General features: G+C 40.6%; 1 protein-coding gene and 1 long non-coding RNA gene across 2 annotated transcripts; both read left to right on the top strand.

The window, feature by feature from the left end:
• The first annotated feature begins 13,497 nt into the window (after window positions 1-13,497).
• Window positions 13,498-40,956, top strand: LOC124616517 (probable cytochrome P450 304a1). The gene is made up of 10 exons (XM_047144831.1): window positions 13,498-13,597; window positions 17,522-17,770; window positions 19,888-20,051; window positions 26,481-26,774; window positions 30,684-30,786; window positions 31,018-31,198; window positions 32,671-32,755; window positions 33,190-33,331; window positions 34,125-34,293; window positions 40,728-40,956. The coding sequence occupies exons 1-10, from the start codon at window positions 13,498-13,500 to the stop codon at window positions 40,954-40,956; spliced, it is 1,716 nt and encodes a 571-aa protein (XP_047000787.1).
• Window positions 40,957-46,939: 5,983 nt separating this feature from the next.
• Window positions 46,940-54,342, top strand: LOC124616071. The gene is made up of 2 exons (XR_006979842.1): window positions 46,940-47,082; window positions 54,168-54,342. It is a non-coding gene; the product is annotated as an uncharacterized LOC124616071 (long non-coding RNA).
• Window positions 54,343-72,089: the final 17,747 nt, after the last annotated feature.

Genomic DNA, 72,089 nt, shown 5'->3' with positions numbered 1-72,089 from the left:
CTGGAACTTCGTAAGTAGGTTTTCACAAAATATTTGGCGTCTACCATCAAGTGTCGACCAGTTTAAGTCTTTTCGGAATATGCTTGACACTGAACAATGAGTTAAGCAATTATGTTGCCATTTGTGCTGCCCCTCTCTGTGTAAGTTCAGTAACCCTTGTCAGTCCTGTTTGGTATAGGTCCTACACAACTAAGCAGTAATCTAGGATGGGTCGCACGGAAGTTTTGTAAGCAATCTCCGTAAGAGGCTGACTACATCTTCCCAGTGTCCTGCAGTGAACCGAAGGGATCAATAGTAACTTTTGTTGAAAGCAAGGATGGGTCACTGGCGAATTCTGTGTAGAATGACTGCTTGTGACCTTGATTTTTTACAGCTCTTTAAACTGCTTTCATCTTCTTCAACATGAATACTCTGCAATTTACAGTTAAGTCCCTGGTCGAGGATCCGTCTAACCAATTTCACTGTATCTATCTACCATTCCAGTCTCGAAAGGCGCACGGGGAAAAAAGAATCTATCCATGCGAGTTCTTATTTCTCTTGTTTTATTACGATAATCGAGTCTCCCTAGGTAGGTGGGGATGTCTAATAAAATATTTTCCTGTTTGGAAGAGAAAATTGGAGACAGAAATTTCTGAAAAGATCTTCCCGCGACGAAAAGCGCTTTTATTTTAATGATTGCCACCCCTACTCGCGCATCATATCAGTGACACTCTCTCCCCTATTTCATGATAATACAAAACGAGCTGCTCTTCTTTGAACTTTTTTGATGACTTTCGTCAATCCTATGTGGTAAGTGTCCTATACCGCACAGCAATACTCTAGAAGATGACGGAGAATCGTAGTGTAGGCAATCTCTTACTTTATTTGTTAGTGTGTAGTCAACAAAACACAGTCTCTCGTTCGACTTCCCCAGAACATTACCCGTGTGATTGTTCCAATTTAAGTTGTTGCTAGCTGTTATTCGTGGGTATTTAGTTGAATTTTTTTAGTTTTGTGAGTTTTATGTATAATCTAAATTTAACGGAATCCTTTTAGAACTCGTGTGGACGAGCTCACAGTTTTCATTATTTATGGTCATATGCCACTTGTCACACCAAGCGGCTATCTTCTCAGAATCATTGTGCGATTGGTTTCGATCTTCTGATGACTTTAACTGCAAAACGATCTACGATGGCTGCTCAGATTGTCTCTGACACCAGTCGTATACATTAGGAACACCAGAGATCCTGTAACATTTCTTTTGGGAATGACAAATACCACTTCCGTTTTACTCGATGACTTTCCGTCAGTTACTGTCCTTTCTGACACGAAATCACAAATCCAGTAGCACAATTGGGACGATAATATAGAGGCGGGTCATTTAATCGGAAGCCACTTGCGAGGGCCGTTATAAAAAGCCTTGAGGAAATCTAAAAGTATGGAGTCAATTTGAGATCCCCTGTCGACAGCTGTCGTTATTTCATGATAATAAAGAGCTAGTTGTGTTATACAAGGACGGTATTTTCTGAATATTTGCTACGTATTGGTCGCTAGAAAGTCTGCTTCAAGATAATTCACAAAGTTTGAACACAGTCTATGTTCCGAAATCTATGAAACAGCTCACGACTTTATGGTGTTTCATACAGGATTTTCGGGAGATATGCGTCCCATTTTCACGATCAGATAGCCAACTAACATCTCCAGGGCTAGCTCAGAGCAACTGACGCCGTATCACGTCGCAAAATAGCGAGTCAGAACTTCGACAACTCATGGCTCGGAATCCTTACGTCATATTAATCAGCAAGCTGGCTACCGTTCCGTGATGTGTTATCTGATAAAACGGCCTGCCTCTGAGAGAGAGAGAGAGAGTACGAGACGCGAGAGAGATAGGAAGGCAACAGGTGCCCGACTCGCGAGTCACGTACGCCAGCGATAACAGAGATACCAACTATCACAAAGGAAGTACCGCAGTTTGATCGGTTGACTTTTGCGCTATGTTTACTCGCCTTGTGAAGTGCAGAATTTTATAATTCTAAACATTTAAAGCAAGCTGTCAGGCCTTGGCCACTTTGAAATCTTAACAAAATATGACTTAAAACTCTCCAGATTTTTTTTTCAGAGAGCACTCCATTGTAGTTAACTGCATCATATGGGAAAAGTCTGCGGTTACTGTCAATATTGTCCGCTAGTTCTATAATGTATGCAGTATGATCATCAAGAATTAGCAATACACTTCCCTGGGACTTGCCTGTAGCTACGCGTATACCTGTTAGCGAATTTTCCTACCCTGAAAAGCTGAATCAAAATTTCACTTGATACACCACACGATCGACTTTCTAAACAAGCGTAGAGGTGGCAGTGAGTTTAATGCTTACTGGAAGTCAATAAATACTGCATACATCTGACTGCCTAGATCTATAGTTTTCTGTATGTCATGAGAAAAAAGAGTGAAATTGGTTTCGAAGGGATGATTTCGAAATCTATGCTGGCTGGCATGGAGTACGTCGTTCTGTTCAAAATACATAGTTAAACTTAGGTTCACCTGCTTATCTGGGTGGTAACTTGCTTGCCTCTCGTGCAAGTGGGTTTGGGTTTGGTTACCAACCGGGTTGGAGATTTTCTCCGCTCATGGACTGGGTGGTGTGTTGTCATCATCTTTTCATCCTCATCGCCTGCGCGCAAGTCACCCGATGTGTCGTCGAATGAAATAAGACTCGCATTTAGCTACCGAACTTCCCCGAATGGGGCCTCCCGGCTAACGATGCCATATGCTCATTTCATTCCAGTTAGGCATGGAGCTCGGAATATGTTCTAAAACTCTACAGCAGGCGAATGTGTAAAATATTGTGGATCACTTCTTCTGTCTTCTTTTAGACGAGCGTAACTTGCACATTCTTCCGACTACTGGGCACTGTTGCCTGTTGGAGAGGTCTAGGTCATATTCTAAACTCGAGGGAGTTTCATTCATCGAAGTCTCAGTAGTGTGTTTACATGTCGCGGCGTGCAGCTGCAACTCTAGCGGTTCTAAAGCAAAGTACTGACAAAGTTGTTTTTTTTCACTGCATTCGGTTATTAAATTTAGCAGTTTTCAATCGTTCATTCAAATATTAGCAGTGTGTTTACATGTCGTGGCGTGCAGTTGGAGCTGTAGCGATTCTTAAATTAAGTACCGAGAAAGTCGTTTGTGCAGTGTTATTCGGTTATTAAATTTAGTAGTTCTCAGCGGTGTCTCGCGCTGTTTCAGTTGAAATAATGGTTTAATAAACTTTCGGAAACTTTCAATCACTGTGTTTTAAGTTGCTTGTGCGTTGTAGTCATTTATTAAATTTATTGCTGTGGTTTTCAGCCGGCATTTCTCACTGTTTCTAGTGAAACATTTCAGTAAAATCTTTCTCTCACTGTTTAATTTCGTTGAGTGTTCCAATGGGCGCCTGAAGATTTGGTTTTAGATAAGAAATTGTGTGAAGGTGTGTGGCATTGGTATTAATTGTTGGCTAGTAGTATTAACAGAAGTAGTTGCTTTCTTAATAAAGAGCTAAATTTAAGATCACTATCGTTAGTTCTTCAAATCGTTCTATTGTATAATTTAACTTAGGAAACGTAGACATTTAGTTTTTCAGTAATAGTTAACATTTTACTATAAGTGAGAAGTGCAGGCTTTGCCGTACGTTTATGAGTTGTGGTTGACGGTGTGAAATTTGTTCAAAATATTTTCATTGTGGGATATGCGGTGGGGAAGCCAGTGGGAATTCTAGCGAGATCCTCTCCTCTAAATGAAGAATTTGTATGGGAAGTAAGTTAATAGAGGAGCAGGAGCGTATGATCTGTGCCATTCAGGTGCAGTTGCAGTTGCAAAGGAGGAACTAAATAGGATGAGGAGGGAGAAGGGCGCTAGAAAATGGGAGCTGGCAGTTGGTGAGAAGGCAGCTAGGAGGAGGAGATATTCAGAAAGTTGTACTATGCGTATCACTAACAGATTTGACCAGCTGTCAGAGGTTAGTGGAGAGGAGCCTCTTGTAGCTGTAGGTGTAGGAAACATGCAGCAGATCTCAGTAGTTAAGGGCCCTAAGATAGTTGCAGATTCAAATATAAAGAAGAAGTTTCTGCTATTAGGTAGTCACATGGCAGAAGTGTAGGCCAGCAGTAGTGCCAGCAGAAGTGAAATGTTAGGAGTGACTACCGGGTCACCAGTATTGTGAAGCCTAGTGCAGGGTGGCTCAGACGGTTGTTAATTTAGGTGAGCTAAGTAGGAATTTTACGAAAGATTACCAGGTAGAGATTGTGGGTGGAAATGGGAATAGTCTTGATAGAGACGGGAAGTACGATGTAAGTGGTGACCTGAAAAAGGTAGCTACTCAAACTGGTGGCAACAGTGTGCACTTCGTGCAACTGTTTCAGCGTCATGGTCGACCTCATCTTAATGCCGTTGTTAGGCGCGTTAACATGGTGCTTGAGAAGGCACTCATGCCGGAGGGCATGGCTCACATTGCAGTGGTGCCAGCTGAGTCTACCAATAGATCAAGTTTTACTAGGCGTGGCGTGCGCATAAATAGGTATCGGACGGGGAGGATGGCAAAGCTTATAGGTAACAGTATTGGGCGGTGGTGGGATCACTAATAGGAAAATTCGTGTAATAGTTTGTGCTACAGCTGCACCATTTTTAGACTGATGTCAGCTGATAGGTATCCGTGCTTATAGTAAATCTCTGTAACAAAGGTGCCACCTTCAGAAGTCAGATATTCAAGTAGTGAAGTAATTAGCATATTTCATCGAAATATGAAAGGTATTAGAGATAAAGTTACTGAACTGCTTATAGATGTTGACTGTGACGTTATTTGTATATCAGAGCACCACTTAAATAATGTGACAGTTCAGAGGCTTCCTTTGCCAGTATAGAGATTAGCTGGCTGTTTTTCAGGAAGTTTTTTCGAGAGTTGGGGAATGACCGTCTACATAAAGAACAGTATTCTGTTTGGGTCTGTAGGTGTATCAAAGAATTGCAGTGAACAGGTATTTGAATGTTATGCAGGGGCAGTTGAATTTAGTGAAACTTCTAATTGCTGTTGTTTACAGGTCCCATAACTCTGACTTCAGAACATTTTTGCTCAAGCTAGAGAGTGTTCTTGGTTCATTTTATAGGAAGTACCAAAAATTAGTTGTACTCGTATGTGGTGACTTCAGTATTAATTTTGTATGCGATTGTACAAAAAAAAGGATGTTGGAAGGTCTCCTAAACTCATATGATCTGATACAACCTATATTTTTTCCATCCAGAATGTTGGGGACAGTGGCACAGCTACAGACAGTATCTTTATTCAATCTTCATTACTAGATGGGCATTCCGTTAGTAAAAAAGTGAATGGCCTTTCAGGCCACAGTGCACAAGTTTTACCACTAAAATGTTTTGTACTGAAACAAATGTTACCTATAGCTAAACTCTATGTAGAGAAGATAATCCAACGGCATTAGAGAGTTCCTTAAACATCGTTAGGGAACAAGAGTGGCAGGATGTTTGTAGTGCTGATAACATAAATAACAAATATAATGACTGCGTAACATGTTTCTCATACTTTTTGAAATTTTCATATCCATTAGAACGTTCTAAATAGGGTACTAGCAGTAAAAGCAGCCTGGGTAGCTGACTACTGTGGTAAGGATATCATTCTGAAGAAAGTGAGAATTATATCAAAATGTTGGAAAAAAATCCCAATCGGGCGACAGTAGCCAATTACGAACAGCACTATAAGGTGACTAAAAATGTTATTAGAAAGGCAAAGAGTATGTGGTACGCAAACAGAACAGCTAATTCACAGGACAAAGTTAAAATCAAATGGTCAGTGGTGAAGGACATGTCTGTCAGCACAAGATCGAGGACATAAAATCAGTAGGTAGCAAGATTGTTTCTGTTACTGATAAGTCAGATATACATACAGTATTTAACAGTCACGTTCTGGACGTAGCTGGTGAATTAAATAAAAACTTACGTTTCTACAGGGAATCATACACTGAAGACCCGCAGAAACTGATACACCTGCTTAATATCGCATAGAGCCCCCGCGATAACGCTCAAGTGCCGCAACTTGTGGCATGGACATGACTAATGTCTGAAGTAGTACTGGAGGGAACTGACACCATGAATCCTGCAGGGCTGTCTATAAATCCATAAGAGTACGAGGAGGTGGAGATCTCTTCTGAACAACACGTTGCAAGCCATCCCAGATACGCTCAAACTGTTCGTGTCTGGGGAGAATGGTGGCCAGCGGAAGTGTTCAAATTCGGTAGAGTGTTCCTGGATGCAATATGTAGCAATTCTGGACATGTGGGGTGTCGCATTGTGCTGCTTGAATTGCCCAAGTGCGTTGGAATGCACAGTAGACATGAATGGGTGCAGGTGATCGGACAGAATGCTTACGCACGTGTCACCTGTCATAGTCGTATCTAGACGTATCAGGGGTCTTATATCACTCCAACTGCACACGCCCCACACCATTACAGTGCCTTCACCAGCATGAACATTCCCCTGCTTACATGCAGGGTCCATGGATTCATATGCTTGTGTCCATACCCTTACACGTCCATCCGCTTGATATAATTTGAAACGAGACTCGTCCGACCAGACAACATGTTTCCAGTAACAACAGTCCAGTGTCGGTGTTGACGCGCCGAGGTGAGGCGTAAAGCTTTGTGTCGTGCAGTCATCAAGGGTACACGTGTGGGCCTTCGACTCCGAAAGCCCATATCGATGATGTTTTGTTGAATGGTTCGCATGCTGACGCTTGCTGATGGCCCGGCACTGAAATCGGTAGCAATTCGCAGAAGGGGTGCAGTTCTGTCACGTTGAACAATTCTCTTCAGTCGGCGTTGGTCTCGTTCTTGCAGGATCTTTCTGCGGCCTCAGAGATGTCCGAGGTTTGATGTTTTACCGAATTCCTGCTATTCGCGGCACACTCGCGAAATGGTCGTACGAGCAAATCCCCACTTCATCGCTACCTCGGAGATGCTGTGTCCCATCACTCTTGCTCCGACTACAATATCACCATCAAACTCAGTTAAATCTTGATAACCTATCATTGTAGCAGCAGTAACCATTCTAACAACTTGTCTTATATGAGCGTTTCCGACCGCAGTGCCGCATTCTGCCTGTTTATATATCTCTGTATTCGAATATGCTTGCCTATACCAGTTTCTTTGGCGCTTCAGTGTATAACTCTCTTGGGAAATACCTTTTCGAGACTGGTGTCTTAAATACTCCTCTGTGATACAGACATGGGGGAGATCGAGTCAATAATTAAATCACTGAAGACTGAGAACTCTCATGTATATGATGGAATATCTAGCAAAATACTTCAGTACTGTGCTGCACATGTTAGCCCTGTACTTTGCTATATTTGTACTGTTTCCTTTAGGAATGGTTAGTTACCTTAACGATTAAAGTACTCAGCAGCAAAGCTGTTTTACAAAAAGGGAGAAAGAGGTAATGTGGGCAATTTTAGACCTATTTCTATGCCATCAGTGTTTGCTAAAGTTACTGAGAAGGCTATGTATGTAAGGAAAATTGATCATTTCATTTCACATAATTTGCTGTGAAATCTGCAGTTTGGTTTCATAAGCGGTTTAACAACTGAAATTTTTTTATTCTCTTTTTTCTGTGACTTACTGGATGGATAAGCCAAATGTTCGAAAACTAGGCATCTTTTTTATTTAACTAAGGAATCTCATTGTGTTGATCAGAAAATATTGCTCCGGAAGAAGGAGAATTATGGAATACGGTGAGCAGTTCACAATTGGTTCATGTCTTACCTTAATAACAGACATGTTCATTGTAAATAAGTGTTGTAGTAGTTGTATTACACGTTTACTACCTTATAAATAAACAAAAAAAACTTTTTTTTATTTTAAATTCAGTGCATTAGTATTTGTAAAATAATTCTTTCATATGGTGTTCATTAAAAAATGATGATGATTCCACTTGGGACCTGTGGAATGGTACATTAGCTTATTTGTTTGAGTTGTAAATATATCTTATGTATTGTTGTTTTTCTGAGATGTTCTACATCCCAGAGGACCTCCTCACTACGGATCAATTGGAATGAAAGTAAATCTAATCTAATCTAAACAGCAAAATGCACTGAAAATGGCTACGATGTGGGGTCCCAGTGGGGCATAGTTAAATGGGGGGTGCCCGAGGTGTCAATGTTGGGGTCACTCCCGTTCCTTATTTATATAAATGATACACCTTGTAGTATTACAGGTGATTCTAAAATATTTGTGTTTGCTGATGATACTACTTTGGTAGTAAAGGACGTTGTGTGCAACGTTGGCACTGTTTCAAATCATGCAGTTCAAGACGTAAGTTCATCGCTTGTAGAAAATAAACAACGCTAAATTACACTAAGACTTAGTTTTTGCAGTTTCTAACACACATTTCAACAAACCCTACGTTTTAATTACGCAGTTCCAATTTGTAGGTGTTCTGATAGATAGAAAACTGTCGTGGAAAGCCCTTGTTCAATATCTTGTTCAAAGACTTAATGCTGCCATTTTTACCATTACAACGGTTCCTGAAGAACGTGAAAGTTTGACGCGGAAAATAGCCTATTTTGCTTATTTCATTGGCTGGTGACGTACGCTATTATATATTAGGATAAGCCCACCCATTCTCAAAGGCTATTTTCGGCTCAGAAATGTGTGGTTGAGGCTGTAAGTAGTGTAAGTCCGCGAACCGCTTGTCGATCCCTGTTCATTAGTCTGGTTATTCTGACATTGGTGTCTCAATACATATATTCTTTACTGTCGTTTCTTGTTAACAGTATCAGCTTATTCCCAAGAATTAACAGCTTTCACTCAGAAATCGAATACGCATTTGGATCGCACTTCCTTGATTCTTGTGCAGAAAAGCGTGAAGTATTTTGCCGCATCCATTTTGAATAAGCTGCCACAAAAATTCAAAAATCTTGCCAGTAGTCCACGCGCTTTCAAATCTAAACTGAAGAGTTTCTTCAAGGATCACTCCTTCTATTCTGTAGAGTTGTTCGTTGAGAAATTAAGCAGGCTCCTGTGTTATATTCTCGATCGGTTTATATAAATTTATGGCTTGACGTCTTTTTTGGATTCATAAACATGTTATTTTATCTATTATTACTGTTCTGTTGTAATTTCATGTAGTGACACGATCCATGATCATGGAGATGAGCTCCTCGATTTGGTCCTACGGAACTAGGCATGTAAAATAAAAAAATGTCATAGAGATGCCCATCACACTCGTATTGTAAATACAAAAAAGAAATTTGTTATACAGATAGGTTGACTGTTCATATTACGAGGGTATATCTTCTCCCAATACATGTCACACAAAATAATCGTGATAGGAACATCAGAAGAACGTAGAGATCATACAGCATTAACATCAACAAAAGTCAGACGTAAAGAAACTCCATGTTGGAATGAGAGAACTGCGGAAGCGCTCAATAGGAGAGAAGAATTCAAAAGCAAATTGGAAAATAATAGACACAAATAGGAACGAATAAGCAGAGCAGCAAGAAAAAAACATGACGTTGGCTAAGAAGATGTTTTGGGAAAAATTCACAATTTTAAGAATGATAATAGTATATTATATCGCATATTAGATAACAAAAGGAAGAAAAAAATATTTCAATAGTCATCAACAAAGAAGGAAAACTCATGTGGGAAGAAGAAGTTATGTAAATATGGATAGAATATTCCCAATATTTATTTGAAGGGCAGGATGAAACAAACAGACCTGATGAACAAGAGGGAGACGAAAGAAATGGCACTAACACAGAGGAAATAGAAAGAGAAGATCTGCAGCCGTTGGATGTAGAGAATGCTGCTAATGAGGATAGTAGGAGAATACAGAAAGATTCCTAACGACTGGACACAGGCAATTATTGTACCTACTTTTAAGAAGGATAACAAGGCGCTCTGGGGACAACAGATGTATAGCATTACTGTGACACCGCATGAAAATGTTTGAAAAGATAATTTTACGGAAAATAAGGAAAAAGATGTAACCACAATTAAGAGATCAACAAGTACCGAGCTGGAAGGTCGACTGTGAGTGCCAAATATACAGCTAGACAGGAAGTAGAAAAGAAATGGTAATTTGGGAAGGATATCGTAGTTGCCTTCATAGGTATAAAAAAGGCTTAAGACATTGATAGGAGGGTAGCAATATGACAAGATATGAATAGACTGGAATTGTGGAAAGGAATACAACTCAGAATTTGAAACATGTATAACAAACATCTGAACTGCGTTGTAATAGATGGAAAAAAATCAGATGGTTTAGAAGAGACAGAGGGATTCGACAATGATTCCGTTACTCTTCAATATAGTCATGGACAGCCTCATAAGGATAATTCGTCAGGGGTCAACAGTGGATGATATGAAAATCTTAGACTATGAAGTACAATATTAACAAGATTTTCCCGATCGCAACACTTTTAAGTTTCAATAGAATGTCTGTTCCCAGGTACATGACCGTGTTGTAGCTTTGAATACTTTTTCACATTTAGAAAAAATTTTGTTTTCGAGAGTAACTATTCCAATTTCAGGCAAAGAATTTAGTACACAAAAACCTGATGGTCATCACTAAAAATCGAGTAAGAAAACTTATTAAACTTCTAATGCAGAGACGAAAGTCTGGAAACTGTTCTAAGGTACGACACTTTCCACTACATGGAGAGAAATTAAATACAGTCCGGATTTTTTCCATGCCAGTGAGAAGTGAATATTGAGGTGTATGAATGAGGAATCGGAACTTGATGAGTTATCTTGTCACATGTTATAGTTGGTTGTTTTGAGGGAGGAGACCAGAGAGCACAGTCATCGGTCTCGTTCGATTAGGGGAGGACGGGGAAGGAGGTCGGCCGAGCCCTTTGAAAGGACCCATCCCGGCATTTGCCTGGAGCGATTTAGGGAAATCACAGAAAACCCAAACCAGGATTGCTGGACGCGGGATTGAACCGTCGTCCTCCCGAATGCGAGCCTCACATGTTAAAAACTATTTATTGTCCAGTACAGTTTTAAGCTGGAAGCTGTAAAGGTAATTTACAGGCAACCAACAGTTTATTTACAGCACTGAAGATTCTTCTTCGATTTCAGTCTTTGAATGTAACACTGACTTGAAGAATCATACAAGGTGGTGTCCAAAAGTTCCCACAATACAGGCCTACAATAAATGACTCATACATTTTTGATGGTGTGTATTTTCATTAAGAAAAATGGTTCAGATGGCTCTGAGCACTATGGCTGAGGTCATCAGTCCCCTAGAACATAGAACTACTTAAACCTAATGAAAGTGAGGACATCACACACATCCATGCCCGGGGCAGGATTCGAACCTGCGACCGTAGTGGTCGCGCAGTTCCAGACTGAAGCCCTAGAACCGCTCGGCCACTGTGGCCGGCTTATATTTTCCAAATTATTACATATAATATATGAATGATACGAGGACAGAACCGTAAACTCACCAGGTTGGCAGTCAGATTATTTACATACCTTAAGTAGTAATGTCGTATTAATGATCATCACAGCAATACTAATGTGTTCTCTAAGCTGTTCTATTGTCCTTGGCAGTGGGGGCACGTAAACACTACCCGTAAAGTGTCCCCAAAGGAAAAAGTTGCCCTGGCGTTAGGTCTAAGTCAAGCGGCAAGCGGCCAGAATGGCGGGGTGGGGGGTCTAAGCGAACATAGTCACACCATCTTCACCACTATACCCATCCAGAAGCTTAGGAAGCGACGAACATCGATGCTCCAATGACGGGGTGCTCCATATTTTTGGAAGATGAGATTCTCGGAATGACCAACAGGAAGTGAAAAAAAATCACAACAGCTACATATCAAGGTAAAAGGTAGCTTTACAGTCTTCTGACAGAAGAAAAACGACCCATACAACTTCATCCATGACATCGCAAAGAATCATAACCATCGACATACCCCATTCACGTGCCACAATTTAGTGTGGGTGTTCAGTGTCTCTCACTCTCACACTGTGGTGATTGCTTGGTATCAGGTTGGAGGTGAAATGTTCATCTTCAAGTGCTTCCTGCACTGTGATGCAAAATTAAGGGCGCCAGCCATATCTTCCGGTTTTAATTGTTGCGAGAACTGCAAACGGTATGGTCTGAAATGTAACCGCCGTTGCAAAATCTTCCACTTAGTTTGCTGTGGTATTCCACGTTCGTGGATTGGTCAGATCCTCGATTTTTTTTGTCTGTGCACGAAACATTCTCTCACGCTCTCCCCAGTTGCGTGTGGCAGACTTAGTCGACTAGTACTTTTCTGTTTACAGAGACAACCAGCGTCTCTAACTTGATTGTACAGACAAACAGTGCCCTGTTGACATGGTGGTTCTTTCTATTCATTCTGAATGCATGCCACACTGTTGTAACAGATAAACATCTCGTATATTCCAACGTACAATAACTCTTTTCTCGCTTCGTCGCCATGTTATGAAGGCACTGCATTCGTAATGCCAACTGGTGGGCACAAGGAAAAATCTGTGAGTTTATGGTTCTATTTGTGCATCAGTCATATGGCTACATGTAATACTTTGGCAAATACTGAACTTTGAAAATGACTGAATCATTCATAGTAGCCCTTATTTCAATTAAAATTATTACTTCTTACCTGGGTCTTATGTTGTCTCCTTGGGGGTGAATACAACATCCCAGTGTCTAGTCACTTTTGAAATGAATGTTGGAAGTTAGTCTCTGCGCGACTGGAACTCATGGAAGAAAAGTTATGGCAAGAGATGGTTTAGTTGCAGCCTGTAGTATTATTTCCAAGAGCTGCTGGTAGTGAAGCTGCGAGGGCATGTCATGAGTCGCGCCTGTTTAGCTCAGCCGATAGAGCTTTATCTCAAGAAAGATAAAAGTTCTGGTTCGAGTCACAGTTCTGCTTATTGTTTTACATTGCCAGGAAGTATAAAATCAGCACACAATCGATTGCAAATGGAAAATTCAACCTGGAAGGGAGTGACTATCAGAGGATGAGTTAGAGGCATTGAGAGTCTGCTGATGATACAGTAAAGTGTAACAGGATCTGTGCTCAGCGTGTTGACTTTAAAGTGGATGTCATGTATCCCGCATCTGAGTTGCGCCATTTCATATGACACGAAAGATTTCCTGAAACTATAGCAGAGTACAAGAATTTGTGTCAAATCATGACAAGTTTCCGGCGCTGCAAATTGTTGTAGTAGTGTGATGACCATAGATTTTGTGGGAGTACCTCTCCAGTGAGAGAGGCCCTGAGTCACGACACGTGGCGGTGTGGGCGTAGCCTCCGAGAGGCGGGGCATCGTTATCTCGGAGGGGCCTCGTGGTGAGGGAAGCGGGCGTCGCGCTGCTTAAAAAGCAGCTGAGGGGGTCCGTGTGGTCAGAAGGCAGAATGAAAGCAACATCACTAGTTGTCTGCCTGTGCATCTAGCGTGATCAGGGAACACGAGGACCTCCGGTGAAGATTCTACAGTGACAGAGGACAGAGACCTACCAGAATGTCGCCTCTCGCTCTCCTCCTGTGTGGGGTGATAGTCGTGCTGCTGCTGATTTTGCTAGTGAGGACCGCGTACTGCAGGCCCGACAACTTCCCTCCAGGTACGTACTTCCTGTTGTCTGTCTATACTAGCTGATTACTGAATCGCAGCTTTTCTTTGATCTGCTTCCAGTTACAGATACTACATGGAAATAGCAGGCTACCCATCAATTACCAGTTACTTAGGGAGCCTACATACGGCATGTGTGGCCAAGAGTGATTTCCATTGTTTCACCATATTATTGACGGCATGTTCTTTTACTTGCCTGCGCAAGGTGATATGCAGTCATTACTAAACAAGATAGATCATACGGACTCTCTTTGCAAATATGTAGTTCTCTCTCTGCGGCTATACTCGTTTGTGACGAGGTGTTGCTGCACACAGTTTAGTGTTACTTGGGATCAGTAAATGGCGTACTTGTGTGCTACTGTTTGTATTGCACAAAATATCATGGCTACAGTTTTTATGCTTGGACACCCACGGAGTGTCTATGGAAATGAATGTAGCCCAAAACGTATGTAGTTAACGGCTTAAACATCTTACTTGAGGAAGGCTAACACAACCGAAACGACGTAGTGCCCAAAATAAAATCAATGTGGAAGGAAATAACAGGCGGAGCAGGAAACTTGTTCCTTTCAAACAGATAGTGGATACTTCTTGCTAACATTGTGTCCCCATTCTGAGAATATCTCGCTCCGAATTTCTAACAATCTATCCATATTATGAATTAAAGGCCTCCACCGCGATTTTCTGTCTGTGTCTTATAACTACTCTCAGGAATTGCTGTAGGGATTTTGAAATGCTTTACAATAAAAGGTATACTTACTACGCGACAGAAGTCGTGTGGCCGTAGATACTTAACGCTATCCTTGCGAAGCTGCAAGTCAGTGTATTAAATCGTACTCAGACACCCTACAATACTTCTACACGGACTTCATTTCTCAGTCTCTCTAAGGAATCCCAGCAAGCATTCTGTTTTTGTCCTCCCACGTAAAAATACTCCTGTTGATTTTATCTGATCAAGTGTTTCTATTGTTTATGGACGTGCAGTATAACGGTTAACACTTGCAAACCTATTTAGACAGTAATACAAATACGAGAGGTAGTGTTGTGTTCGTTCACGATTATTATAACAAACTGTTTAATTCGCTATACACAGAAATAACACAGCAACAAGGTGTCTTTCATGGCACCTGATGGCACACAAAATTTTTTCACTTATTACAGATCTTAGTATGGATGGTTGTAGAGATTTTCGACATGCAGATGTAACTTCATGTGTCCTCTGGGAAATGTGATGCGACCAATACTCTTCGTGTTGTATATTAACGACCTTACGAACAATATTAGATAACTGGACCTTCAGTTTCTTCCGGATGATACAGTTGATTATGATGAAGAAGTGTGTGATGTAAGCTGTGCAAGTATTCAGTCTGATCTCGACAAGATTTCGAAATCGTGGAAAGAGTGGAAAGTTGCTTTAAATTTTCAGGAATGTAGAATAAAGCACTTCACCAAAGGAAGAAACGTAGTATCCTGGACTACGATATCAGTCGGTCATAACTGGAATTGGTCACCTCATATACGCACATCGACGAAATATTTTTATGAATATGTTGTTGTTAAAGAAGTGGTGGACGTGGGTTCATTGGAAGAATGCTGAGGGAATACAATAAGTCTAAAAAGTAGAATGTTTACAAATCACTTGTGCAACCCATTCTAGAATATTGCCGAAGTGTGTCGGATCCACGCCAAATAGAACTGACAGGGGTTGTTGAATGTACCCAGAAAAAGCAGGGTAAATGGTCAAAGGTATGTTTAACACATGGGTGTGTGGCATGGAGATTCTTAAGAAAATAAAAAGGCAGAAGACTGACACACAACACCCCAGTTAGGGCCATTTATAAACTACAAAACCCAACTTTAAATTCTAAATATTGGAATAACTGCAATCCTCTGTGCATCGCTCCCGTCGGGATCACGAAGACAAAATTAGACTCACTACAGCGGCCGCAGAGGCGCTTAGACATTCTTCCCGCACTCCGTACATGAATAGACCGAGAAGAAGCCCTGATAACTGGTACAACTGCAAGTACATTCTGCCACGCATTTCACAATGGTGCGCAGAATTTGAATGTAGCTGTATCTGTAGATGTACTTACGTATTGAAAAGCTGGTACACCATAAACAGTAGGCGCAAAATATTTGTCTGCAACTTAAAATTGCAATGAAAACAATGCTGCTAGCACACACCATCAGAAGTCAACACTGTAAAATGTTGACTTTTGATTTTCCTGCAGCTGTTTACGAGACAAACTCCCAGTCGTACCCACCTCAGATTTAGTGGATAGCGCTTCAAAAACTGAACACAGATCAAGCAGGAAAACAAGAAGAATGTGCACTGAAGTTTGAAAAAAGAAGCAAAATAGAAGCAGTGAACGGTCCAAGCTTAAGGAGTGCAACATCGAGCAAACTGCCAGACGCAGGGCGTCGCAGTTGTATGGTCCGGTGTTACGGCGCAAAGCGAGAGATCCATGTTCGAATCTCCCTAGTGCCCATTTTTTTCCACAAATATATGAACAGTCCGTCTGATCATTGACGTGTCTGCTTTCGTTCTGCAGTCTCGGCAACTGTAACACTATGCATTAGTTGTGGTACATGAGTAATGAGGCAAGAATATATTAAAGTCGCAAGTAAATGTGATGAATAGCGAGAGCAAGCGAAATGCCGCACAGATCTTTCACGGAAATGAAAACAACAGATGAAAGGGTGTGAACTATGTTACAACAAAGGAAGTAAAGAGTCTAAACTTCCAAACTACACGCAAGTATCATAACAAGTGGTACTTGTGTGGAACAAATAGGAGGTACGTATGTCTGAAAGCCCTTCGTTATATCTCGCTGTTGCAAACGGACATTATACCACGACACACATAGAAATTTGAATACAGTGAATTGATACATCAATCACCGGACGGGCAGTTCATAATTTAGTAGCCTGCCGAAGTGGCCGAGCGGCTCTAGGCGCTACAGTCTGGAACCGCGCGACCGCTACGGCCGCAGGTTCGAAACCTGCATCGGGCATGGCTGTGTGTGATGTCATTACGTTAGTTAGGTTTAAGTAGTTCTAAGTTCTAGGGGACTGATGACCACAGCAGTTAAGTCCCATAGTGCTCAGAGCCATTTGAACCATTTGAACAATAATTTAGTGAAAAAAAAGGGACATGGGACACGACGGAGAACTGAACCCAGATTTCCCTGTTCCCAGTCGAGCAGCGCGACCACATAACCACGACGCCAGAGTCGTTAAAATTTGCTCCGTGTTGCATATCTTGATCTTGGCCCGTTCACTGTTTCTATTTTGCTTCTTTTTTCACTGTTCAGTACACCTTCTTCCTGTTTTCATGCTTGATCTATGTTCAGCTTTTGACGGGCTATCCACTCGGCCATCTTACCATTAAATGTGAGGATGTGCATCTGACAGTTTTCCTTATCGGTAACATATGCTTGAAATGTTGCTCACATAGTATAGTTAATGTTTTCTTCTGGTCTATTCTTCGCACGTTTCAGTAACGTTGGAGTGTTCTTCAAGCCTAAAATCGATCGCTACACCTTTCTGCCCTACAGTGTATCGGTAGGCCTTAGAAATTCTATATACTGATAGCATTTACTTTGTTCCTGATGATCTTCTGTTCCACAAAAACGTAACTGAAACGTATGATGCGGCACTCCTCTACCCAGATGTTTTCCACGTAAACTGAGTGTCCTCGTCTACCTTCTATCTAAGCAAATAAGGAGCTTTATGGTCCTGTAACAGTGTATAATATTCCGTAAGCATACACTGTTTTCAGACACAAGGGTTTTGAACGTGTGCGTCATCTGACTTAAATAACTTGTCAGAATGGAGTTTCTGGCAAGTCTGCCTCCAACCCTGTTGCCGCTGTTACCTATGTGGCAGAAAACACTCCCAGTGTTGTATGTTACAGGCCCCCCTAGACTACCAATATGGGGAAGCTACATCCAGCTGCTGCTGGAGAACTACAAGTTCCCATACAAAGTGATGGACGCCTTCACGCGCCGCTACAACTCCAAACTGGTGGGCCTCTACTTTGGACCGCTACCTGTGGTGGTCATCAACGACTACGAGGCTGCCAAGGAGGCCTTCAACAACCCCAGTCTGCAGGGCCGCATATCCAACATCGCCATCAAGCAGAGGATGCCGCATGAGGACCTCGGTAAGCACTGTCTGCTACCTGCAGAAGGAAGTTTATCATTAGTTTAATAGTTTTTCCTGTTTAGTTTCCTGTTTAGTGCTGCAGCAATATGGAAACATTCCACACATGGTATTTACTTTCCACTTTAACCGTAAAAAACGTGTGAGGTAGAGTCGCAAAATATGGCTGCCTTTTTTTTATCACTTGTAAATCCATCAGACTGCTACATCACAGAAGAGCACCTGGGTTATTAGGATGAAAAGTTTGTTTACCCTTTGTGCGAAAGTCAAATTTTGTATCACCTTTATGAAGACTGCGAAAAGTAATGATGATACAAAAGAGTAGCCATCATTTAATTATGACAAAGGTGATCAGTTAATGCTAGAAAATGTTCTACTTTTCAAACAAACAGTGCAAATAAATTTAGTTTCGGCCACTGCATTTATCGTGGCTCCACAAAAATACTGTATACACCTAATCCAATTTGGTCCTTTGTTGTCCTGGGAATACAGTTTATTGCACAATGGACATTTTGCATCTTCTCGCAGGTCACTTCCATCAACAATATCTACTTTAGGGGACATAGGAGAACATATTTCACAGTGAAACACATTCTGTAACTAAAATGTACCAGAAACTCACCTTTTCTCTGGAAAGAAAAAAACAATATTCAGGACTATCACAGCGAATTCTTCCTTTTTTAAAGCACTCTACTTAACTTATCAGGGCCCTCTGAAGACGTTCATGTTAAAACCCTAAAAGTTCACTACTTCCTGGAGAGTTAAGACAGGGTGACCACATTTGGATAATGGACTATATTTGGCTCCATTACGTTACACCAAACAGAACATTTCAGAAATCTTGGTCTTATGTCCAAGTGAAAATCAGGACGTTTGAGCACTTTCTTTCTAAATAGTAAGTCCTCCTGTCAGGCTTCTTCAATACGTCATTTTCTACCGTCATCAGGTTTTCAAGTTTTAAACTAAGTTCAAGTTAGTAGACAATAACATGAATTATGTATTTTAATCTCCGTATTTTGGCCAATTGATTTATTGTGTTCACCTATTACCATGACCAGTTGCAGCAGGTCACACACGTTATTAGCAACTAGGACTGCATCGTCAGCCTAGCAGGCGTTGTTGCCCCACTTCCTATTTGCCAAAACTCTTGTTCCACTCCGTTTCTGGGCATAAATACTACGTCTCGTGAATCTTGAAGCGTAGGGATGACGATGATACATTGGTTTGGGCATATGATAGCCAGGTCTTCGGTGAAGTCTTTAATGAGATGAGTGTTATTAATATTGATAAAACAATGCCAAACAATGAGAGTGTACAAATCCCCTCCCCCCCCCCCTCCACACACACATACACACACAAACAACAGGAAATACCAGAATCATAAAATAGGACAACATATGAATGTGAGTGGCTGACCACTGTACTAAAACCATATGATACAGCCACTGTGAAAAGCTTGACAGCCTAAAAGCCTGCCAGCCGGAATAGCCGAGCGGTTCTAGGCGCAGCAGTCTGGAACCGCGCGACCGCTGCGGTCGCATATTCGAATCCTGCCTCGGGTATGGATGTGTGTGATGTCCTTAGGTTAGTTAGGTTTAAGTAGTTCTAAGTTCTAGGGGACTGATGACCTCAGAAATTAAGTCCCATAGTGCTCAGAGCCATTTGAACCTAAAAGCCTAGGCTGGAGTTCAGACATCACACAGTTTTTCAAATTTTTACTGCATCTGTCTCGCCATTAGCTAGAGCAGAGCACCTCTTAGCTATGTTTCCACCCTTTCACCTATATATCCTCTCGTCAAAACGCATAATGGACTTGAATAAAACGTGGGTGCAGTGATCTGTATGCCACAGGTATACAGACTGGGGCATTAAGCTGTGTGTTAGGGGCTAGTGTTCCATTTGGAAGTGTGGCAGGGTTACATCATCTCACTGGAGTGACCGATATAGGGGACACCATCGCCAAATGGTTTTCTTCACACCTTGCCAGCCACACCCTCGCCCACAGTTCCGTGGCACGTTCAATTCCGTGCAATCTCTCAGTGTAAGTTCATTAATGAAATGCATAAGATTCTTCAATGCCATATGAATGCTGATAAGGCTACCTTCCACGATATATAGGCATAAACTTCAGAGTGGGCCCAGAGTTGATGGAGCAGCGTCGCTTCACGCTGAGGTACCTGCGGGACTTTGGCTTCGGGCGTCGTTCCGACCACCTGGAGTCCGAGATCGAGGCTGAGATGGGAGAGTTGGTGGAGCTCATCCGGGGAGAAAGGCAGGATGAGGTGAGTCCCAGGAACAGCCTTCCTTCTTGCTAGTTGCACGCAACGTAGACGAATAGTGTTGGTCTCATTCGTGATGTTCTGGATATCTGTTGTATTGGTGATAATCTGTAATTACTGCAAGCTTTACGATAGTTCTGCGCTGTAGTCCGTGTACATTAAACAAGGTATTGGCTCTTTCAGTATGTAGAACTATTAATGTTCACAATCCGTACATATTATAAAAATGGAAATATGTATGTGCTATGTGTGGGACTATGTTCCAAATCACCTCCTAAACCACTGGCCCAAATTCAATCAAAATTGGTTCACATAGCCTTTAACATTAGGCAACAATCGCTTAGGGGGTAAAAACCACGTACCTATCGTCATATAGGAGATATGACATCGTAAACACAGAGATGCGTGAAAAACTGCCGTATCATGCATGAAGTTGTAATACATCTATTCTTTACTTTTAAGACACTCCTACAGTCCAGTCGAGGAAATCCCTGACACCTGGCAGTGCTTTTGGCAGCTTTGAACTGCGAAGCGCAAACAGATGTAGGAGAAAACGATAAGCATGTATACAGGGTGTTACAAAAAGGTACGGCCAAACTTTCAGGAAACATTCCTCACACACAAAGAAAGAAAATATGTTATGTGGACATGTGTCCGGAAACGCTTACTTTCCATGTTAGAGCTCATTTTATTACTTCTCTTCAAATCACATTAATCATGGAATGGAAACACACAGCAACATAACGTACCAGCGTGACTTCAAACACTTTGTTGCAGGAAATGTTCATAATGTCCTCCGTTAGCGAGGATACATGCATCCACCCTCTGTCCCATGGAATCCCTGATGCGCTGATGCAGCCCTGGAGAATGGCGTATTGTATCACAGCCGTCCACAATACGAGCACGAAGAGTCTCTACATTTCGTACCGGGGTTGTGTAGACAAGAGCTTTCAAATGCCCCCATAAGTGAAAGTCAAGAGGGTTGAGGTCAGGAGAGCGTAGAGGCCATGGAATTGGTCCGCCTCTACCAATCTATCGGTCACCGAATCTGTTGTTGAGAAGCGTACGAACACTTCGACTGAAATGTGCAGGAGCTCCATCGTGCATGAACCACATGTTGTGTCGTACTTCTAAAGGCACATGTTCTAGCAGCACAGGTAGAGTATCCCGTGTGAAATCATGATAACGTGCTCCATTGAGCGAAGGTGGAAGAACATGGGGCCCAATCAAGACATCACCAACAATGCCTGCCCAAACGTTCACAGAAAATCTGTGTTGATGACGTGATTGCACAATTGCGTGCGGATTCTCGTCAGCCCTCACATGTTGATTGTGAAAATTTACAATTTGATCACGTTGTAATGAAGCCTCACCCGTAAAGAGAACATTTGCACTGAAATGAGGATTGACACATTGTTGGATGAACCATTCGCAGAAGTGTACCCGTGGAGGCCAATCAGCTGCTGATAGTACCTGCACACGCTGTACATGGTACTGAAACAACTGGTTCTCCCGTAGCACTCTCCATACAGTGACGTGGTCAACGTTACCTTGTACAGCAGCAACGTCTCTGACGCTGACATTAGGGTTATCGACAACTGCACGAAGAATTGCCTCGTCCATTGCAGGTGTCCTCGTCGTTCTAGGTATTCCCCAGTCGCGAGTCATAGACTGGAATGTTCCGTGCTCCCTAAGACGCCGCTCAATTGCTTCGAACGTCTTCCTGTCGGGACACCTTCGTTCTGGAAATCTGTCTCGATACAAACTTACCGCGCCACGGCTATTGCCCCGTGCTAATCCATACATCAAATGGGCATCTGCCAACTCCGCATTTGTAAACATTGCACTGACTGCAAAACCACGTTCGTGATGAACACTAACCTATTGATGCTACGTACTGCTGTGCTTGATGCTAGTACTGTAGAGCAATGAGTCGCATGTCTACACAAGCACCGAAGTCAACATTACCTTCCTTCAAATGGGCCAACTGGCGGTTAATCGAGGAAGTGCAGTACATACTGACGAAACTAAAATGAGCTCTAGCATGGAAATTAAGCGTTTCCGGACACATGTCCACATAACATCTTTTCTTTATTTGTGTGTGAGGAATGTTTCCTGAAAGTTTCGCCGTACCGTTTTGTAACATCCTGTAGAGCTATGAAGAGGCGTTTTCAAAGTAACGTTTACAAAATCGCTTTGTAGACACGCCCATCTCACAGAAACTGTCCGTAATCATTTTTCTTAATTTGGATCCTGTTATTATACATTTGTACATTACGCATATTTCTTTGTACGACTGTTTTCACGAGTACCTGGAGATTAATTTTTTTGATACTTCTTTACGAACACAGTTAATTTTTTGTTTTCGTTTCTAATAGAAAACTGGTAAAAATAAAACCAAGGAATTGGCGGATTTGTCAGCTAGTACATATATAAATGAGCTTTTGGGTAACGTCGATGGGTCCAGATGACTGTTTGTAGACCGAACTCTTAACTAGATAGGATTAGTGGTGTAAAGTGAGAGATTCTAAGAAAGCACTGCATTTCATCTCAAAACTTCGTTTAGTGCTTTACCGCTAAAATTCGGAGAGCGCATTCTTCTTAAACGTCAGTCAATTAATATGCGTGTCCTTGTGCATTTGGCGAAAAGACAATGAAGGTAAAATCAGACAGATTCGAGCTTATACGAAGATTTATAAAAAATATTTCTTTCCACACACCATCGGCGACAGGAAGTGGAAAGGGGGAATGTGTCAATTGTACACAAGGTACCCATGTCAAGGCCGTAATGAGGCTTCCAGAGCATAGATGTAAAATGACTAACTGCTCAGCTACACCACTCAGAAAGGTGGCTCCTTTAAATATGCGACCAGGAAAGTTGTAACGGTTCAGTTCAGCCATACAATGACCACACAACGCAGCTGAGCACCTCCCTGTGGGTCTGTCCGAGACAGAATCTGTGCTGGTAAGCAATAGATCCGACAGATGACTATTCAGAGCTATAACTACGTTAACTTCACACCTGGAGTACAGTGGAGCGATATGCAGCCTTGAACTTAGTGTTTGGCTGTATTCTGGGCTCTCAGTTAAGTGCAATGCACATAATATTTGGATTGTTTTATTCTACTGTGATCCTTATATAATCTAAGCCTTAAGGTTTAATAATCATAATCTAGAAAAAAACTTGTTTAGTTCAGTGTCATATATCCTTCATATGTGCATATGCACCAGCAGGAGATGCAGAGCCGGTGAAAAAAGATGTATTCTACGAGCAACTGGAGCAGGAAATAGCAAGGATGTCAAAGCATGATGTTAAGGTGGTTGTGAGGGACTTCAGTGCTCATGCAGGAAAAGAAATAGCATACGGGAAAACAACTGGTAAGGAGAGTCTACACGAAGTTTCTAATGATAATTGATTTTGCCATGAGCAATAACATGATTATTAAAAGCACATAGATGCAAAGGAAGGATATGAGGAAAGTTACATGGTGCTCTCCAGATGGGATCACAAAATATCAGATTGATCACATACTCATTAATAGACGACACGTTTCAAATGTATTAGAGGTGGATAGCTGTCATGGAGCAGATGGCGATAGTGATAATTATTTGGTAAGAATCAAATACAGACAGAGGATAGCCAAGTATACACAGACCAAGAAAGTTATCGCGCCAAGGTTTGATGATACCAAGTTAAGAAATGATGAAAATACAGTACAACAGTATAAAACTATCTTGACATACAGACGTAATGAACCTGAAAGCGGACAGGAGAGGATATTGAAGAAAGATGGGAATAATACATGAGACGGCTGAAACTGTACTGGGCGAAAGAAGCAATCGAGGACCCAGAGCTTGTTTGATGAAGACTGTGGGAGGAAGATAGAAGAAAGAAATTAGGCAAGAAAAAGAATGCTGCAGAGGAGAACTAGAGGTACTGTAGAAGAATACCAGGAGAAGAGAAGGGAAGCAGATAAGGAATGTAGGAGGAAAAAGAGAGAATTTGAAGAACGATGGATTGATGAAGTAGAAGAGAGAAATACTGCTCAAGAAACAAGGAAATTCTGTATGAGGGTTAAAGATATAAGGAAAGGATTCCAACCCAGAGCAGTTTTCTGTAAAGATAAGTGGGGAAATCTGATTGGAGGAAAAGATAAGATTTTAGACAAATGGGTGGAGTATTTTAGTGAACTACTGAATGCAGAATCGGAAAACGAATGTGGGGTTGACACTGCTATGGCAGAAGAGGTGGAGCAGAAAGTAAACAGAGATGAAGAGCACCAGGGAGCAGTAGCAGAACCCACACTGGAAGAAGTTAAAGTTAGTATCAAGACTCTTAAAACCAATAAAGCTCCGGAAGAAGACAATATTACAGTAGAAATGGTAAAATATGGTGGAGGGAAACTATTAAGGGTTTTGAATGAGATTATAGTGGAAATATGGCGGAAAGAAAATATGCCGAAACAGTAGAGTACAGCAATACTGTGCCCTATACATAAGGAACATGACAAAGCTGCCTGTGGGGATTATAGAGGGATGCACTGCTCTGCATAGTATACAAAGTATTAGGAAAAATCATGGCTGGGCGGTTAGGAACATATGTAGAAGAGTATTTAGGAAACTACCAGTGTGGTTTCAGGACTAACAGATCCACTACAGATCAGATTTTCACCATCAGACAGATACTTGAAAAATGTTGTAACATCGATGTCTACCAGCCGTTCATCGTTTTTCAAACAAGCTTATGATAGTATCAAAAGGGATCAACTTTGGAGGGCAATGCAAGAGGCAGCAGTCTCTAACAAACTGACAAAATTGGTTCAAATGACTTTCAGAACAACAGTATGCAAAGTAAAGTTCGACGGCACTTTTCCAAAGGCATTTGAAGTTAACCATGGACTGCGACAGGGTGGTGTGCTCTCCACTGTTCTGTTTAATGTCTCCTTGGAGAGTGTAATGCGAAAGACACAGACCAACAACCCTGAGGGAACACTGTTTAATTGAGTGACTCAGGGGCTTGCATATGTGGATGATATTGATTTGTTATCCAGGAGGAAACCCGACCTGGAAGAAAAGATTGAAAAAATAGAAAGATATGGTGCAGAGATGGGGCTGACCATTAATTAGTCAAAGACCAAGTATATGTTAACATTTAGGAAAACATATAGTGAAGAAGAAAGAAGCTTGACTTTGAACGGTAAAGAGTATGAATGCTGTGGGAGCTTTAAATATCTGGGATCACTGGTAACTGAAAATAATGGTATGAGAGAAGAAATACATGCAAGGATTGCTGTTGGTAACAGGAGCTACTTTGCACTGGTTAAAGTGTTTAAATCAAGGAGTCTTAGTAGGAATCTGAAGCTGGCTGTGTATTGTACAGTAGTTACACCTGTGGTGATATATGGTTCGGAAACCTGGACAATGACACAAAATGATGAGGAGCTGTTGCTGAGACGGGAAAGGAAGATAATTAGGAAAATCTATGTGCCAGTTAACGATGGGGGTTTTTGGAGAATCAGAAATAATAAGGAGAGAGAGTTATACAACACACCAGATATCGCGACAGAAATAAAGGGTAATAGACTACGTTGGTTGGGACATGTAGAAAGAATGGTGAACAGCAGAGACAAGAAAGTTTATAAAGGAAAACCTGGGGGACGTCGTATAAGGGGCAGACCAAGAACCACATGGCTAGACAATGTGGACTTGAGAAGGATGGGAGTTAGAAGATGGAGAGCCAAGGCAGCCAACAGAGAAGAGTAGGCGGAGATTGTTAGAGAGGCCAAGGCCCTACAAGCACTGTCACATCAAGGAGTAAAGTAAAGTAAAGTTCAGTGACATAACTTCAAATACTACACCTGATATTTGAATTCCTTCTACGTCAGGAACACTAATAAAAAACACTCACCTTTACACAGTAGTCATAGGCAACAGCCTTGCCGCAGTGGATACACCGGTTCCCGTGAGATCACAAAAGTTAAGCGCTGTCGGGGGTAGTCGGCACTTGGATGGGTGACCATCCAGGCCGCCAAGCGCTGTTGCTATTTTCCGGTGTGCACTCAGCCTCATGATGCCAATTGAGGAGCTACTCGACCGAATAGTAGCTGCTTCGGTCGAGAGTACCATCATAACTACTGGGAGAGCGGTGTGCTGACCCCACGGCCCTCCTATCCGCATCCTCCACTGAGGAGGCGGTCGGATGGTCCCGGTAGGCCACTCGTGGCCTGAAGACAGAGTGGTTGTTTTTTTTTACGCAGTAGTCACTCGCAGTTCTGATTAGATCACAGTTTACTAAACGTCTATATTCTGATTAAGATAATAGTCTATCACAGTAATGCCCTTTCCAATTTAAGAGTTTCCAAACTCTATACCTAACTATAGTAAATAGTACAGAACTGGCTTGTCTATAAGTGACTGGCGACGTTTCGGCAGGTTGTGGTGCAGCCATCATCAGGAGGAGACTGCAGCCGGCGCGTGCTGCTACCAGATGCCCTTTTCCCTGGCTTCATCAACGGCTTCATGCCGGTGGTGGCGGGCAGCCGGCTGCCGCGGACAGCAGACGGGGTGTGCCGCTACCTGGGGCACGCAGGCCTGCAGACGGCCAGGGCTGGAGACGCCACAGGCGGTTTCCTCACGCTGCACTCTGCACTGGCCTCCATCGCGCCCAAGATGTCCGGCTACCACGACACGGTCGAGTCCGCCGAGAAGATTCTGACCTACTTCCATGTGAGTACCGAGGTATCCACTATTCCTCTCGGTGGCGGAAGCAAGATTGTAGAGTAGATCGAAAATGTCTGGCTGCCAGTAGCTGCCTTTAACTGTTACGTAGAGGAGAGAGAACACCAACACTAGAAGATTCTGGCAAATATAAAAGAGATGACTGGTGCAGGAACTAGCAATGACCTTGAGCGAATAAATCTACTTATACAGCAGTGTGATTACTCCATTGCAGACTTATATGTTCGGATTAGGGTGCATTGAAAAATTTTCAGACTATTCCCGTATTGTTTTACTCTAGTACAAGCAAAAATTAACACCAAAATACTCCTGTATGTTATCGGATATATTGTATTTTGTCACTCTGGTCATTTTTACGTATGTACGCAAGAGTCAATAAAATGTCAAGAAGATTTGGCGCCTCATCTTCCTTATTGTGTCATTGACACTCTCACCCCTATTTCGAGGTAATACACTACAGGCCATTAAAATTGCTACACCACGAGGATGACGTGCTACAGACGCGTAATTTATCCGACAGGAACAAGATGCTGTGATATGCAAATGATTATCTCTTCAGAGCACTCACACAAGCTTGGCGCCGGTGGCGACACCTACAACGTGCTGACATGAGGAAAGTTTCCAACCGGTTTCTCACACACAAACAGCATTTGACCAGCGTTGCCTGGTGAAACGTTGTTGTGTTGCCTCGTGTAAGGAGGAGAAATGCGTACCATCACGTTTCAGACTTCGATAAAGATGGATTGTAGCCTATCGCGATTGCGGTTTATCGCATCGCAACATTGCTTCTCGCGTTGGTCGAGATCCAATGACTGTTAGCAGAATATGGAATCGGTGGGTTCAGGAGTGTAATACGGAACGTCGTGCTGGATCCCTACATCCTCGTATCACTAGCAGTCGAGATGAGAGGCATCTTGTCCGCATGGCTGTAACGTATCGTGCAGCCATGTCTCGATCCCTGAGTCAACAGATAGGGAAGTTTGCAAGACAACAACCATCTGCACGAACAGCTCGACGACGTTTGCAGCAGCATGGACTATCAACTCGGACACCACGGCTGCGGTTACCCCTGACGTTGCATAACAGACAGGAGAGCATGCGATGGTGAGCTCAACGACGAACCTGGGTGCACGAATGGCAAAAAGTCATTTTTTTCGGATGAATCCAGGTTCTGCTTACAGCATCAGAATGGTCGCATCCATGTTTGGCATCATCGCGGTGAACGCACACCGGAAGCGTGTATTCGTCATCGCCATACTGGCGTATCACCCAGCGGAGGGTATGGGGTGCCATTGGTTACACGTCTCGGTCACCTCTTGTTCGCATTAACGGCACTTTGTACAGTGGACGTTACATTTCAGATGTGCTACGACCCGTGGCTCTACCCTTCATTCGACCCCTGCAAAACCCTACGTTTCAGCAGGATAATGCACGGCCGTATGTTGAAGGTCCTGTACGGGCCTTTCTGAATACAGAAAATGTTCGACTGCTGCCCTGGCCAGCACATTCTCCAGATCTCTCACTAATTCAAAACGTCTGGTCAATGGTGGCCGAGCAACTGGCTCGTCACAATACGCCAGTCAGTACTCTTGATGAACTGTGGTATCGTGTTGAAGCTGCATGGACAGCTGTACCTGTACACGCCATCCAAGCTCTGGTCGACTTAATGCCCAGGCGTATCAAGGCTTTTATTACGGCCAGAGGTGGTTGTTCTGGGTACTGATTTCTCAAGATCTATGCATCCAAATTGCGTGAAAATGTAATCACATGTCAGTTCTATTATAATATATTTGTCCAATGAATACTTGTTTATCATCTGCATTTCTTCTTGGTGCAGCAGTTTTAATGGCCAGTAGTGTATATAACAAAATGCCCTTCTTTGAACTTTCTTGACGCCCTCTGTCAATCCTTTCTGGATAGAGTTCTGTGCAGCAGAAAACCAGAGGAAGAGGGACGAACATAATTTAAATGGTCTTTTTCTTGAGTCTGCACAACCTCTGGTTTCGGGACGAGTCGGACAACATATTACCTCCTCTCGTACGAAATGATCACAATGAGAAAATCAGACAAGTTAGGCATGATTTGTAGATTTATCGACAGTCATTCTTTCCACATGCCTATCATGAAGGAATTAGGGAAGAGAGAATAGATGTTGATGGGAGGAATACAGTGTGTCACACCATAAAGCCACTAGCGGACTGGAGATGTAGATGCAGAATTTTCAGCGTGACGTAATAGGATTTTCTGGCTAGAACTGCCTCCTCAGTTTCTCTCTTGTCTACTAAATACCTGAAGAAAAGCATTACCCTGAATGTTGAAGCAGCTTTTGCTGGAGGAACTGCTAATAAAGAATTGAGAAGCATTTCTCAGCAGATTATGTTCCTGACTGATTTGACATTAATCAGGATCTCAATAGCATACCATCCTCACTTCACATGCCAAGACAATGTCAAGCTAGCTGACAAGATTTTCAACTGTTTTCACGTTAGTAATGTGTTCACGCCGTTTCAGTAAATTACTTTATTATGTACTTCTTTCCTGAAACACCATACCCGTCAGAGACCGTTATTATGATTCGTGGCAAGATCGCTAAACATCCTAGATCACAGCTTCTGTTTTCAATTTTTTTTTTAAATCGTGGATGTTTAAACACTCAAAATTCCCTAGCAATTTAAGAATCATTTCATAAACTTAGGAGATAAAGTATTATCTAGTGAGAAATGTAACCATGAGTTAGATATGCAATACGATCTTCAATTGATTTCTGAGAGGGTTGTCTGTCTTTACATCTTTCTTTGTGACATTGTATTTTTACCAATTTTGAGCACTTTTTGCCAGTTTCCATATTTTACTGTTATTGACTCAAGCCTTACAACTTACTGGCAATTACTATCTCATATGTCAATAGATTTTCTTCTCCTTATTTTACGTCTTTAGTAAAATTAATACTGAATTTTAACGGTTGCTTATCATTTTCTAACACTGAAATTTCTCTAAAACACCCGAAGTTCCAAGAATGGAATAAATTGTTGATTGAAATGTCCTGTATGAGCAATTATGAGTTGTAAAAGGTGCCAGTTTACAGCCCATTAATATGAAGATTTTACGTGCCAGTTTACAACCAATTAATATGAATATTTTACAAGTAAGCATTACTTTCCCTTAATGTCGTCACGCGTAAAACAGTAATGCTTAAATGTCTTTCCATGTTCAAACTTTCTACTTGGCTTCTATGACTGCCTAAAAAATTTTCAAGCTGAAGTTTCCGGCTGATAATCGCCCATAACGAAATAAAGATAAGATCTATGTTGGTAAATCTTTTACTTCTGAACAGAAGCGTTTCTAAACGCCTGACTAGAAGTGTATGTATCCATTGGAAATACTTTTTTTCTGCTTGTCATTACAGAGCCATTGGCGAATGCCAGGACATTATTTATACTAGAAGTCTACCGTCTCAAAGACTTGAATATAGCCGCCGGCCGCCGTGGCCGAGCGGTTCTAGGCGCTTCAGTCCGGAACCGCGCGACCGCTACGGTCGCAGGTTCGAATCCTGCCTTGGGCATGGATGTGTGTGATGTCCTTTGGTTAGTTAGGTTTAAGTAGTTCTAAGTTCTAGGGGACTGATGACCTCCGATGTTAAGTCCCATAGTGCTCAGAGCTATTTGAACCATTTTTGAACTTAAAGAGACGAAAGATCCATTGACAACGTATCTGTGACATTATCTTCATAATCCAATTTTTACACCTTGAGTACTACATTTTGAGGTCTACATATGCGTCGTGTTCTGCATCTATAACCGTAATAGACTTGAGGCTGATAAAGTAGAATAAAGTCAAAAAAAATTTTTCTACTATGACAGAAATGTCACATAAATGACTAAGTCTGTCTCTTTGCAGCAAGTGATCAAGGAACACGAGAAGACATACTCTGATGATCACATGAGGGACTTCATTGACAGATATCTGAGAGAAATAAAGGAGAAAAAGAAAGAAGACGGGAACTGATACAGTGTATTCCAGTAAGTGCTAAATGGAAGTTGTGTCTTACTAACTTGCTCCTGTTTCGGTTAATCTCTTTGGAAAAAGTATACAAATATACAAATCACTGTTGAACTGGTGCTCCATCTTAGTACTACAAAACGTCAGCACCACCATCCAAGATAACATGTAAGATAGATGCCCTATAACGTTTGCTACATCATGTGTCAACAGCAGGTGTTTTTGTCCACAGCTGACCAGCTGGGGGTCATTCTGTTCGACACCTTCTTGCCAGCTTCCATGGTGCAGTCAACAGTGCTCTCCTGGGCCCTGCTGTACGTGGCCCGACACCCAGAGGCACAAAGGCGAGCACAACTCGAGCCGGACTCAGTCGTGGGAAACTCCAGGCTTCCAAACCTTAACGACCGTCTCCAGTGAGTATGCACTAGACATTTAGCCACTGGCTCACGCAAGTTGGCTAGCCGATACAACCCACCACCTACAGGTGGTGTCAGGGAGTCCAGTTGCAATAACTATCTCACCAGAATAGTTTCCAAATCTCCTTCATCACATGTAACACATCTTTACTGCAGCTCATCAGTGTAGGGTTCTATGCAGAGCGCAAGTATTATATACAGTCACGCTCATGTTTTTCTTGATTGGACGATAACAGAAGGTACTGAAATATGTTTGTGATGTGTAGCTTAGTCTTCTCACCACCATCACCACCACCAAGGGCATCTCCCGATTAACAAATGGTTCAAATGGCTCTGAGCACTATGGGACTTAACATCTGTGGTCATTAGTCCCCTAGACTGAGAACTACTCAAACCTAACTAACCTAAGGACATCACACACATCCATGCCCGAGGCAGGATTCAAAACTGCGACAGTAGCAGCAGCGCGGTACCGGACTGAAGCGCCTAGAGCCGCTCGACCACAGCGGCCGGCACTAGTTAACATCCCCAGTTGATGGATTACCAGCACACACTCTGGACTGTCTTGCACATTAATCCCAGACACTGCAGATAGTCTGATGATCAAGAACTGTAGGGCACCAGCTATTCACTTCTCACAGACATGAGACTTTGGACACGCTGGTCTTGTACTCGGGAATAGCTGGACCTATTTTTCAGGAAATACTGCTCAAGAACCCATGCAGCCATTTCGATTTAGGTTTTAAATGGTTCCCAGAATTTGATTAAGACAAATTCCAGGATAGGTGCTTTGAGAAAGGAGCTATCTGAACTACTGCCCATCACTAATCACCACACTGCTGATACGATGTTAGTCCTTCCTTTACTCCCCAAACAAATACTAGCAGTGAAAATTTCTCAACAACCTGCTTTGTCGTACACTTATCCATGATGTGGTTACCGCTTCAATTGAGCTACCGTGGTAATGGAGAAGGTTCATGATTATCGACTTAATACCTGAATATTCTGTACTTCAATGCTGCAGGACAAGCGTGGTGAGATGAATATGGAATAAAATGATCTGACTTTCCTTGGAAACATATTCTCTCAGGAATTTGTAACCACTCATATCCTTCTTCTCCTAAGGCCACACGAATTTAGACTTACCGATTATATTAATTTTAGCGTATAGCGTACCACATAGCTCAATTCTTGTCACGGTCGGCACTTCAAGGTATAACATTTTACCAATATTTACATTTTATGCTACTTGGAAGACGTTATTTCTCTGTACACAGAAAAATACCTTGCACTCTTCAGATAATTCATTTTACAACCAAACTCACTTACGTACTCAAATCTCCCCGTCATTCAGCAAAGAGTCATTTGAATCACAGAAAATTATGTTGACGAGAATGTTATGTTTATGAGCAAGTTATGTTTATGATAATGTTATGTTTAAGATATTAACAGCAACCTGCTGTCTGCAGCCTACCGTACACAGAGGCCATCCTGCGAGAGACGATGAGGATGCAGACGCTGCTGCCAATCGGGATCCCCCATGCAGCTACAGAGGTTCGAAATCTCTGCCTCCTACTGGGATTCTTCATGTAAACGGTCAGAGGAATCTCTATCCCTGTTAGTTTTCACTGTACCAAAGTTAATGCAAAGGTCAGTTAGGAACTACTACATCCTGTTGGAATTCTCCATACAGAAGGTCAGTTGCGAACCTCCAGATCCTATTGGGATACTCAGTATCCAAAGTCAACTGTGAGTCTTTAGCTTCTGCTGTTGGCCCAGGAGGACAAAGTATTTAAAAAGATTTCGTGCAGTGGTGACTACAATTTCATATTAATTATAATCATTTAATATCCAAACACAATGTTTCTGCTTTGTCGATCGAATTTTGAGTGTCATACGGTGTTATAATGTCTACTTTGTATGTATGATTCCTCTAAGCGTCACAGAGTTAAAAATTTGTATGTGCTGATTAATATATTGTGTTGCAGGGAACTGTGGAGGTAGCCAACTTATGGAGCATGCACATGGACAAGAGTGTGTGGGGAGACCCTGAGAACTTCAGACCAGAGAGATTCCTCAACAGCGACGGCACTCTGTGCACCAAGGACCTCACGCTACCCTTTAGCACTGGTATGTGTTACCATGTCCTAGTAATTTACATTCCGAGTGTGTAAGCGTATTAAATATCCCGCTTTTGTCACTATATTTCAACGTCTACCGATTGGAAAGTTGGTTGGCTTATGTCTCTTCTTATGCCGGTGTTATAGAAGTTGAGGAGCAAATGTGTGGCTCTCTTAGGACAAAAGAAAATCAGTGTAATAATGTAGGTTTCTACAGCTGAAATCCATTTTAATAACCTCCTTTTCGGTATCCGACTCCACGTGTGACATGGATGCTTGCAATAACAGGCGAAACAATGATAATTATTCTATATATGACGTAGTCACACCAGTAAGGGTTTTACCGAGAAGGGCACGAAGTTGTTCACGTTGTTGTTTCTTTCCAGTAGAGTACAGAATATTATGTCTTTTTCTGTATTTGGCATTAATGAGAAGTCAATTTTAGATTTCCATATATTAAAACCTACAAAACTTTATCAGTAATTTCTTCTATTCCTGTCTTCTAATCAGATTAATTATAACATTCGAATCACCTGCAAAAGTTATCACGTCTACTTGATGGACGTTAAATTGAATGTCGTTCACACACATAATAAATGGGACTGACCCAGAACTAAACCTTGTGGAACTCCCTTTCCGATATCTCCATAGTTGGGAAAAAAAATTCCCTGACAGAATTATTCAGTAGTTAGTTGTGTGTGCCACCATTAATTTAATAAAACATGTGTTTTAATTTTACCTCTATTTTATGACTCTTGCTATGCGATATACATCAGCCGGCAAGTGTTTATATGTGTTCTCAGGCAAGCGGGTATGCCCTGGAGAGACGTTCGCCCGGCAGAACATGTTCCTCACGCTGGCGACGCTTCTGCAGAACTTCTCAGTCCGGGCAGACGGCCTGCCGCCTCTCCACTGCAACATCCCGGGGGCCATCGAGACGCCGCCTGCCTTCTGGGCCCAGTTTGAGCCCCGGTGAAGGCTCCCATAGCGACACTGTTGCCACACAACGAATTTTTTCATGCGTTCCACGTCAACAATGCTATAAAACACAAAAAACGTACATATTGTACTCTGATGTTCATAAGAGGTAGCATGTCATGGACTCGGAAGAATTCGGTATTTTTTTCCTGTCTTTAATGAATACACACGAAGCTCAACTAGCACTGAACTGTCATGCCAAATGTTGATTTCTCCAAGACTGATTTATTGTTAATTTTAAAATATTCCATGAATTTGTACAGTATTTATTACAAAAACTTTATTTATTTTGTTAAACAAATAAATATTTTCATCATTTATAGATGCAATCGCGTTGGTTATTATCCTTTCGTCTCTGTCAGATAATCTACATCTGCATCTACACCTTCATCCGCGTCCATACTCTAAAAGCCACGGTGAAGTGCGCACAAGAGGGCACTTTCCACTGTACCACATATTTTTACTGCCATTCTATTTGCAATGAAGCGCATGAAAAATAGCTTCTTGAAGCACTCTGTGAGAGCTGTAATTAGTCTAACTTGTTTTCACGGACTCTACGACAGCGACACTTACGGGCTCTGGGGTATTTCTAGATTCCTCAGATAAGATTGACTCTCGAATCTGTGAGAAGGCCTTTGCAGTTTAATTAATATCCATTTCCAAATGAGTGCTAGTTAAGGTTTTTAGCATTTCCATTATGCTTTCTCATGAGTGAAGCAAACCTTCATTCATTCATACTTCCTTCTTTGTATACAATCAATATACCCTCTTAGTAATCCTCGCCACGAATCACATGCCTTTGAGCAATATTCTAGGGTGAGTCGCACAAGTGTTTTGTAAGCAATCCACCTTACAAACTGCTTGTATTTTCCCAATATCCCACTAATAAACCCGAGCCTAACACCTACTGTACCTACAACTGTGGCAATTCAGTTTCATATCTTCAAAGTATTACATCCAGCAGTTGTATTTGTCGATTCCTATTGTGATTCATCATTGTTGTAGTCATATGATACTACAGTTTTGCCTTTTGTGAAGTTCACGTTTTTGCACAATGTCTTGCAGATATGGAAATATTTCACGTCATAACTGAGTCAAATGCTGGCTGGATGATACAAACTGATAGTTTGGCTCAGATGTGAAATACTGTGGCGTACAGTGTACTGATAAAATCCTATGTGACCTAAAATGAAACAAATGCACTGAAATTAATGGGTCGATGAGTACGAAACCAATGAAAATGAAATGAAATGGTGTGGGGCGTGTGCAGTTGGAGTGATATGGGGCCCCAGGTACGTCTAGATACGACTCTGACAGCTGACACGTACATAAGCATCCTATCTGATCACCTGCCTCCAGTCTTGCCCATTATGCATTCCGACGTACTTGGGCAATTCCACAGGACATTGCGACACCCCACAGAATTTCTACAGAGTGGCTCCAGGAACATTTCCGCTGGCGACCAAGTCCCCAGACATGAACATCATTGAGCATATCTGGGATGCCTTGGAACATGCTGTTCAGAAGAGATCTCCCCCCCCCCCCTCGTACTATTACGGATTTATGGATTGCTCTGCAGGATTCATGGCGTCAGTTCCCTCCACCACTGCTTCAGATGGAGTCCATACGATATCAGGCTGGTGCACCAGTTTCTTTGGCTCTTTAGTGTATGTGCAGACGCATCTCGACAACATCGCCACTTACCAAACACTCGGTCTCAGTCAGTGCTGATGGTACCACTAAAACCCTAGTACAAACAGAACATTCCCATCTGCCTAGTGTGTCCTCATGTACGTTTTCAATCATTGAAACCTTCACTGTCAAAGATATTTTAGCTCCACCATTAAGTGGATGTACTTCCCGTGAAACACATTCCCAGCCATATCTTCGAATGATCGTTTTTACTCATTATGTACATGGTGCCGTGCGTTCAACCTAGAACTGAAGGGAAACTGTACAAAGATCCACTTGGCTTTATAGGCTGTTAACAGTTGCCATCCAGCCCTCAGCAATTCAACCAAGAATTGAGGCGACTCAACAGACAAGAGCCTGTTAACCTAAGGGTTGATTCAAGATACCAGAGATTGTTAACCATTGTTCCATCTGATCATAAATTTCTTGCAGAAATAATGTATTACGATAAGGTTTTTAACCATCACCTTCAAATCACAAAGTTGACAATAACTTTTTGTTTGCTTGCAAGTACATATCAACAGTTCTCGTATGCATTTGAAGCCCCTCCCCACAGTGCTGCAGAAGGCCACTCGAGGAGGTAAAATAAAGTGACGTGGTCCTTTGGTGAAGTAGAGCAGTTGTCGTGAAACTTTCCTGCTCAAGAGCCAATACTGACTTTGTGGGGCAGCACTTCGGGCTGCATATGAGCCGATCTTATTATTAATTTACAACCTATGGAAATTAGCTAACGGACTTTCCGCAGTGCTAACACCAGTTCCCGCCAGATCACCGATGTTGTGACTGGCTAGCACATGGATGGGCTACCGCCTGGGTCTGCCGATCGCTGTTGGCAGTCAGGGTGCATTCAGTCCTTGCGATGACATTTGAGGAGCTACCTGACTGAGAAATGGCGGCTTCGGTCACGAAAACTGATAACGGCTGGGAGAGCGGTGTACTGACCCCACGCTCTCCCATTACCGCATCCGATGACGCCATATTCGGAGGGTGTCACGCCGCTCGGTCGCTACCGATGGGTTCGTCAGGGGCTGAGGACGCAGTTCATGTCTTTTTTTAAAAATGATTTAGTATATTATTAGACCCCATTAGACAAGCTATGGTAACAGCATGCTAAGTCGGCAGTTGGCCCCAAAGTACTGATCGTTAACGGTCGGCATCACTCAGAACACTCCAAGTCGACTGTTTTCTGTTTCAGATTGCCTACACCATCAATGACCACACGGCTGTTGCACTGACGAAGTGATGTTCTGTTGTCCGTGTGAGTGGATGATTAATTGATTAATAACCGTAATTGTACTTACATATAAAGGCATTATGTAGTATGAAACAGATCAAGCATGTTTACTAAATATTTTGATTGTCATTTTTCTTTCGTTCACTGCATTGAACACTGAAGAACCAAAGAAACTGTACACCTGCCTAATATCGCGAAGGGCCTCCGTGAGAACGCGGGAGTACCATACACAACATGACATCGACTCTACTAATATCTGAAGTAGTGCTGGAGGGAATTGACACCATGAATCCTGTAGGGCTGTCCATAAATCATTAAGAGTACGACGGGGGTGGAGATCTCAATAGCACGTTGCAAGGCATCCCAGATATGCTCAATAATGTTCATGTCTGGGGAGTTTGTTGGCCAGACTATATATTGTAGTCAGGTCCACCGGCTTCTACCCCAACCTGTGGAAAACCTCCCGGATCCTGTTCCTACCTTCGCATCTCCACCTGGATGTCTTCGTCTTCTTCCTTAATGTTTCTTCTGCTTTCCAAATTTTATTTTTCTAGACAGCACAAGAAGACAGTATTTTCTGAGTTATCAGACAGCACAAGAAGACTGTATTTTCTTCTTGGAGACTGTATTTTCTTCTTGGAGTATTTCTGAGTTATCAGAAAATACAGTGTTCTTGTGCTGTCTAGAAAAATAAAATTTGGACTTCCTTAATGTACAGTGCCTTCTGTCGAACGACTACTAATATATTGTGCAATGTTCATCATTTATTTCCCATGATTTTTATGTTTCTCTGTCTTCTATGTCTATATGTTGTCTCTCTTTGCCAAAGAGCAACGTATGTAGGCCACTGCCGGCCCGCCTCAGCTGAGGCATGAAATGACAATAAAGGAAAAAGAAAGTTCTTTGCTGCATTCCAGGATCCAAGATGCAGCGATCTAGTGGATGGAAGATATCAAGAAATGTGCAGGTGCAACACATAAGTGTATATTTGAAGACGGTAATTTAGGAAATCATCTAGAGGATGACTGGCAAATCGAGTGCAGTTTAGTGGCAATGTTAAACCAGAGGAAATGAAGCAGTTCCTAAGACATGGCATTGCAGCCGCCCCATACCATTCAGTGAATAACTGAGTCCTGACTACTTTAGCAACTCGTTAAAAGGCGAGCCATTTGTACAATTTTTATTGCCTATGAGATGTGGCAGGCAAGTATCTTGACGGGTGGTGGGGGAGTTCTGTGCAGCTAGCATTTAGTGGTGGGGGGAGCCAGCTGCCAGCTGCTGTAATACCTGTACGTCCTTGTGAGAAAGGTGTTGTCATCGAATCGTCTGCCTTTAAAACATGGAGTTGTATACAATGTGTAAAAGTAAAAAAAGCTGTGAACATTGGCAAAAATAATAGACAGACTTGCATTGTTTATTGTGTCTGTCGATCAACACAAGAATACCGTGTTGAGTAACTGAGAAAACTGCTGCGCATTTATTTATCTTTCCTATTTTTCGCGAGGTTTCTTCTGCTTTCCAAATTTTATTTTCCTAGACAGCACAAGAAGACTGTATTTTCTGAGTTATCAGACAGCACAAGTAGACTGTATTTTCTTCTTGGAGACTGTATTTTCTTCTTGGAGTATTTCTGAGTTATCAGAAAATACAGTGTTCTTGTGCTGTCTAGAAAAATAAAATTTGGAAAGCAGAAAAAATCTCGCGAAAAAATGTATACCTACTGATATTCAAAGGATTTTTATAATACACATAAAATGTTTTACAATACGTGTGAGTACTGGGAAAAATTGCGGTACATACAGGAGTATTTCTGTCTCCCTTTCGAACCCAGAGAATACGTTCACCCTGTGATGGCTTGCCATCTGTAGTCAAAATTATTTATTTGGATTTCAGGGGAAATATTCGCAAATGTGAAATTTTTACTTGCCAGTTTTTTAAGTGACCTAGGCAAACGTCTGAGCAGTCTACATGTAGAGCATCTTTTCGGCACATAGCTGAAAGAATCATATTTCAGAAATATAAAAAGAGCCTGTCATACATTAAAAATCGTTATTAAAAGGACCAAAGGCACTTTCTGTTTCTAGACAACTCACTTACAACACATAATTTATAGCTGTTGATATTGTGTCTATTGTACAGTTATTGTCATATATAATATAAAACAAGTTCCCACGTGCTGTTTGTTGGGACTATTTTTCGGGAAGGCAAGAACAATTATGAAGACAGCAGTCCGACTAGCACAAATTCAAACGAAATTTTACATATTTGGACGTATAATTGAATAAGAAAATCGACGATTGTAATCACTGAAGACAAGCTTTAAACAAAGTCCACAACGAAATTGTGTAAGAAACCAAAATCTTTTTATAATTACTTTATCAGCCAGGCAAACCTAGACTCAAGTTACATAATATAGGCTTACGATTTACGATATATGTTTAAATTCTTACCACAGCATTGCACTACTGTCACAGGTATCCCAAAACATCTTCTTTATCCTCGCTGTCTGATAAAGACGAATCCGAATCGTGAAGATTAATTATGAAAGGCTCCATTACTGAGCCTCTGTCGATTTCCTTTTTACGATCTTCTTCTTGGAGTGTTTCCGAATGACTGACGCAGTTTGCCAGTGCAGATATGCTTACGTTGTCCACTGCTTCATGTGTGTCTTTCCACGTCAGCAATTCGGTAGGTGCTGTTTCTCTCTGAGATATGGCCTTTAACTTGCGCGCATACCAGTTCAAAATCTATCTCATTAAGTGCGGTATTTAGGCTTGTATGCATTTCCAGGCATGAGTAACTCCCTCTGGTCTGTGACGCTGTACGAGTAATTCCATTAGACGACAACCATGAAATAATATCAACCTTCCTGGTATTTGAAGTAGGAGCCTTATTCACTTGTAGAGAGTGCACGCTTGAGTTGTCCATGACAATAACAGAATTCTCTGCCATGTACGGAAATAGCTGTTGCACAAACCACCGCTTGAAGACAGCATAGGTCATTTCAGAGTGATAGTCATCTGATTCCTTCGTCTTCGATGCTTTAAATATTAATTTACTCTCTGGTATGATGCCTGTCTCTGCAGAACCAGCGTGAAGCACAATAAGGCGTCTCCCTTTTCCCACAGGAACCTTCGTCACTTGTCTTCCAGCACATTGGTCTTGAATGGTTCTGGTGAACGTGTGTTTCATCGAGATAATAAATACGTGATTTTCCGGCTTGTTTATCTCGTGCATTTCTCTCAAGAACACCGTTCTTGCTGTTACAATGTCACTTCTCTCTAAGAACAGTTTTCTTCCGTCATTGCTCTTTCTGCATTTAAATCCCATCTCCCTTAATGTTCTGAGCATGGTGCCGTAGGATTTTCACCTTGGCTATACATGTCGAATATTTTGCGCCGTAACACATTCTTGCTGAAATCGTCGAGCTCACTTACGAATTTCTTTCGATTTCGGCACTTACCAGGTGACTTAAAAATAGGTGATTCGTTCTCTTCAGTAGATGCGAGGGCCGCTGGAACCAGCGAGGGTTGCTGGAACCAGCAAGGGCCGCTGGAACTGGCGAGGGCTGCTGGTATGGCTGGAACCGGCTGGCGCGGCTGGAAACCAGCTGGCATGCCTGGAACTGGCTGGGCTGCTGGCACTACCAGAGCTCGAAACTGGACTTGGGACAGGCTGCTGCACCTGCTACAAGTCCTAACACTTCAATGATTGTGGTCAACAATCCTTGAAGGGCGTAACTCTTTTGAGTTCTGCCGAAGATGCAAAGAACTTCCTCAGTCGACCTAATACCGATTCCCTTGACTACATTTCCTGCTCATCTCAATTTCTATTACATGTATAATATTACAGTATGTATTCTGTTCCTATATCCAGGTAGACCTTTTCTCTTTGGATATACAAAATTTGTTGAAACCTAGTTAAAATTTTTCTTAAAATTTATGGATCCTAGACAAAACGGCTTAAATTTAAATTATCTGATCATAAATATCTGTGTAATTCAGAATAGCCCACTAGATGTCATGAAAGTCAAACCTGCCAGTGTAAAAGGATGCTGGATGTATCGAGTTGTTAGTAGAGAAGCAGTAACAGTAGCGTGTATCTGTCAGGAGAGGTCACTTACTTGGACTGTGGACTAGTCATCAGATGTCACCCGAGACACAAATTCGTCAGGGATATTTCAATCCTTCTAAAGCCGCAAAAGTGACGTGACTGTGACGTGGAACTGCGAAGAAACAACAACAGCTAAGTAAGGTCAGGCATATCTCATGTACTGACAGACAACGTCCATTGAGCAAAACGGATGAAGCTTGTAAAAAATCCCATAAATCAACAGAAGGAAGCAGTCATGAGTTCCAAACTGCTGTCAGAAGTCTAGCTAGCACAATGATTGTACATAGGCACAATGGTTGAGCAGCTCCTCATAAGCTAGACATTTCTACAGTCAGTGCTAACCAACACTTAAGGTGGTGCAAAAATGACTCAATTGGACACTAGACAACTGGACAGTAGATTTGAAGTGATGAATCATGCTCTATCTTGTGGCAATCCAAAGGAACTGGTTTTGTTTGACAAATGCCTGGTGAATTTTTCCTCCCACCATGTGAAGTGCTAATAATGAAGTATGGAAGAGATGGTGTTATGGTATAGGGGTGTTTTTTGTGGTTAAGGTATGTTCCCTTAGCATGGTTAGGAAAACACTAAGTAGAGAACAATACAAACACATTTTACAGCATTGTGTATTGCTCATAAGAAGAGGCACAGTTGAGAGATGATGACTGCTTATATCAGTAACCGATGACTACAAAAGCCACATGATGGAGATGTGATTATGCCTGAAGTAATAAGGCCAGGCCTTCAAACAACCTAGTTGTTGTAGTCTTATTGGAACTGCCATCATATAGTATGCCCAAGAGGCTGTTGATAGTTTGTGTCTGCTACCCGTTGAAATTTTCGATGTTTCATTTTGGAACCATTCAAGTTAAGAAGTTCTGACAATTCAGACAGCATCCCAACTTTCAGAATTTGTTATAATGTCGATTTTGCTCCTGATCCCAGAGCCCAACCTTCTCTGGTTTCAGTTTTTGAGGAAGAATAGGCTGCCATTTCTCCACAGACATTCAGATACCTCATTGAAAGTGTTCGCAGAAGAATTACAGTCATCATTAAGATGAATCATGAACACACTCCATCTGCTAATAGGAGTCCAGATGTCCAGATACTTTTCATAAGATATTGTGCAGTCTCGTTCAAAACTGGCAAATAGGCCATTGTAACATATCCATTTCTAAAGCTCACTTGTCCTTTTACAGACTCTGAGTAGATATACAAAGAATGTCATAGCCATGATTGATTGATGTAACTGTCTTCAAACAGCTCGTCATTATTATTATACAATGATAGCAATAACTATTTAGTCTTCACATCCACTAAACAGTTATATAATTTATTTTTATATTCATTCACTTAATTGTTTTCTCTATGGTTGGTGAATAACTTATTCAATCCAGATTAGATTAGATTAATTATTCATTCCATAGACCCATAACAGAGGGAATCCTCCTGGGTGTGGACAATGAGAGGAGGCTGGTGGGTCTGCAGCTTTATAAGACTTTTCTTCTCTATTTCTTCAAGTAATTACAACACGCACATCAATGTTTGAAATACATTATGAGACAGGATTGGTGAACTTAACTTCTGGAGGCGAAATTTGTAGTACCATCAATAGACTCAAATAAAAGTGACACACTTCCTGGCTTTTGGAACGAATAGCCTACATAAGATTTTTGTTCTTTGTTTTCATTAAAAGTGTATGTTTTCAGTACCTGGTGATCAAGTTTTGTTTCATTGTATCTTTTCATTGTGTTGTAGTCCACTTGCATTGTTTGACTACCCACTTCCACTGTTGAACACCTTCTCTCTGTGTTCTCCAACAATGACTTAGAAAGATGGGGAGGGGGGAGCTTTGCGGGGTCCAAAGCCCTCCCCCCTCTTACCTGAATGAAATTGTGCATGACTTAATTGCCACGTAGTAAAACTGAAATATATTTTGATTTTCAATCAGATGACAAAAAAGGCTTGTGCACTATTGGTAGTAAACAAGGCCATAAATAGATTTAAACTAGCCAACACTAAATACTGTACTGTACATTCTTAGCCTTACTTGAACTCAGTTGTTGTTTTGTTAACCAAATCCATTCTTACTTGCAGTTGAATTTAATGTAAGTGCTGCTGTTTACTGATTTTGTGCTGTGTGCTGTTGTGATAGTTTCTAATTATGGATAATTTTGTAACAAGAAAGAAGATGAAAACTGTTTTCGATTCATTCAGTAGGGTATGGTAAAGCAAAAACAATTATGCATTACTACAAGAGACTAATTAGCAGTCTATAGCAGTTTAATGTTAGTACTTGAGTAATTATTTGGGGATTGGTAGGGCTTTGAGGTTGCAATGTTTCAGTATTTCACAAGGCAGCAGAGCAGTAAACATCATTACAAGTAACATTAAATTAAAATCAGTGCACAAAAATACACTTGGATTTACCTGTATCACCCAAAAATCGTATTGACCAACAAAAATATTGCCCAAATTGCAATGGTTGTATTTCTTTAAAATTTTTGCCCAAAATTCTATCATTTGTAGCACAAGTAGCAAAACAGCTTTATAAACACCAGTTCCAATATGAAACTATGAGGAAGGGTTTGTGGAGAACAGAATTAGATGTGATGACAGCATGCTCTACAGTTAACTCGTTTCTAAAAGGTTTTTCAGCAGGCTGTTTGAATTTGTGTGAGCTGACTGCACCATGACACCATATTAACTGAAGCTTTTTCAGAAATTGTACAATTATCTTCAAATTAAAATGTTTTTGAGTTGTAGAAAGAGTGATATAAATAATGACTTTCTTGTTATTTTTGCAACAGTACTTATCCTAAGTTGGGGAATAGTTATTTATTTCTCAGGCAGACAGTATCTAATTTTAACATTGCTTTGAATATGATTTTGACAATATGCATGGTTCAGTGACATTTACATAGGAAAGCAGCTGGTGATCATCATTTTGTACTACGTGTCTCCGAATAAAGATAGCTCATTTGTGGAACAGTGATACAGGGTGTTTCAAAAATGACCGGTATATTTGAAACGACAATAAAAACTAAACGAGCAGCGATAGAAATACACCGTTTGTTGCAATATGCTTGGGACAACAGTACATTTTCAGGCGGACAAACTTTCGAAATTACAGTAGTTACAATTTTCAACAACAGATGGCGCTGCAAGTGATGTGAAAGATATAGAAGACAACGCAGTCTGTGGGTGCGCCATTCTGTACGTCGTCTTTCTGCTGTAAGCGTGTGCTGTTCACAACGTGCAAGTGTGCTGTAGGCAACATGGTTTATTCCTTAGAACAGAGGATTTTTCTGGTGTTGGAATTCCACCACCTAGAACACAGTGTTGTTGCAACAAGATGAAGTTTTCAACGGAGGTTTAATGTAACCAAAGGACCGAAAAGCGATACAATAAAGGATCTGTTTGAAAAATTTCAACGGACTGGGAACGTGACGGATGAACGTGCTGGAAAGGTAGGGCGACCGCGCACGGCAACCACAGAGGGCAACGCGCAGCTAGTGCAGCAGGTGATCCAACAGCGGCCTTGAGTTTCCGTTCGCCGTGTTGCAGCTGTGGTCCAAATGACGCCAACGTCCACGTATCGTCTCATGCGCCAGAGTTTACACCTCTATCCATACAAAATTCAAACGCGGCAACCCCTCAGTGCCGCTACCATTGCTGCACGAGAGACATTTGCTAACGATATAGTGCACAGGATTGATGATGGCGATATGCATGTGGGCAGCATTTGGTTTACTGACGAAGCTTATTTTTACCTGGACGGCTTCGTCAATAAACAGAACTGGCGCATATGGGGAACCGAAAAGCCCCATGTTGCAGTCCCATCGTCCCTGCATCCTCAAAAAGTACTGGTCTGGGCCGCCATTTCTTCCAAAGGAATCATTGGCCCATTTTTCAGATCCGAAACGATTACTGCATCACGCTATCTGGACATTCTTCGTGAATTTGTGGTGGTACAAACTGCCTTAGACGACACTGCGAACACCTCGTGGTTTATGCAAGATGGTGCCCGGCCACATCGCACGGCCGACGTCTTTAATTGCCTGAATGAATATTTCGATGATCGTGTGATTGCTTTGTGCTATCCGAAACATACAGGAGGCGGCGTGGATTGGCCTCCCTATTCACCAGACATGAACCCCTGTGACTTCTTTCTGTGGGGACACTTGAAAGACCAGGTGTACCGCCAGAATCCAGAAACAATTGAACAGCTGAAGCAGTACATCTCATCTGCATGTGAAGCCATTCCGCCAGACACGTTGTCAAAGGTTTCGGGTAATTTCATTCAGAGACTACGCCATATTATTGCTACGCATGGTGGATATGTGGAAAATATCGTACTATAGAGTTTCCCAGACCGCAGCGCCATCTGTTGTTGAAAATTGTAACTACTGTAATTTCTAAAGTTTGTCTGCCTGAAAATGTACTGTTGTCCGAAGCATATTGCAACAAACGGTGTATTTCTATCACTGCTCGTTTAGTTTTTATTGCCGTTTCAAATATACCGGTCATTTTTGAAACACCCTGTATATGTCTTCAAGTTTTACTACAAGGATGGCATTCTACTGTCATATGTCTTATTTGTAATATCCCTGGTACAGTGAGTCCAACTGTCACAACTCTAGCATATGAGGACTATTCAGAAAGTGGGGAATGTTTCCGCCTGACGCCGATAGGTGCGTGCCGATCGCCTATATTTTGGTATGTGCGTGTTCGTCAGCTCAGTTGGCATCCATCTGTGACAGCAGGAACGTCTCTGCTTGTCTGGTTTTTTTTATATTTGAATTTAAAATGTATGCTGCAATTGAGGTGCGGTCTGTGATACGATTTTTGTTGGCAAAAAACCTAAAACCTATAGAAACTTATTGTGAACTGTGCAAAGTGTATGGAAACAATGTAATGAGTGAATGTTCCATCCGGAAATGGTACATTTGGTTTAAAAATGCCCAAACCAATGTTCATGATGAAGAGAAGAGTGGATGCCCAAGCATTGTGACTGACGATCTTGTAGCTAAAGTTAATGAAACAATTCGAGAAAACCGTCACTTCACAATAATAGAGCTTTTGCTTTCTTTTCCACAAGTTTCAAGGCTTTTGATGCCTGAAATTGTCACTCAAAATCTAGACTACTAGAAATTTAGTGCACAATGGGTGCCCAAAATGCTTACAGAGCACCATAAAGAACAGTGAATGGGGGCAATGTTGACATTTCTGGAGGACTACCACAAACATGGTGATTCATTACTGTATCAAATCATAACCGGTGATGAGACTTGGGTGAAACACATCAATTGTGAGACAAAATTACAGTCAATGGAGTGGACACACAAGGTCCCCCCCAAAAACCAAGAAAATGTTTACAAACGTTGTCAGCAAGAAAGTTGATGGTGACAGTGTTTTGGGATAGGCAAGATGTGCTTCTTATTTATTTTCTTGAACGTGGAGCAACCATAAATTCTGCTCAGTACTGTCAAACTTTGCACAGCTTTAGAAGACCAGTTCAAAATAAACATCGAGGAAAGCTGACATCCAAAATTTTGTTTTTGCACGACAGTGCCCGACCTTACCCAGCAAACTGCACTAACGAACTCCTTAATTCATTCTAATAGGAACTTTTCCCTCATCTACCCTACAGCACCGATCTTGCACCAAGTGACTTTCACTTGTTTCCCAAGATGAAGAACCGGCTTGCAACACAGAGCTTTGATGACAACACGGAACTCCAGGTGGGTGTGACTCACTAGCTGAAGTCTGAGGTGGCAGAATTTTATGACAAAGGTATTTCAAACCTTGTCCACCACTATGATAAGTGCCTTAGTGTGTCTGGTGGCTGTGGAAAAGTAGTATGTCAGTCGCTCTTTCAGATGTATATAATAAAATCTATTTCTTGTGCTTAGTATTTTTTTAATGTCAAAATGTTCCCTACTTTCTGAATAGCCCTCATATTTGTAAATAAATGTTATATAAACAACAACATGTTTTGTACGTCATAGAGGAGTTTATTAGCATCAAAGACAGTATAACCATATTATCATGCATAAATACTAATTCATTTGTGAAGTCACACACATTAGAAGTGTAGCTGAAATCAATGTATAAATCAATGTTAAGAAGCTAAAACTGTATTTAAATACAAAATTATAGTAAGGAAAGGTAGCTATTGTCAAAAGAAGTTTGAGGGTCCTTTTAATTTACAAGTTATTCAACCCAATGTTAAGATCCTTGAAAATGAACACACTTTGTGTGGCAAAATCACAGTGTGGACAATTTTATTGTTCCAAGATTCTTGTGCTCTGTGATAGAGAACCTTATATCAGAAGACTGAGCTTGTTTTGTTAGCAGAAATGGAATACATTATATTAGAACTGCAATTAGTGCGGCAATAACAGACACTGTTGAGAATATATGTTATATTTTTTATGGAAAGCTTTTGTGCTTAATTTTATAGACCAACTACTATTTCTGTTAAGGCCTCCCAAAATCTAATTTCTTTCTTTCTTTGGGCCTTTGTACCACTCCAACAAGGAGTCACAATGTTATTACAGATTTGGCAGTGTTAGTTGAAGAGGGTGGCCAGATGTCCTTCCTGCTGCCACCTCCCAAAATCCAATTACATACGTAAAATTAAAAAGTAAATAAATGTGTTTTCAAAATAAATGAAAAACATGAGCCTTTTTAAGGCCGTTTTTAACTAATTGGACCCCCACCCCTCTTCCTCTCTGACTTCATCTTGACTATGTCCTTGTCTGTGATGACATTTTTCATCATTTCTGACACAGAGCAGCATCTATGATGCATTTGTGGGCTGTAACATTGCTGAAATGGTCTGCCCTGCTTTTCTACATTTGGAGATCTTTTCCCACTTTCTTGCAGCCCTAGTTTGTTTTCTAATTAAAATTAACAGCACTGTAGGTCTTACATGTGGGGAGTGTACTGAATGAAACTCTGAAACCACAGGATACAATTATATATGCCTTATTAATACCATGAGTACTATGGAGACACATTCGCAGAACATGGAACTGAACATCAGACTAAAAACGTTATATGTGCTTTATTAATACTATGAGTATGATGGAGACACATTCGCAGAACATGGAAGTGAACAACAGACTAAATAAATCAAGAGGGAGTATAACTGCCCCCTTCCACCCAACTAGCCACATGGTCTAACATGCTGCTTCCTGAGTGGGAAGGCATGCCGTTCTCCAGCACAAATCTACCCAGCGGATTAGTGTCAAGTGTGCCGGGCAGCCTGTGGATGGTTTTTAAGGCAGTTTTCCATCTACCTCGGTGAATGTGGGCTGGTTCCCCTTATTCCGCCTCAATTACACTATGTCGGCCATTGCTGGCAAACACTGTCTTAACATATGCGTACACCATAATTACTTTACCATGCACATATTTGGCGTTACACTCATCTGGTATTAGATGTTACTGGAGGGGTCCACTGGGGCCTGAACTGCACAATAACCCTGGGTTCAGTGTGTGGCAGTGGAGGTGTGGCCTGTTGTGGGGTTGTGAACCACTGAGGGCTACGGTGGGACAAAGCCTCTCTGTAATTTCTAGGTCCCCAGTTCAATACACAATACACACAAATAACTGCCCTCACGCTTTGCTCAAGAATAACGTGTTGCTACTGTCAAAAAATGTAGCTTATCACATATTCTACATCTCCACTGGGCAAAGTCCCCACACAGCCTCCTCTGTGGCCAACAATGTACAGAGCACTGGGGAAGGAGACATATCTTTTTCTCATAGTCAAGGATGTAGTTGTGGCAAGGTAATGGTCAGTTGATGCAGCCATAATAGGATTGTGGAGCACAGCTGTGGGGAGAATGGACCAGAGTTGTTGCTCTCAGTAACTCTGTCAGCACAGCATGTTCATTTTCTGCTGCGCTTTGGCAGTTGATCACGCAGTTTAGACATTCTGTGTGTTATATAGGACTCAGGTAAGTTTGAGTCTGCACAGTGAGAATGTTGTGGGTTTTTTGTGGAGAAGTATGTTGAAATTAGTATCTTCTCTCTACAGGACCTCCTAGGGCAGGAGTATAGTGACTAGAGGGATCACCCCACTGTGTCATGTGATGCTGTGGAGGTGGTGGTATTCTAATGCACTAGATATGCTGTTCCACTCACCTGACAAGGTCTGTCAACTCCGTTGAGCCCATTCACAGTAAATGTTCAATGAACTCAGCTGGAAGTTCAGCAACTCACCAAACAATATCTCAGCTGATGATGCCTAAAGATCCTTCTTAAAAGCCAAACATACGACCAGTAGCTCCCAGCATTGTTATTCTGTCCACTGACCTTCATGGAACATGCGTACTGCTTTTAAGGTGAGCTGATGCCACTCTATCAGCCCATTGCTCAGAAAGTGGTAGGACGTCAAGCATTTACATTTAACTCCACAAAGATTGCAAAGCTCCAAGAATAGGGGTGATTCAAACTGGCAGCTATGGTCTGTGGTGGTGGTGTGCTGACATCAAAGTGCAAAAACCATAGTTGTACAAATGTATTCACTGTGGTCTCTGCTATAATATCTGGTAGGAGTACTGCTTTGTAGCACCACATAACATTGTTAATTGTGGAAATTACTTATCAGTTGCCACTAGACTATGATAACGGATTGACTAGTTCAAGATGTACATGTTGCAGCTTACCTGTGGGAATATTATATTGTCTGAGTGTGGGGTTGGCATCGCAGCCCATATGCAGCTCTGGCATATCTCACAAGCCTGCAACTGTCTGGCATTTCTTTTCACATCTGGCCAGACAAAACAATCAGAGACAAGCTTGGTAGAAGGTCATATCCCCACCTGCAACAAGCAGTGGAGGCTGTCAAAGATGTGTTCCCACATCAGACGTGGACCTAATGGACAGCTTTTACCTTGTGACATACTGTACCTGATTCTTTTGTCAGAACTGGGAAGGAAGAGCAATTCAAATTTCAGGCTAGTCGATTTGTCCTACAGAAGCTTGTGGATTTGTGATCTTGTTTTGGGCCAAGGAAAGATCTTCATAGTTAATGTCAATAGATAGTCTGCCACTATGTTATTGGTACCCTAATGTGTTTGATATTGGTGGTGAACTGGCTGAAATAGTCAAGGTGGTGGAAATGACTCAGAGGGCAGTCTTTACCTGCGGCATGTATAGCTTCTGTGAGTGTTTTATTATCAGTATAAATTGTGAATGAGCTGCCTTCTACAGTGAAGAACCAAAAAACTGGAGCACCTGCCTAATGTCATGTAGAGCCCCCGTGAGCACACATAAGTGCCACAACATGATATGGCATGGAAATGACTAATGTCTGACGTAGTGCTGGAGGGAACTGACACCATGAATGCTGCAGGGTTGTCCATAAATGCTCAAGAGTATGAGGGGATAGAGATCTCTTCTGAACAGCATGTTGCAAGGCATCCCAGATGTGGTTGATAATGTTCATGTCTGAGGGGTTTGATGGTCAGCAGAAATGTTTAATCTCAGAAGAGTGTTCCTGGAGCCACTCTGTTGCAGTTCTGGATGCATGGGGTGTCATATTTTCCTGCTGGAATTACCCAAGTCCATCGGAATGTGCAATGAACATGAGTGGAAGCAGGTGATCAGACAAGATACTTATGCGCGTGTCACCTGTCAGAGACATATCAGGGGTCCCATATCACTCCCACTGTACATGCCCCACGCCATTACAGAACCTCCACCAGTTTAAACAGTCCCCTGCATTCATGAGGTTGTCTCAGTACCCGTACATGTCCATCTGCCTGATACAATTTGAAACAAGTCTCGTCAGACCAGGCAACAAGTTTCCAGTCATTAACAGTCCCATGCCAGTGTTGACAGGTCCAGGTGAGGTGTACAGCTTTGGTCATGCAATCATCAAGCATACACAAATGGGTCTTCAGCTCTTTGAGCCCATATTGATGATGTTTCATTGAATCATTCACATACTGACACTGGTTGATCGTCCACTGTTGAAATCTGCAACAATCTGCAGAAGGGTTGCACTTCTGTCACACTGAATGATTATCTTGAGTTGTCATTCATCCTGTTCTTGCAGGATCTTTCTCCAGGTGCAGTGATGTCAGAGATCTAATATTTTACCAGATTCCTGATATTCATGGTACACTAGTGAAATGGTCATACGGGGTTCATAGCTACCTCGGAGATACTGTGACCCATTACTCTTGTGCTGACTATAATGCCACATGCAAACTCTCTTAAATCTTGATAACCTGTCTGTGCCAGACACTTGTTTCCTTGTATAGGTGTAGCTGACCACAGTGTTGTATTCTGCCTGTTTACATATCTCTGTATTTGAATACACATGCCTATATCAGTTTCTTTGGTGCTTAAGTGTATATCTGCTTTGCAATGCTGCAGCTAGAAGCTTGTGGTTGGAGGTGAACTGTTTGTGTTGTCAATGAGTAAACTTTTGTGAAAAGAATTGCAGTGATTGCTGTTCCCCATTGACAAGCTACTGGAGATCTGCCCCTACTGCCATGTCACCGGCATCAGCTGTGATTGTCAGTGAGGTGTTTGCGACAGGGTGAGCCAGGTCTTGGTCTGTTGCAGGCAGAATTTGATGTTGTGAAATACATATTGCATTTCTTTCGTTTTCATGGAAGATTGCTTGCTGTGGTTGCTTTACCTGTGATTGTATCTGTAAATATGACATGTACCACCAAAGCCTGAGGCAAATGTTTTCTATAGAAATTTGTTGCACCAGGAAACTTCTATAGTTGCCGTTAGTTGGTTGGTTAGGAACAATCATGTTACTTCAGTCTGTTCTGTTGTTACTCAAACCCCAGTTTGACTGATGGACTGGTCATGGAATGCATCTTCTGTTTGAGTTGGCATTTCCTGATGTTTATCACTACACATACTTTTTTTTTCTTTTCTTTTTTTGTGTCATCAATCTTCTGACTGGTTTGATGCTACCCACCATGAATTCCTCTCCTGTGCCAACCTCTTCATCTCAGAGTAGCACTTGCAACATACATCCTCAATTATTTGTTGGATGTGTTCCAATCTGTGTCTTACTCTACACTTTTTGCCACTACAGCTCCCTCTAGCACCACGGAAGTCATTCCCTCATTCTTAACAGAAGCCCTATCATTCTGTCCCTTCTCCTTATCAGTGTTTTCCACATATTCCTTTCCTCTCCAATTCTACTCAGAATATACTTATTTCTTACTTCATCAGGCCACCTAATTTTCGACATTTGTCTGTAGCACCAAATCTCAAATTCTTTGATTCTCTTCTTTCCCAGTTTTCCCACAGTCTTATGTTTCACTGCTACAACACTGTACCTCAGACATACATTCTCAGAATTTTTTTCCTCATATTAAGGCCTCTGTTTGATACTAGTAGACTTCTCTTGGCCAGGAATGCCTTTTTTGCCAGTGCTGGTCTGCTTTTGATGTACTCCTTGTTTCATCCATCATTGGTTATTTTGCTGCCTATACTCCATCTGTCGAGAGAAGAGCTCTGACAGCTGGAAGTGCAGTTGCCAGTATTAGACACTGATGGGCAGTGAGCCAGTGGTGGGGGAGGGGAGGTGACATACCTTCCCATCCCATCCTTCAGCTCGCAGCTCGCAGCAACACTCGGCTCCTTCAGATCCTAACAATGCCACGTCATTCATTGCAGCATCGCTGAAGGGACAACATTGAGCTGACCGAAGTGTTCATTGCTGGAATATTTTTTCATGTGTGCTGCCAGTGTTTGTCACCTTACACAAACACACACATAAATATTTTCTTTAATGATGTTACAGCCATTTGACTGCAAAAATTTTTATTTTGTTGTTATATGGTTCAGATTCAGCTGTATTTCATACCAGTCTGATATGATATGAACTTCCCTTGTTAAGAGTCCTTCCTGGCACAAAGTAACAATGCAGATGCGGTCGAACCCTGGTATTGAACGTTGTAGGCGTGGTTCAACTACAGGCAACACGAGCCATGGAATGACTGGAACTGATCTTCTGTTGGGCCCCTCCATGTAATAAGCACTGCTCATGCTTAGTTGTTTATATCTTTTGGTGGGTTTAATAACATCTCTGAGCAGTCAAAAAGACTGTGTCTGTGATACAATATCCACAGTCAACATCTATCTTCAGGTTTTCTGGTAACTAGGGTGATGCATAACTTTTTTTGATGTGTGTAGATTCACATTCGCTACGACACACAATACTGTTACATAGCTAATATTGGTAAAGAGCATGAACATACCCAAGTTGCTTGAAGTCAGCCGACTTCCACCAGTCACAAAGGGGCCAAGATAATGTGTGTGACCAGTACTAGCTCTCTAAACTGGAACATGAGAATAAGAAACACTGGTTGCAAAGCAATAGGTGGTTCACCTTAAACAGCCTTAACTACTACTGCAGAAACCCTTTACCTCAGTTTGTCTCTTAGAAATATTCAAATAATTCTAATCAGAATGTTGTATGACTGCAAAATACCTGCATTATCCATTTCCAAGAAATGAGTGTGTCAAGTCTCAAAGGTTACTGTGAGCAAAGAAATGTGTGTTGCACATGTATTAAAATTGAACAAAACAATAAGAATTCTCAACATCAATACCTTTTGCCAAATTTTATTGGTATTTCACAGAAAGTTCCTGGGCTTATCAATCCGTTGTCATAAATCCATCATATTTATCTGACTGTAAGACAAGGTTATTTCTCAGATTTTGAATTCGAAAAATATGGGGTCATCTTATATTCATAGATTAAACTAATTGCTGCTCAGATCAATGTTTTTACATAGTTTAAGAAATTAATATAGGGGCTTCCTTACATTTACAGATGGAGCTTTGGCTATTGAGGCTTTGTACAAACATATTTTGAAAATTTTGAATGGTAAGGTTCTGCAAACAGTGTTTTCATTTGAATAGGCTAGAGAGGAAGTAGCATTAAATTCTATCGACTCACAAACTTTTATTGTATTTGAACATGTTCATAATAAAAGTTCTTGTACACATATGGATACTTTATACACACTTATTTATTTATTTGTCTGTCCATGTAAATCTCTTTTTCAGTAGCTATATTGTACACAAGACATTGGACAGAAAATCTTTTTTGCTGTTGGTTTTACAAACATCAAACATACGCCATTTAAATTTTTGTAACATATTGGATCCACACAGTTAATAATTACAAATTTGATTAAATACTGTATATTTATAACTTCTTTCTACAATTAAAGATATGAATTACATTTTTCTTTACATAAGATACTGTGAGATTGAATAGTAGCAGAATGTTTTAGGTTCTGTACTTCAGGAAGAGATTTTATATGTCTTGGTAAACTGTAGTGTAGTTTTGTTCCTGTATGATATACACCTTTTTGGGACAATGTGGTGCTACAATGATTAAGATGTGTGTCACTGTCTGACCTGGTACTGTAATCATGGACACTTTTCTTTTGAGGAAAAAGGTTTTCTTCTCTAAGTATACTTTTTTTGACATGCATGACTACTTCCAGTATATAAATGCAGGGAAGTGGTAAGATCATTAGATCTTTAGAGAAAGGTTTTCAGGATTTTCTGCTGCTCACCTATTTCATTATTCTTATATAATTGCCTTTTGTTTCCTGAAAACTGTTATGGCCTGGTGTATGAGGGGCATTTGAAAAGTCCGTGCAGAGTCCAAAAGATGGTATCACTGGGATGTATCAAGGTCATGTTTAGTTAGTAGCATCTTTGGAAAGAACGCACACCAAGTTTCAGCCATATTGGTCTATTTCTTTGTGTTTGGCATTCGTGTGAATCAAGGAAGTCGAGCGATTGTCAAAAAATGGACAAAAAAGAATTTTGTGTGGCGATTAAACATTAATTTATGAAAGGTAAAATGCCTCAGGAGACTAAAGAGAAGCTTGATAAACATTACGGTGACTCTGCACCTTTGATTATAACAGTTTATAAGTGGTTTAAAAATTTTTGGAGTGACCATATGGGCACAAGTGATCCTGAACGTTCTGGATGACCTGTGGAGGTTACAACTCCAGAAATCATTGATAAAATCCATGATATGGTGATAGATGACAGAAGAGTTAAGGTGCGTGAGATTGCTAGTGCTGTGGGCATCTCGAATGAATGGGTACATAATATTTTGCATAAGCATTTGGACATGAGAAAGCTATCCACAAGATGGATTCTGCGATTTCTCACACTTGACCAAAAAAGAAATCGTGTGAAGTGTTGCAAGGATGATTTGCAGCTGTTCAGGAAGAATCCGCAGGACTTTAAGCATCGTTTTGTCACTGTGGATGAAACATGGATACACTACTATACTCCTGAGACCAAACAACAATCTAAACAATGTGTTACCAAGGGAGAATCTGCACCAAAAAATGCGAAGACCATTCCTTTGGCCGGCAAGGTTATGGTGACTGTCTTTTGAGATTTGCAAGGGATAATCCTCATCGACTATCTGGAAAGGGGTAAAACTATTACAAGTGAATATTATTCATCATTATTAGATAATTTGAAAACCAAACTGTAAGAAAAATGCTGGCAATTGGACCACAAAAAGGCCTTTTTCATCAAGACTATGCAGCAGCACACACCTCTGCAGTTGTGGTCGCACAATTAATGGAAATAGGATTCCAACTAGTTTCACATACCCCCTGTTCTCCAGACTTGGCTCCCTCGGACTACTATTTGTTCCCCAGTTTGGAGAAATGGCTGGCAGGACAAAGATTTTATTCGAACGAGGAGGTGATTGCAGCGACTGATAGCTATTTTGCGGACTTGGACAATTCCTGTTATTCGGAAGGGATCAACAAATTAGAACAGTGTTGGATGAAGTGTATAAGTCTAAAAGGAGACTGTGTCGAAAAATAAAAAAGGGTTACTCCAAACACGTAAGTAGTTTTTATTTTTGCATGGACTTTTCAAACACTCCTCATATGTTTTCCCAGAACATAATACCATTCTTCAGTATTGAACGTACACTAGCAAAGGATACAGTCCTTTAGAACAATAAGGTGACATTAAGATGAAACAAGAAAGAAAATTAATCCAGAATTAATGTCTAACAAAAGAAATATATTGTATTAAATTGACTGCAGTTGGGGAGTGGTGAACAGCCAGCAAATTTTATTGTGTTGCTGACCATGGGCATTTATACTGTACACTTTTGTTTTTTACAAACATTTATCTTGTTTAAACTGTAGTTTGCCTGAATCCATTTGTACACAGACTCAAATTGACTTTAAAATTGGACAAATACTCAACAACAGCATATAATTCTGTAGGGCATGATAAATTGGTCAGTGGAGTATTTATGTATTTAATGCAGCAATGTTGGCAATGCTCACCTTGAGGTATGATGGGAATGGTAGTGGGTGTGTCAGCTGCTGGTTCTACACAGCCTATGAGAGAGCAGTGGGCATATGATATCTTTGGAAGCAAGAGGCATTCTAACATTCTCACATCACTGTGGATGTGAAATCCACTCTAGGTTTTTTTAGGTCTCACCATACCCACAACCTCAGAAATCATAACATACCCAGAAGAATAACCCAAATATTTATAACAATGAAGATTTAATTTTCACAGTTGTCCTGTTAGGAGAATGATGATGATTAAAAATAGCGATACCACAGACAATAGGCAAAATAAACAAAAAAGACATTAAAGTTAAAAATGAATGTAAACAACTTCCTTTTGTCTATTTTATCACTGTTTGCATTGTCAGAATGTAGACAATGAATAATTGCCTAAATTTTAAATAGGTGTTACTTTTCAAGCAGACACCTCCTGTCAATATAAGTTAGTAGTTTTGATTAGACATAATATGTTAACAAATTTTTTTCTCAAGGAGCACCTTAAAAAAGGGGTTTGTCTTATATTCAGAGTCATATATATACTAGGTTAAATATGATACATGCAATGTTGCCCACCACCTCAAGAAAATAAATTTGTTTCTCCACGCATCAACCTGCAGCTAAGATTAACAAATTCTGTAGTTCCCATGCAGGAATCTCTGTGTGAGCAAAGTGAAACCATATGCCTGCTCTTCTTATTTATTGTGTTCTCAAAGTGAAGGAACTGTGACATCAAAGAGGTATTTTAATCCAACGAAGAAATCTGTAATGTATTAACTATTCATTTCAACAATGAAGGAAATTCATGCCAAATTTAAAACTAATACATCATTGGAGATCAAACTGCTCTGCAACCAGAGACTGACCGGTTACCTATAGACACAGAAGAAAAGTATTGTATAACAGAGTCAGAAACAATGACTTGACCAGAAAGCTTAGAAAGAAAGTACAGGAAGATTGCTGTGGAGAAATTTGTATAACAGACAGATTGAAGAAAAATATAATTGTTTTATCTATATATTCCTGCAGCAATGCCTCTTGGTTTCCCCCCCAAAAAGGTATGAACAAGATTGTGCAGAAGCAAGGATAAGGAGTGGATACATCCTGGAATTAAAATATCTTTTGGCAGGAAGAAAGAAGTATATAGAATCTCATCAGTAACCAGAGAGTTACTGGCATGAAAATATCTTCAGAATGGAGGAATATAACATATGGATTGCCACAGGGATCAGCACTGGGCTCATTCTCATTTCTAAGCTCAGTAACTGATCTTCCTTGTCCGCCCCTGGTAGATGAGTTGTCAGCACGACAGAATGTCAATCCTAAGGGCCTGGCTTTGATTCCCTACTGGCTCGGAGATTTTCTCCACTCAGGGACTGGGTGTTGTGTTGTCCTAATCATCATCATTTCATCCCCATTGACGCAGAAGTCACTGAAGTCGCGTCAAATCGAAAGACTTGCACCCGGAGCAGGGTCTACCCGATGGGAGGCCCTAGTCATATGACATTTTTATTTAGCTGAGCTTCCACCGACTTTAAAGGGAAATTCAAAAACTGGAATGTTTGCTGATGACAAAATATACTAGTCAATCTAGCAGATACTACTCAGATTGTAGTAGAACAGGCCTACAAATGGTTCACAACTGGCAGTTTACGCCTTAATCTCACAGAGGCTCATGTTGTGTAATTTCAAACAAGCACAAAAAGTAGACACTAATATCTTATCACTGAATGAAGCACATTATGCCCTTAGAACCATCTCTCATTGTATTAGCCAAAAGACAAGAGTGTTGACTTATTTTGCATGTTTTTGCTTGTTTTTGTCTTAAAACATTACCTTCTGGGGCAATGTATCAAAAGTAAGTAAAGTGTTTGTTCAGCAGAATTGAGCAGTAATAATATTATGTAAAGCAGATAACTGTACATTTTGCAGAAGACTTTTTAATGATCTACATATGAACTGTGTTTGATCTTAAGTTATTTGTGTAATCAATGCATTATCAGTGGAAACATTTTGAGACTGGCTAAAATATGGTGAAGTTAAATCTCTTTACAAGAAGGTAGATAAAGAGACACCATCAAGATATCAACCAATTTCACATTTGCCAGATTTTTCAAAAATATTTGAAAAGGTTGTGTTCAAGAGTCTTCTTAAGCATCTGATTGGAAATAATATATTGTCCAAGTCACAGGTTGGGTTCCTTAAGGTTTCAGATATAAAGAAGACTATTTACATATACAGTGAGCATGTATTTAATTCATTAGATAACGAATTATAAGTTACTGACATTTTCTGTGATCTGTCAACAGCCTTTGTCTGTATGAATTATAGTCTGAACTCCATACACAAATGAAAAGGAAAGCAACCCTAATTACTGGTGTAATGGAACATAACCTCTACCATGTACCTCATGGTAGTTCGCACAGCGTAGATGTAGACGGAAATGTAGATTCCCTTAAGTAAATTAAAATGTTATGGTGTCTCTGGCAGTGCTACAAAATGCTTCAAGTCTTGTCTAACTAACCTGTGGAGTAAACAGTTAGTCCACATTTGACTGGGAATTAATTACATGTGGTGTTCCTCATGGTTCTATCTTGGTTTCTTTGCTTTTTCTTGTGTACCATTATGTTAATGACCTCTCGACTGTTACATTTCCAGATACTATGTTTGTTTTGTTTGCAGGTGAGACAAACATTGCAGTAAATAGTAAGTTAAGTACAGGTTTAGAAATGGTTGCTAATCAAATTTGCACTGATATTAATAAGTGGCATAAAGCTAATAAACTTCATTACATTTTGGAAAGACCCATTATATTCAGTTCAGAACCTGTAGGAGATTTCCTTTAAGCATGTGTCTAACATACAAAGACTTGCAGCTAGAAGAAGTTGACAGTGTTAAATATATTTTTTTATTTTATCCACATTGAATCTTGTCATTCATCAACTGTCAATAATAAATTCAGTTGGGAAGGGCATAGCACAGAATCACTGAAGTGCTGAAACAATTCAGTATTTGCAATGCAAATGATGTCAAATGTAGGAGATAAAAATATAAAAAACTTGGATATTTTGCTTACTGTCATTCTATTATGTCATTTGGGATCATATTTTGGGGTAACTCCTCAAACCAAGCAAAAGTTTTTAGATCGCAGAATTGTGTAATAAGACTCAATTGTGGTATAAATTCAAGAACATCACATAGAAAACTGTTCAAGGAACTGTGTATTCTAATCACTGCTTCTCAGTATATCTATTCCTTAATGAAATTTCTTCCAAGTAATATATCTCTATTTCCAACCAACAGGTCAATACATAGGTCAATACTAGGAACAGGAACAATCTACATAAAGACTTATAATCACTTGCCTTGGTCCAAAAAGGGGGGGTCCAGTACTCAGGAACACAAATTTTCAATAAATTGCTAGCAACCATTAAAAACATGGTTTCAGATAAAGCACAGTTTAAACAGAGTTTGAAAGACATTTTGGTAGGCAACTTATTTTACTCTACAGATGAATGTCTTAACAGGGACTGTTAGACATGCTTAAGTAAAAATGTGTCTCAGATTTCAGTTTGACAGCACAAACACACATCAAAATGTTTTGCATCAACCCGGTTCCCAGAACTCCTGAAGATAGACCTTGACTGTGGATATTGTATCAAATAGTCCCTTTGACTTTTCAGAGATGTCACTAAAGCTGGTCAAAGATGTAAACAATCATGCCTGAGCAGTACCTATTAGACAGAGGGTGTCCGACAGCTGATCAGTTCCAGTCTTCCCACCAGGCATGAGGTAGAAGGCTTGCGTTGTCAGCCATGCTTCGACGGTCAATACCGTGGTTTGATTGCATCCGCATTGTTGCTTTGTGCCAGGAAGGGCTCTCAACAAGGGAAGTGTCCAGCCATCTCGGAGTGAACCAAAGCCATGTTATTCAGACATAGAGGAGATACAGAGAGAGACAGGATCAGTCAATGACATCCCTCGCTCAGGCTGCTGTAGGGTAACTACTGCAGTGGATGACCACTACCTATGGATTATGGCTCGGAGGAACCCAGACAGCAATGCCACCATGTTGAATAACACTTTTATGTGCATCCACAGGATATCATGTTACAACTCAAACTGTGCACAATAAGCTGCATGGCGAGGTCCATCTTCCCAACCACAACAACATGCAGCATGGTACAGATGGGCCCAACAACATGCTGAATGGACTGCTCAGGATTGGAATCATGTTCTCTTCACTAATGAGTGTTGCATATGCCTTCAACAAGACAATCATCAGAGACATGTTTGGAGGCAACCCGGTCAGGCTGAATGCCTTAGACACACTGTCCAGTGAGTGCAGCAAGGTGGATGGTCCCTGCTGTTTTGGGGTGACATTATGTGGGACTGATGTATGCTGCTGGTGGTCATGGAAGGTGCCGTAACAGCTGTACGATACGTGAATGCCATCCTCCAACCAATAGTGCAACCATATCGGTAGCATATTGGCGAGACGTTCGTCTTCATGGACAACAATTTGCGCCCCAACATGCACAATTATGAATGACTTCCTTCAGGATAATGACTTTGATCAAATAGAGTGGCCAGCATGTTCTCCAGACATGAACCCTATTGAACATGCCTGAGATAGATTGAAAAGGGCTGTTTATGGATGATGTGACCCACCAAACACTCTGAGGGATCTACGCTGAATCGCCATTGAGGAGTGGGACAATCTGGACCAACAGTGCCTTGACGAATGTGTGGATAGTATGCCACAATGAATACAGGCATGCATCAATGCAAGAGGACATGCTACTGGGTAGAAGAGGTATTGGTGTGCACAGCAATCTGGTCCATCACATCTGAAGGTCTCACTGTATGGTGGTACAACATGCAATGTGTGGTTTTCATGACCAATAAAAAGGGCAGAAATGATGTTTGTGTTGATCTCTATTCCAGTTTTCTGTTTTTTTTCTATGTTTGTGTTATGTTCACAGAAGTGTTTTACCATTAATCTTTGTGTCCAATTCCAAAGACTGATGCATCGTTTGCAGCTAAAATATTAGAAGCAGATTAAGATCAAACAATGTAAACTCCAGGTAGGAATATCAACAACGTAGGAAAAGACAGATTCCTCTTACCATAAAGAAGACATGTCAGGTTGCAAACAGGCAAAATTAAAATACACTTACTTAAAGCTTTTTGCCATAGCTTTCATCAGTAAAAGAGAGACACACACTGTTCATACACACAAGCAAACACACCTTATGCACACATGACTGCCAACTGCAGCAACTTGAGTTGGAATGGAACAATAACATGGGATGCAAGCAGAAATCTTGAGGGCCAGGCAAAGGGAAGGGGTAGTTGTGTGTGGGTGGGGAGAGAGATGAACATTGTCTTGTGGTGTGTGCAGGCACTGGAGTGACAGCAGGTCCAGTGTCAGGAGGTTGTGGGGCAGGGAGTCGGGGATAAAAAGAAACAAAAATGGAGAGGAGCAGGGAAAGATTGGTGGATGTGTTGACAGGGGACCGCAAATAAACAGGGTGAGAGATGAGTGGGGAGGAGGTGATATGACAGAGTGGATGAAAACTTTTGGCTGGAGGGTGTGGAGACAGTATGTTGCCATAGGTTAGGGTAGGATAATTACAGGAGTGGAGAATGCCAACTGCCATCAGTGCAGTTCAGAAAAGCTGGTGGTGGAGGGAAGGATCCAGATGGCTTGGATAGTTAAGCACCTTCTGAAATCAAGTCTGCTATGTTCAGCTCCATGTTGTGCCATAGGGGGTCTACTTTGCTCTTGGTCACAGTTTGGTGATGGCTGTTCATCCCAGTGGACAGTTGTTTGGTAGTCATATTACTATAAAAATCTGTGCAATGATTACAGCAGAGTTGGTAAATGACATGGCTGCTTTCATAGGTGGCCAAGACCCTGATGGGTAGGATAAACATGTGGGGAGTGGAATAGGAATTTCTGGGTGGGTGGACTGGGCAGGTTTTGCATCTGGGTCTTCCACAGGAATATGATCCTTGTGGTAAGGGGTTGAGATTGAAAGTGGCACAGTGATGGACCACAACATTGTAGAATTTGGGAGGGTAACAGAAAACCTCTTTAAGAAGAGTGAGAAGTATCTTGAGTAGGGTGTCCCTCATTTCAGGATGTGATGGTAGGTAATCAGAGCTTTGGCAAAAGTTGTGAATCAGTTGTTACAGTCTAGGGAGTCCAGGGTGGTACTGCTGATGTGGTTGGTTCTCGGGGGTGGTGCAAGGATTGGAGGTGTGAGGGGAAATGACAATGGAGATCTGTTTTCAGATTAGATATGGGGTATAGTGCCTGGCTGTGAAGGCCTCAGTGAAACCCTCGGCATACTGAGCAAGGGATTTTTGTCACTGCATGGTGTTAGGGATATAAGTGCCAATATCTCTAGCAAAGACTGAGGACAGCATACTGAACAATGTAACATCAGTATTTACTTCTTTTTCAGACTGTTCACTATAGCTATTATGAGTAGTACATTTTTAGGTTCATTAGGATGCATGGCACAAGTAAGCAATTAAAGTTTATTCTCTCCTGTGCAGCATGTCAAGTAATGAAGTGTGGATGTGTGGAGGCAAAAGGAAAGTCTATACTGACAGTTATAGTACACTTCATGGTGCAGTTATGACAGTGCAGAAAACATCAGGTAGTAAATGAAGTGATATGTTTGTGGGAAGACTGTTAGGTGCAGAACAGAAACACCTTGCAACTGAAGCTGACGCATATTGAGGTATCAATGATCACAATATCTTTACCTACACCCCTAACACCACATATATGAGAATGAGCTCCACTTAACATTCATCAGGCAAAATTGGTACCTTTTGTAGATAATATTAGCATCATAATAAATCCCACAAGAGAGAAAGCAGCAGAAGATGTTTTTAATGATATTTTTTCAAAGAATCAATAAGTGGTTCTCAGAAAGTGGACTCGGCCTAAATTTTGAGCTAACATACTATATTCAGTTCTCTACAACAAGCAGAATCAGACCAACAATACATGCAGCAGGGGTCAGTAAGCAGGGTATAGAGCTCCAAATTTTCAGGTGTACAAACTGATGAAAACTTGAACTGGAAGAAGTTTGTTGTTGTCTGCTTAAGCAATTAATTTCAGGACCTATCATTCTTTGTATAATTGCTAGACAATAATGTCTTATGAAATAATTATCTGGATTGGTACACCACTTACAAGAAAATTGTTGATTACAAAAAAGTGAGCAGTATGAATAGTATGTGGCTTTCACCTGCAGTCACCTTATAGGTAAGGTAAGGTGCCCTATTACATCCTAATTCAAGTCACAGAAACTTGTGTACTGGTATTTTGGAGCGTGTACAAAAAGGATGCACAATTTGAGACAGTGTGGTTCTTAATTTCAGATAGGCTTCTTTTGTAAGGAAAATTCAAGATTATATACCTATAGGAATTTTATTCTGTTACTAAAATTATAAAGTAATGGTGAGACATTCCAGTTTGATTACAATAATGATACCCTTACAACTACATTGTGGCTACCATTTGCAGTTTTCACACTTGTATGTCTTCCAGCCATATTTCTCAGTCCCAGCACACAGTTCATGTAACCAATGCAAACATCGTAACCATCTTATACAGTCTTCTCCAAATTATGGGACAGAACAATAGATACATTCCTCATCTGCACTGTTTTCATCATCTGTTGAGACAAAGAAAACAGAAATTTTGGAATCCTCAGCAGATGATAACTGACATGTCAATTTTCTTTGTCATTTTAGCCACCTTTATGCATTTATGGCTGGCCTTTATGGTGCTTCATGTTTTTCCCTTTTTGAAGATTCTCTCAGTTCTAAAATTGCTCTCTTGCATTTTAGCTTGTTTTGATCTGAAGGCTCTACCTAAAGAACATTTTCTGCTTATCCCAGAGCCCAGTTCTCTTCCAAGTTTCCTGCAATCTAAAAATGTAGATTTTGGCACTTGAAACACTTTGGACACCTTTAAGAATCCCATTACTTTATTTCTAATGGCTTCCATTGCCTTCCTCACATTTTCCTCTGCCCAACACTTTGTTTTCTTCTGAGCTGCTTCCTGAAAAGAAGTAAAAAGCAAAATCCATAGAGGGGTGCATTTGTCATATGATCATAATTAGGCACCATAGCAACATTCGAAATGACACAGCTGTACCACTTGCCAAATGAGGCTGAACTGCCAAAACATATAATGGGTTATTGCATTTAGAAGCTAGTCACAAGTTTCATTAAATATGATATATCACAAATAAATAAGACTAAAATATCAAACTACTTACCGTGGAGCTGTGATGCTTATGCTGTGTATACAAACTATTACATTCAAATGTAAGATATTGAGAAAAAATCAACCACTAGCACAGAATGTGACTGATGTGCTTATCAGGTAGTAGAACATTAAAATGGTGGAAGCACAAAATTTTCAGCTAGTTTCCACATTGTTAGCACTGTCCAGGGAGCAAATATCCACCTACACAGAAATAGGCCACCATCTGAAAATAGGGCATCTTACCCTTTCTCTTCAAGGAGTCAGACATTTTAACTGCACCATCACTATATATATATTCACAAGGGAAAGAGTTCAATATGTAGCAACAAAAACGTTCTATCATTTGTCCCATATCATAAATTTCTGGCTAGTAGCAAAGCAAGTCTCAAATATAACCTAAAATCTTTTCTATTGGGCCATTCCTTCTACTCCATGACCCAATTTTTTTTTTAAATCAAAAATAAAAAAAAAGCTAACTTTTAGATGAAGTTGGATGAGTATGACTGAAAGATAATTATGGTAAAGCTAATCGTGTATGGATATTCTGCAAGCTGGCTTGTTCCACATAATTTTGATAAAAGAATTGTTCAAAGCTATATGGAACTTGTAACTAACTATCTAACAAACTAACATTCAGCTGCAGCCAGTGCTCACTAGCATGCTGCAGAGCCTCTGCTGTAACTCATATGAGACCTCTCGGCAAACATATCTTCTTTCCCAACCTGCTAGCTATTACTCTGAGGGGCCTGATAACCTGTTCAATATATGAGCTTCTAGTAGCCAAAACCTCCATTTGATGTGCTTATCTGTATTTGGTAACAAAATTAGCCACAGACCCAACAGACAAGGGACTCTGTCAATTGTTTGATGAACCTGTTAACTGGCTTAAAGGAACAGCCATATTTGTCTTCTGTCCAGAGATTCACAAAGTGACATCAGTTTACGATTCACCTTCAGGTGGCAACAAACTGGTCAAGTAATGTGCATCACGAGGTGGTTCCAGGTATCACAGCTGTCACAGTTTTTGCTATAGGTGCCCCAATGCACCGTTAGTCCAGAACAATAATTTGAAGCTTGCCACCTGTTGCCAATGCAGCTTCTGGCTGTTTCCCTTATGTCCATATCCAGCAAGCATAGTCCCCATAATGGAGAACCATACAGTTACTCAAAAGGAAGTTGCAACACTAAAATTAGGACCTAAAATGAATGAAAACATGAAAACAGAAACAGATAACAGTAATGACAATAACAATATATTCCTTCACAAAAACATACGCACGAACTGCTGTTTATGGACTGACTGTTGCACTGCACAAAGTCAGACAATTCTTCTCACCTCATCGAGTTACCTCCACAGATGCTGCTCACCATCTCTTAGACAGAGCCGTAAAAACTTCTGTTCATATCAAATATTCCATATGCTACCAACAACTTCATTTTTATAGCTGCAATTCACCTGACATTAACAAGACACTCTCCTACAGTTAAGGCACCCATGGTGGCTGTATCTGCAGTCAAAAGCGGGAGTTAGACAAATATACTGCTAACCTTGCCAGAGCATTTATACAGAGAAATATCCTGTCCAGATAGTACAGGAACAGACCTTACACACTATCTCTTCCTGTGACAAATTTCTTGTCACTGTGAACTCATCACTGACTGACAGTCCCATTATCACCCAATACTACCTAAGCATCAGAAACCTCAATCACACCCTTTGCCATAGCCTGACTACTTCCACATATGTCCTGAAATGAGAGATATTCTGTCAAAAATCTCACCCTCATCACATAAAGTAATATTCCATCAACAGTACATCCCATGCCATATCTTAGTCCATCCCAATGTCAACAATGCTTCCTGCCCTGCACCACATAGGTCATTCCCCTGTGGATGCCCCAAATGCAAATTACACATATATACCACCCTTCAAGCACCTATTGCAACTAATCACAAGGATTTCTGACCTATAAAAACAGGGGTACATATGAGGACAACAGATTATACACCAGTTGTACTGCAATTACTGAATGTGACCTAAGTGACAGGATAACTAACCAGCCCCTAATTAGATCTAACCACAAACTGAACCATCCAGTGGCTGAACATGCAGCAAACCACAACACCAACAATTTCAATACCATTTGCCTCTATCTCCCTTTCCTACCCACAGCAGTACCTTATTACAATCATAGAGCTGAGAACTGTCTCTCCATCTTCTGGCCTAAACCTCTGTTGGTGCCCTTCAAATTTCTTTGCACTTGACCTCAGTTTTCCTCTCCTGTGATCTTCACACCCTCCATTCCTCTTCAAACATTAAATTTTATCCCACATTTTCCTATCACCTCACTTTTTTATGAATGATTATGTAGCTTCCAGTACGAGTCACCATGCCTCTCCTCTCCATGTATCTCATTATATCACTTCTTCCTCTTTGACCCGTACATCACACTCCTTCAGCATTGCCACACACCTTCCACCTGCCCCCCCCCCTTCCACCCCCTTCCACACTCACACACAAACACTTCTGGTTTCTGGCAACTTCTGTAACAATTAAAAAACAGTCAACATTACTGTGACCATTGTTGTGAGAGGATGTCTTTGGGTGTCTATGTAGTTGCATGTGTGAGAATGCATACATACACTAGAAAAAAATCTGGTAACTCATGATCTAATAATTACTCTGTGCTATTTCATTTTATATGCCTATGCATTATGCAGCTTAAGTATAGTGGTTGCCTTTCCTAATTTTTGTTTATACCTGTAGTTTTACTACAAACAAAAACTTGTATCTTTTTGGACATCATACATTATTAATATGGTCTTGTTCAGTACAGGTCTTCATGGACAGAAAAATTCATAACCCAATGTGGTAAGTGATAAATATGTAGACAGGACAAACAATTGTGTCAGAGAGCAGTGCATTAGACTTGGTGCAACTTTCTTGGATTTGAATGAATTTATTAGTGATAAATGTTTATGGCAAGATGAGGTGCATCTGTTTTAAAACTAGCCATCTCAGATCATAATGTAGTACATCTTTAATTGGAGCTCCATGAGGTCCCCACTGTCACCACAAAGCAACAGTTTGTAACAAAAAGAATAATGTATAATGACAACACAAATAGACTAAACTGCATGCTAGCACATAAAAATGGTTTGAAAATAATAGCTTTTCATATGATAGCTTTGCTGCTGACTTCTATTGCTGCTTTGATACCATATGCTCAATTGTAGTCACAAAAATGAAACAAACAAAAAATAGAAATAAAAATATTTGGGTAAATAGTAATGTCACTGAAACTAATTATACTCCACAGTGCAGTGCTGAATAATAGAGAGATTCCTGAGCTAAAGGAAGCCTTCAAAATGTATCAAGCACTATATAAGGATTTACTCACACAGATGAGGAGCAACTATGTTGCAAATAAATTTCAAAACTCACACAATGTAACTGCTGGCATCTGGGCAGTCTAAACAGTTTTAGAATCTGTAATGAGAAATACTATATGGACTTTACTATTAACCACAATGGCATGCTCATAAAAGACCAGCTGGAAATTGTAAATATTTTAATGAATATTTTATCCATAGGGGAAGCCATAAATGACAAACATAAAAACATGCACTACAGTTTTAAAGGTAATACATGTGGCCAGAGTATATATCTATCCCCCACAAACTGTGCAGAAATAATGGACATCATTAGCTCTCTAAAACCCTCTAATTCAGTTGGGCATGATGGGCTAAATATTAATGTTTTAAAAGCCTGTAGCAAAATGTCTCTCTACCTCTATCTGTAGCATCAACAATATAATAGAATTAGGCACCTTTCCAGACAAACTAAAAATAGCACAGGTAACATCCATTTTTAAAAAAGGTGACAACAACAAAATAGAAAACTACAGACCAGTCTCAATCCTTCCTGTCTTTTCCAAAATTGTTGAGAAAGTTATATACAACAGGATTATAAACTTTCTTAACAAATGCAACCTGATGTTTGAAAATCAAAATGGATTCCTTAAAGATAAATCAACTATCACTGCTGCTGCTAATCTAATTGAAGAGGTGTTAGGGGGTATCGGAAGCAAGGAACATGTGGCAGGTGTATACCTAGATCTGGAAAAAAGCCTTCGATTGTGTGAATGTTGACATCCTATTAGATAACCTATGGAAGATGGGCATTAGAGGTGCTGCTTATGACCTAACAAAGTGTTATATGAGCAATAGAAAACAGTTTGTTCTGCTTAAAATGGAAAGTGGTGTCTACAAATCAGAGATCACTTGCCTAAAATATGACGTGCCCCAGGGCTCGGTGTTGGGCCCCCTTCTGTTCTTGATCTATGTAAATGATATTAAATACTGTATGATAAATTCCAAAATTGTTCTGTATGCCGATGACACGTCCATTGTGTGTCAAAAGGAATCATGTAATGAACTAGAGGCTGAGTGTATTAATGTGACAAAAGAAATTGTTCAGTTTTTTAATGAAAACCACTTAAATGTAAGCACCAGTAAAACATGTTTGATGAAGTTTAACAAAAGTAGTCTCAATACTGAAATTAAATTATACGTCGGCAACGAATTGGTAAAATTCCTTGGCGTAACAATCCAAACCAACCTCAAGTTGGACACACATATTGACTCCCTAGCAACTAAGTTGTCAAAAAATATATTTGCAATCAGTACTATTAGCAAGTTCTGTAAAGACACTGTAGTCGTAAAGACTGCATACCATGCTCTTTTCTCCTCTCACTTGAACTACAGTATTGAAATTTGGGGGGAAACAACCAAAGCTAATATAGATAAGCTACCCATTCTTCCAAAAAAGCGGTGTGAGAATAATCTGTGTTGCAAAATATAGGAATTTGTCACAACTTGTTTCCAAAAACAGGGGTGTTAACTGTTATAAACACATACATTCTAAAAGCCATATTGCTTGTGAAAAGACTGCACCCAAACCCTTATTCAGATTTTCACCAGTACAATACTAGAAATAAAGAAAGATTTTACATTGGCAGCCACAGAACAGCACTTTACGAAAAGGGGCCTCAGTACACAGGTATAAAATTAAGTAATGCACTGCCTAGTGCAGTCATGGCTCTTCCTACAAATAAACTGAAACATCAGCTTAAGAAATTTTTAGTAAAACACCCTTTCTACACATTAGGAGAGTACCATACTTATATGAGGAACAACAAACGCTTTGTGAAATTATGTGAATAGAAATCAGTAAACATCTTATTGTAATTTTGTTGTAAACTAATGATGTATTGAGAAGAATGTGTCTTGTGTATTGTACAAATAACTTTAATCATTGCTGTTTCTTTGTACATGTGCAGTGTACCATTCAATGTTGAATAAAGCTATTATTATTATTATTATTATTATTGTTATTGTTATTATTAATATTAAATTGGCTAGATTTGGCTACATTCCACAATATGTGCAGTGATATTTGTAAGATCATACTTGCTAAGGGAAACTAGTATGCAGAGATGGAGGTGTAAAAATTGATAACAAAGTTGCAATGAAAATACAAAAACAGTGTTTCAAAACAGATCCCATTAAGAATATTCAAAAAGGTAACAGTATGTTCTTCATGCACTTGAATATAAATGGGTTAAGTTGAAACTATACAAATCACAGAGAAACAAACTTGACTTGCAAATCACTTTCTCAGAAATACTAATTATCGAGGTTGTATGCTTGAACGAACACTGGCTTACAAAGGACAGTATCAAAATATTAAATGACCTTGATCATTTTTATGTTGGCAGCAGCTTCTGAAGGAGTGCATTAACTCAGGGAGGATCAGCCATACTTGAGGAAAGATCAATGTAATATAAAGCAAGATTTGATTTCGATTCCATTAATGAAGAATGTATATTTGAAAGCTGCTGCATAGAGTTATAGCAAAATACTGTAATTTTATTTATGTATACAATTCCAGGCACAGAAATAATGAAACAATTTTTGTCGAAATTCCAGTGCCTATTGCAAAAACTTCAAAAAGAAACCAAGAAAACAGTCTTAATAACTGCTGATTTCAACGGAGATTTAGCAGTGAAGCCAACAACTCAGTAAAATTCATTCACATTATTCAGATATCAGGTTTCAGTACTAATTTCAATGATTTTACATGAATAAATGCAATGGCAGCAACATGTATAGATAATATTTTAATCATATATCTAAAAACAAAGATGATGTAACTTACCAAACGAAACCGTTGGCACGTTGATAGACACACAAACAAACACAAACACACACACAAAATTCAAGCTTTCGCAACCAATGGTTGCTTCATCAGGAAAGAGGGAAGGAGAGGGAAAGATGAAAGGATGTGGGTTTTAAGGGAGAGGGTAAGGAGTCATTCCAATCCCAGGAGTGGAAAGACTTACCTTAGGGGGAAAAAAGGACAGGTATACACTCGCACACACACACACATATCCATCCGCACATACACAGACACAAGCAGACATTTGTAGAGGAAAAGAGTTATAGAGTTATAGTTCGAAGCAACCGTTGGTTGCGAAAACTTGAATTTTATGTGTGTGTTTGTGTTTGTTTGTGTGTCTATCAACATGCAAATGCTTTCGTTTGGTAAGTTACATCATCTTTGTTTTTAGATAAATTTTTCCCAGTTTTCCTTTATTATATTAATATTTTAATCAATTATTCTGATAATGAGGCAAGGAAGTTTTGTTTGGATTTATGACTTTCTGATCATTGTGCTCTGTTTACAGGATTACCAAAAACAATGGAACCTTGCTACAAAAATGCTGTACTAAATGCCAGCTCAACACAGAAAATATGAAGCCATTCCATCATAGATCAAATAAGGTGGAGTGGGTGGCAAATTATATTTAATCTTCTGAAGACTTTGCTACTTCCTTGGAAAACTCCTTACATGTATTTAATGAAATTTTCCCCCTTACTGTACATCATAATAAGTGGGAAATAAAGTAAAGTGGATTACTTAAGGAATAAAAATCTCTAGTGCAAGAAAAAGATAGCTACATAGGGAACTAGAATGTAACTAAAGTCCTGATATTGTTACAAAAGTAAAAAAATTATAAAAATATTGTAAAGG

Source organism: Schistocerca americana, chromosome 5 (assembly GCF_021461395.2).
Source record: "Schistocerca americana isolate TAMUIC-IGC-003095 chromosome 5, iqSchAmer2.1, whole genome shotgun sequence".
Taxonomy (NCBI): Eukaryota; Metazoa; Arthropoda; class Insecta; order Orthoptera; family Acrididae; genus Schistocerca; species Schistocerca americana.
The sequence above is the reverse complement of the archived record's forward strand: the minus strand, read 5'-3'. Positions and strand labels throughout refer to the sequence as shown.

What these genes read in the sequence shown, in the direction of transcription:
- LOC124616517 (XM_047144831.1), top strand. Translation starts at nt 13,498, where the DNA reads ATGTCGCCTCTCGCTCTCCTCCTGTGTGGGGTGATAGTCGTGCTGCTG. An exon ending in GGGGAGAAAGGCAGGATGAG is followed by an intron (nt 20,052 to 26,480) that starts GTGAGTCCCAGG and finishes ACGTTTCGGCAG; the next exon opens with GTTGTGGTGCAGCCATCATC. An exon ending in TGGGCCCAGTTTGAGCCCCG is followed by an intron (nt 34,294 to 40,727) that starts GTGAAGGCTCCC and finishes TCTCTTCAGTAG; the next exon opens with ATGCGAGGGCCGCTGGAACC.